This window comes from Somniosus microcephalus, chromosome 30 (genome assembly GCF_052327205.1).
Source record: "Somniosus microcephalus isolate GS21.2 chromosome 30, FLI_Smic_1.0, whole genome shotgun sequence".
Lineage (NCBI taxonomy): Eukaryota > Metazoa > Chordata > Chondrichthyes > Squaliformes > Somniosidae > Somniosus > Somniosus microcephalus.
The window spans coordinates 7,024,722-7,096,625 of NC_141016.1; the positions used below are offsets into that span (position 1 = coordinate 7,024,722).

General features: G+C 48.2%; 1 protein-coding gene across 3 annotated transcripts; it reads left to right on the forward strand.

Moving 5' to 3' along the window:
- The first annotated feature begins 25,065 nt into the window (after positions 1–25,065).
- On the forward strand, positions 25,066–45,785 carry LOC147097889 (stanniocalcin-1-like). 3 transcript variants are annotated; one of them, XM_085970941.1, is made up of 5 exons: positions 25,066–25,154; positions 25,296–25,524; positions 31,761–31,903; positions 37,032–37,243; positions 41,099–41,372. In XM_085970941.1, the coding sequence occupies exons 2-5, from the start codon at positions 25,380–25,382 to the stop codon at positions 41,370–41,372; spliced, it is 774 nt and encodes a 257-aa protein (XP_085827067.1). In that variant the 5' UTR covers positions 25,066–25,154; positions 25,296–25,379. The 3 variants fall into 3 exon arrangements, with proteins under 3 accessions (XP_085827067.1, XP_085827068.1, XP_085827066.1); XM_085970942.1 differs by lacking the exon at positions 25,066–25,154 and adding an exon at positions 43,555–45,785 and having other exon boundaries at positions 25,238–25,524; positions 41,099–41,358; XM_085970940.1 differs by lacking the exon at positions 25,066–25,154 and having other exon boundaries at positions 25,238–25,524.
- The last annotated feature ends 26,119 nt before the right edge of the window (positions 45,786–71,904 follow it).

Consider the following 71,904-nt stretch of genomic DNA (forward strand, 5'->3'; position numbering starts at 1 on the left):
GACCTCATCCGCACCAAACTACCTGTCGCAGATGCATCTGTCCATGACAGTATTGGTAGCAGTGACCACCGCACAGTCATTGTGGAGACGAAGCCCCGTCTTCACGCTGAGGACACCCTCCATCGTGTTGTGTGGCACTACCACCGTGCTAAATGGGATAGATTTAAAACCAATCTAGATGCTCAAAACTAGGTATCCATGAGGCGCTGTGGGCCATCAGCAGCAGCAGAACTGTATTCCACCATAATGTGTAACCTCATGGCCCGGCATATCCCTCACTCTACCATTACCATCAAACTAGGGGACCAACCCTGGTTCAATAAGGAGTGTAGAAGAGCATGCCAGGAGCAGCACCAGGTGTACCTAAAAATGAGGTGCCAACCTAGGGAAGCTGCAACACAGGACAACATGCATGCTAAAAAGTGGAAGCAGCATGCTATAAACAGAGCCAAACGATCCCACAATTAATAGATCAGATCAAAGCTCTGCAGTCCTGTCACATCCAGTCATGAACGGTGGTGGACCATTAAACAACTAACAGGAGGAGGAGGCTCCATGAATATCCCCATTCTCAATGATGGTGGAGCCCAGCACGTGAGTGCAAAAGACAAGGCTGAAGCGTTTGCAACCATTTTCAGCCAGAAGTGCCGAGTGTATGATCCATATCGGCCTACTCCTGAGGTCCCCACCATCACAGAAGCCAGTCTTCAGCCAATTCGATTCACTCCACGTGATATCAAAAATGGCTGAGCGCACCGGATACAGCAAAGGCTATGGGCCCCGACAACATCCCAGCTCGTGCTGAAGACTTGTGCTCCAGAACAAGCCTTGCCTCTAGCCAAGCTGTTCCAGTACAGCTACAACACTGGCATCTATCCGACAATGTGGAAATCTGCCCAGGTATGTACTGTCCACAAAGAACAGGACAAATCCAATCCGGCCAATTACCGCCCCATCAGTCTACTCTCAATCATCAGCAAAATGATGGAAGGTGTCATCGGCACTGCTATCAAGCGGCACTTACTCACCAATAACCTGCTCACTGATGCCGAGTTTGGGTTCCGCCAAGACCACTCGGCTCCCGACCTCATTACAGCCTTGGTCCAAACATGGACAAAGGAGCTGAATTCCGGAGGTGAGGTGAGAGTGACTGCCCTTGACATCAAGGCAGCATTTGACCGAGTGTGGCATCAAGGAGCCCTAGTAAAACTGAAGTCAATGGGGATCAGGTGGGAAAATTCTCCACTGGCTGGAGTCATACCTAACACAAAGGAAGATGGTTGTGGTGGTTGAAGGTCAATCATCACAGCCCCAGGACATCGCTGCAGGAGTTCCTCAGGGCAGTGTCCTCGGCCCAACCATCTTCAGCTGCATCATCAATGACCTTCCCTCCAACATAAGGTCAGAAATGGGGATGTTTGCTGATGACTGCACAGTGTCCAGCGCCATTCACAATTCCTCAGATAATAAAGCAGTCCATGTTCGCATGCAACAAGACCTGGATGACGTTCAGGCTTGGGCTGACAAGTGGTATGTAACATTTGTGCCACACAAGTGCCAGGCAATGACTATCTCCAACAAGCGAGAGTCTAACCACCGCCCCTTGACATTCAATGGCATTACCATCGCCGAATCCCCCACCATCAACGTCCTGGGGGTCACCATTGACCAGAAACTTAACTGGACCAGCCACATAAATACTGTGGCAACAAGAGCAGGTCAGAGGCTGGGTATTCTGCGGTGAGTGTCTCACCTCCTGACTCCCCAAAGCCTTTCCACTATCTACAAGCACAAGTCAGGAGTGTGATGGTATACTCTCCACTTGCCTGGATGAGTGCAGCTCCAACAACACTCAAGAAGCTCGACACAGTCCAGGACAAAGCAGACCGCTTGACTGGCACCCCATCCACCACCTTAACCATTCACTCCCTCCACCACCGGCGCACCGTGGCTGCAGTGTGTACCATCTACAAGATGCACTGCAGCAACTCGCCAAGGCTTCTTCAGCAGCACCTCCCAAACCCGTGACCTCTTCCACCTAGAAGGACAAGGGCAGCAGGTGCATGGGAACACCACCGCCTCCAAGTTCCCCTCCAAGTCACACACCATCCTGACTTGGAAATATATCGGCCGTTCCTTCATCGTCGCTGGGTCAAAATCCTGGAACTTCCTAACAGCGCTGTGGGAGTAACTTCACCACATGGACTGCAGCGGTTCAAGAAGGTGGCTCACCACCACCTTCTCAAGGGGCAATTAGGGATGGGCAATAAATGCTGGCCTTGCCAGCGACGCCTACATCCCATAAACAAATTTAAAAAAAATACATTTATGAAGGATATTACAGGAGAACGGCAGGAGAAATGTCAAAAACATAAAGGGAAGCAAAAAGGGAAATTAGCAAGGGCCAGAGACAGTATGAAAAAGACTGGAGCTCAACATACCTCTAAATAGCAGGGGCTTTCCTAAACAGCCTGAGAGCAGGCATCCCAGAATATTGAGGGAGGTTGGAGAGGATGAATGAGATATATAAACCATGATTTTCCAATGCCTGCAACTCACTCCTGGGTATCCATTATTCTAGATATAAAGCATCTGAACCCTTTGATTAGATTCCAGCCTGTAACTCACTCCTGGGTATCCGTTACTCTAGAAATAAAGCATCTGAACCCTTTGATTAGATTCCAGCCTGTAACTCACTCCTGGGTATCCGTTATTCTAGATATAAAGCATCTGAACCCTTTGATTAGATTCCAGCCTGTAACTCACTCCTGGGTATCCGTTATTCTAGATATAAAGCATCTGAACCCTTTGATTAGATTCCAGCCTGTAACTCACTCCTGGGTATCCATCATTCTATATATAAACCCTCTGAACACCCCTCAATTAGATTCCAGCCTGTAATTCTCTCTCGGGTATCCATTATCCGATATATAAATTCCCCGAGGCCCTTGTTTGCATGAATGCTTTATAGCCACTTGCAGGCATCTTACACCAGGTACATAATTTGCCTGGAATGTCTCAACCTCAATTACAGTTTGGCTTGTCAGTGTGAGCAGCCACGAACAGAATGGTCATAAAAATGTCAGTTTTCCAACCAAGTGCAACGTGAGGCACAGGACGCTGTGGGCCGTACAGGAAAATAACCCAGGTTGTGCAGAAACAGTGCCAGAAACGAGTGTGCGTGCCTTCCTCCAAAGGGCAGGACCTCGTACCCATGGCTCTGTGCGTTTCGGTCAGTCTTCATTCATAAAAACCAACTTCATTTCCACGTTAGCCCTTGCTGGCTGGCGAAGCAGGTGTCTCAGCTTGTACAGATCAGGCATGTCCGTGCAGTGCGCGCGCAGTTTACAATGGCTGGCTGGCAAATTCGCAGATAGCTTGGGAGACCGACCAGGTAGCTCCTTCCAGGGTGAAACGGCGATTTACCCGTACTTCTTTCAATTTAGTATACCGTATTCACTGCTCACGGTGCGGTCTTCTCTACATGAGGGAGAAGGGAATAGAAGGATATGTTGATGGAGTGAGATGAGGAAAGACGGGAGGAGGCTCGAGTGGAACATGAACACCAGCGTGGACTGGTTGGGCCGAATGGCTTGTTACTCTTCTCTATATCCTATGTGATTCTATGTAAAGCCTCGGAACTGGCTTCACTCATTGAAATCCAACTTAGCAGATGGGGCGTAAAATAGGTGTTGGGTCTAATGCCTGTTTTAGATGGCTGCCAGGGACACCTGACCCAATACTGAGCGGCTTTCAGGTGTCCCTTGGGGCCCAGGACGTTGGTCCCTGAAATTGGCCCTCGTTTGGCCCGTTTTACACATAAACTGAGCACCAGGGGGCTACAATTTCTACTCCTGTGAGTTTTTCCCTGCCCAAGGCTGAACATAAGAACATAAGAAATAGGAGCAGGAGTAGGCCATACGGCCCCTTGGGCCTGCTCCGCCATTCAATAGGATCATGGCTGATCTGAATCTGGACTCACGTCCACTTCCCTGCCCTCTCCCCGTAACCCCTAATTCCCTTATCTGCTAGGAAAATGTCTATCTCCATTTTAAATTTATTTAATGTTGCAGCTTCCACATTGCCCTCGTCACGGGGATAACCAGAGACGCAGACTGATGGACGATGGGCGACTCACAGCTTGATTATCCTGTGACCTGGAAGTAATGCCGATGACACCGAGCGACCTCCGCGGGTCACAAATTGACCTTCTCCAGCACCACGTTTTGTAAAACTCGCCGTCTCTTGCACCATGCAAGTGCGCGGTACGAATAAGCCGTAAACCTGAGAGCGACATAATAAGAAGGAAGCAATTGTGTGCTTGATGTTAGGAGTCCTATAAACGACCAGCCCTTCCGGCAAGTGGGATGCACCTTCCTCCGATCAATCAGTGAATTGCTTCCCATTTCTCTTCATCACCAGTCCTAGGTGATAATGAGGTGGTCCGGGTGGGGAACTTGCAATGTAAAACGCTACAGTATGTAAATAATTACCATCCACTTGTTAAATTCAACGATCTTTCTATCATCAAGAATTATCTCTCTTATGAATGACAGCGGCGGTGGTTAGACTGTTGCTTGTTAGAGATAGTCATTGCTTGGCACTTGTGTGGCGCGAATGTTACATGCCACTTGTCAGCCCAAGCCTGAACATCATCGGGAGATCTTGGAGCAAAGCCGAGTAAATGGACTGGAGGTGCAGATCAGCCATGATCTCATTGAATGGCGGAGCAGGCTCAAGGGGCTAAATGGCCTCCTCCTGTTCCTATGTGAAACTTAATAAGCGTGTGCCTGTATCTGTGCAAAAGCACACATCCCACCTCATCCTCTCTTACTGCCCCTTGCAGCGTTTTGCAAACTTTAATAAAGAAACTGCACAGAGATCCTTCACTCCATTTTTCTGCAACCCATGATGCAACTGTTTTTCTTTTATTCGTTCCTGGGATGTGGGCATCGCATTTATTGCCCATCCCTTGTTGCCCTCGAGAAGGTGGTGCTGGGCCACCTTCTTGAGCCGCTGCAGTCCGTGTGGTGAAGGTACTCCCACAGTGCTGTTAGGGAGAGAGTTTCAGGATTTTGATCCAGCGACGATGAAGGATCGGCCGGTATATTTCCAAGTCAGGATGGTGCGTGACTTGGAGGGGAACTTGGAGGTGGTGGTGTTCCCATGCACCTGCTGGTTTAACTTGTGACGTCTGGTTGCATGGCTAAGTAACGTGTCCTCACCAATATACCTGTTGCAGATACATCTGCCCATTACAGTATTGGTAGCAGTGACCACCGCACAGTCATTGTGGAGACGAAGTCCCGTCTTCACACTGAGAACACACTCCATCATGTTGTGTGGCACTACCACCGTGCTAAATGGGATAGATTCAGAACAGATCTAGCAGCTCAAAACTGGGCATCCATGAGGCACTGTGGGCCACCAGCACAGCAGAATTGTATTCCACCGCAATCTGTAACCTCATGGCCCGGCATATCCCTCACTCTACCATTACCACCAAGCCAGGGGACCAACCCTGGTTCAATAAGGAGTGTAGAAGAGCATGCCAGGAGCAGCTCCAGGCATAACTAAAAATGAGGTGCCAACCTGAGGAAGCTGCAACACAGGACTACATGCAAACTAAAAAGCAGAAGCAGCATGCTATAGATAGAGCCAAACAATCCCACAATCAACGGATCAGATCAAAGCTCTGCAGTCCTGCCACATCCAGTCATGAATGGTGGTGGACCATTAAACAACTAACGGGAGGAGGAGGCTCCAAGAATATCCCCATCCTCAATGATGGTGGAGCCCAGCACGTGAGTGCAAAGGACAAGGCTGAAGCGTTTGCAACCAACTTCAGCCAGAAGTGCCGAGTGGATGATCCATATCGGCCTACTCCCGAGGTCTCCACCATCACAGAAGCCAGTCTTCAGCCAATCCGATTCACTCCATGTGATATCAAGAAACGGCTGAGCGCACTGGATACAGCAAAGGCTATGGGCCCTGACAACATCCCGACTATCGTGCTGAAGACGTGCTCCAGAACTAGCCGCGCCTCTAGCCAAGCTGTTCCAGTACTGCTACAACACTGGCATCTATCCGACAATGTGGAAAACTGCCCAGGTATGTCCTGTCCACAAAAAGCAGGACAAATCCAACCCGGCCAATTACTGCCCCATCAGACTACTCTCAATCATCAGCAAAGTGATGAAAGGTGTCATCGACAGTGCTATCAAGCGGCACTTACTCACCAATAACCTGCTCACTAATGCCCAGTTTGGGTTCCGCCAAGACCACTCAGCTCCCGACCTCATTACAGCCTTGGTCCAAACATGGACAAAGGAGCTGAATTCCAGAGGTGAGGTGAGAGTGACAGCCCTTGACATCAAGGCAGCATTTAACCAAGTGTGGCATCAAGGAGCCCTAGTAAAACTGAACTCAATTGGATTTAGGGGGGAAACTCTTCACTGGCTGGAGTCATACCTAGCACAAAGGAAGTTGGTTGTGGTGGTTGAAGGTCAATCATCACAGCCTCAGGACATCGCTGCAGGAGTTCCTCAGGGCAGTGTCCTAGGCCCAACCATCTTCAGTTGCTTCATCAATGACCTTCCCTCCAACATAAGGTCAGGAATGGGGATGTTCACTGATGACTGCACAGTGTTCAGTGCCATTCACAACTTCTCAGATAATGAAGCCGTCCATGCCTGCATGCAACAAGACCTAGACGATGTTCAGGCTTGGGCTGATAAGTGGCAGGTAACATTCGCGCCACAGAAGTGTCAGGCAATGACTATCTCCAACAAGTGAGAGTCAAACCACCTCCCCTTGACATTCAATGGCATTACCATCGCCGAATCCCCCACTATCAACGTCCTGGGGGTCACCATTGACCAGAACCTTAACTGGACCAGCCACATAAATACTGTGGCAAAAAAGCAGGTCAGAGGCTAGGTATTCTGCGGCGAGTGTCTCACCTCCTGACTCCCCAAAGCCTTTCCACCATGTACAAAGCACAAGTAAGGAGTGTGATGGAATACTCTCCACTTCCCTGGATGAGTGCAGCTCCAACAACACTCAAGAAGCTCAACACCATCCAGGACAAAGCAGCCCGCTTGATTGGCACCCCATCCACCACCTTAAACATTCACTCCCTCCACCACCGGCGTACCGTGGCTGCAGTGTGTACCATCTACAAGATGCACTGCAGCAACTCACCAAGGCTTCTTCAGCAGCACCTCCCAAACCCGCGACCTCTTCCGCCTAGAAGGACAAGGGCAGCAGGCGCATGGGAACACCACCACCTCCAAGTTCCCCTCCAAGTCACACACCATCCTGACTTGGAAATATATCGCCGATCCTTCATCGTCGCTGGGTCAAAATCCTGGAACTCCCTCCCTAACAGCACTGTGGGAGCACATTCACCACACGGACTGCAGCGGTTCAAGAAGGCGGCTCACCACTACCTTCTCAAGGGCAATTAGGGATGGGCAATAAATCCTGGCCTTGCCAGCGACACCCAGGTCCCATAAACGAATAAGAAAAAGGTCGCCAATTCAACAGCTAGCCAGGGCGCAACGATTCCAGGGCCTTCTTAAAGCAACATTACCGACATGGTATCAGCGGCAGTGGCTCAGCACAGCTAATGACAATGAAAACCACTTTTCCTTTAAACAATGCAACTTCCATCAATGCCGTCTCATCTTTGTCCTTCGGCTCCATTTGTCCTTGGGGGCTGGTGCTATCCACTGCTGATAAATGCAGCAAAAAAAAATTAACGCAAGGGCCGCAATAAGGGAGGAAGGAAGGAATGTGGTGGGATGTTATACTTCTTTGCATGTAATCAGACGCACGCTTATTAAGTTTGACATTGCTCTCAGTACTCGGGCGCTCGCGGGTATAAGAGGATCTTTAGTCTGTGTGTGGGCGTTTGGAGGAACACAAAGGCAAGCTCGTCGGGAGAATTGAATGTGCGTGGGCTTTGCAACAATAACTAAACTTGCAAAGATTGGAGAACAAGAACTGATGGGAGCTGAGAAACACATGGCTGCAATTTTAAAGGGCAATGCCGTGTCGAAACACGCATCTCTCGTTGTACAGAGGTTCTGGGAGTGTCCTTGGATGAAACACCAATGGGGTGAGTGTGTCGGGCCGACAGCCTTTTCTATTCCATGGCACATCAATTAAAATGAATCACTACTAAAATAACCTTTTAAAAACTGTGAACGACTTGCATTGCTGCAGCATCTTTCACCACCTCAGGACGTCCCAAAGCGCTTTACAGCCAATGAAATACTTTTCGAAGTGTTAGTCACTGTTGTAATGTGGGAAATGGGGCAGCCAATCTGCGCACAGCAAGCTCCCACAGACAGCAAGGTGATCATGACCAGACAATCTGTTTTAGTGATGTTGGTTAAGGGATAAATTGGCCAGGACACCGGGGAAGAACTCTCCTGCTCTTCTTCAAAATAGTGCAGTGGGATCTTTTACGTCCATCCGAGAGGGCAGACGGGGCCTCGGTTTAATGTTTCATCCGGAAGACAGCACCTCCGACAGTGCAGCACTCCCTCAGCACTGCACTGGGAGTGTCAGCCTAGATTTTGTGCACGACTTTCTGACTCAGAGGCAAGAGTGCTGCCCACTGAGCCACGGCTGACACGTAGTTTTCATGGTGTGGAGATGCCGGTGTTGGACTGGGGTGGACAATTGTGAGAAGTCACACAACACCAGGTTATAGTCCAACAGCTTTATTTGAAATCACAAGCTTTCCGAGCGCTGCTCCTTCGTCAGGTGAAGGAGCAGCACTCCGAAAGCTTGTGATTTCAAATAAAGCTGTTGGACTATAACCTGGTGTTGTGTGACTTCTCACATAGTTTTCAAAAAGAGAACGAAAATCAGCTTTTTCCCCCAATCTAAAGAAACCACCGCTAACAACAATTAGCTTGTAACTGACCTCGGGGTCGATTCCGACCACTTCCCCACGGGACATACCTGAGCAGTGACCTTAAAGGGGCAGGCCAGGTTGGCAGCTAAACGTTACAAATATGCTGGGGCCCTCAGCCTAGCCGTGAACAGATCCAATATTCCAAGTCAAATAGTAGGCCTCCTTCTGCAAGCAGCTTTGAATTGCCCTTCGCTGCCCCGACTCTTCTGAAGCCCAGAGGGAAAGTGATGAAGACTCAGTGAATCATAGAGATTTGGAAGATTGGCAACAGCAATCCGAAGGCAAGGAGAAGGAAGAAACAAAATGAGTCGCCGACAACCATCAATGCACCAAGAAACCATTTCAACATGAATTTATCCACTTCGGTAGGAAAAACAGAAAGGCAGAGTATTATTTAAATGGTGATAGATTGGGAAATGCTGATGTACAAAGGGACCTGGGTGTTCTTGTACACCAGTCACTGAAAGCAAACATGCAGGTGCAGCAAGCAGTTAGGAAGGCAAATGGTATGTTGGCCTTCATTGCAAGAGGATTTGAGTACAGGAGCAAGGATGTCGTCTTACTACAGTTATACAGGGCCTTGGTGAGACCACACCTGGTGTACTGTGTGCAGTTTTGGTCTCCTTACCTAAGAAAGGATATACTTGCCATAGAGGGAGTGCAGCGAAGGTTCACCAGACTGATTCCTGGGATGGCAGGACTGTCGTATGAGGAGAGATTGGGTCGACTAGGCCTGTATTCACTAGAGTTTAGAAGAATGAGAGGGGATCTCATTGAAACGTATAAAAGTCTGACAGGGCTAGCCAGACTGGATGCAGGGAGGATGTTTCCCCTGGCTGGGGGGGTCTAGAACAAGGGGTCACAGTCTCAGGATACGGGGTAGAACATTTAGGACTGAGATGAGAAATTTCTTCACTCAGAGGGTGGTGAACCTGTGGAATTCTCCACCACAGAAGGCTGTGGAGGCCAAGTCACTGAATATATTTAAGAAGGAGATAGATAGATTTCTAGACACAAAAGGCATCAAGGGGTATGGGGAGAGAGCGGGAATATGGTATTGAGATAGTGGATCAGCCATGATTGCATTGAATGGTGGAGCAGGCTCGAAGGGACGAATGGCCGACTCCTGCTCCTATTGTTCTATTTTTCTATATCCTGTAACTTTAACAACCACATTTGTGCCATTTGTGCGGGAGTGAGTCGGTGGTGAAGGTCTGGATGGTGTGTGCTTGATGAACCAGATAGTCTTTTCCCATCCTTTGCATATGTATACTGACGTTGTATAATATCCACTTGTTGCATTCGCAATACACCTACCTTGCTGATACTGTTCTCCGACGGTTGTTTAATCAGCTACATACCACAGCCCCATCACAGCTTCATCACTTTGATAGATTTGTAATGTTTCTGGCCTTTAAAAATACCTCCCTGTCCCACTAAGTGCCTCCAAATTAAGTTGAAAAATATACATTTTTCGAACTTGGAGACTGTGAATGGGAAGAAGTGTGCAAACTCTGAATGGGTGGTAAAAATGGCCCATGAGCATCCAGAGGCTGACAAGCAATGTCCCCTTTCAGCTGCGCAGCTGACTGGAGCTCTCGCTTGCCGGCTCTATAATAGGAAAATCCGCGCATGCGCGGGAATTTGAATGGGCCGCGCACTCCCCACAAAAAAAATGCAAGGGAGCATTGCTGGCCAGTACTGTGTGTGTGGAGGAAACCGGGCAGATCCCATGTGGAATAATAACAGAAAATGCTGGAAAAACTCAGCAGGCCAGGCAACATCCGTGGAGAGAGAAATAGAGTCAACGTTTCAGGTCGAAACCCTTCGTCAGAACTGAGAAAAAAGGCAGGAAATGAAACAAAAGGCAGTTTGGGGGCTGGGAAATGGGGGAGGGGATGAAAGAAGAGACATTAAGAGATATTCAAGGTGAGACGAGATGGTAATAGGACAGGTAAAGAAACAGACGTACGATAGCAAAATACTGCAGATGCTGGAAATCCGAAATAACAACAGAAAATGCTGGAAAAACTCAGCAGATCAGGCAACATCCGGGGAGAGAAATTTGAGTTGACGTTTCGGGTCGAAACCCTTTTTCAAAACTGGAAAGGAAATAAAATAGATCAAAGGCAGGGCTGCGATCGAACAAAAGAAGTAAAAGAGACATTAAAAGGTATTCAAAACCAGACGAGATGGTAATAGGCCAGTGGAGACAAAAGACAGCTGAGATTAGGTGTGAAGTGTACTGGCAGGATATGAGACAGCTGCCAGGTGGGAGAGAGAAAAAAAAGGAAAGGGGGTGGGGGGGGAAAGGAGGACCCAAAACAAAGGGGTGGAAAAAATTATAAGTAAAAAAGTAATAGGGGCCGTGGTTATGATCTGAAATTGTTGAACTCGATATTGAGTCCGGAAGACTGCAAAGTGCCTAATCGGAAGATGAGGTGCTGTTCCTCGAGTTTACGTTGAGCTTCCGTAGAACAATGCAAGAGTCCAAGGACGGTGAGGTCTGAGTGGGAATGGAGCGGTGAATTAAAATGACAGGCGACCGGAAGCTCGGGGTCACCCTTACGGACTACATTGGGGAGACCAAACGCAGATTGGGTGACCGCTCTGCGGAACACCCCAGTTCAGTCCGTAAGGGGGACCCCGAGCTTCCGGTTGCATGTCATTTTAATTCACCGCTCCATTCCCACTCGGACCTCACCGTCTGCGGCCTCTTGTATTGTTCCACGGAAGCTCAACGTAAACTCGAGGAACAGCACCTCATCTTCCGATTAGGCACTTTGCAGCCTTCCGGACTCAATATCGAGTTCAACAATTTCAGATCATAACCTCGACCCCTATTACTTTTTTACTTATATTTTTTCCACCCTTTTGTTTTGGGTCTTCTTTCCCCCCCACCCCATTTCCTTTTGTTTCTCTCTCCCACATGGCAGCTGTCTCTCATCCTGCCAATACACTTCACACCTAATCTCAGCTGTCTTTTGTCTCCACTGTCCTATCACCATCTCGTCTGGTTTTGAATACCTCTTAATGTCTCTTTTACTTCTTTTGTTTGATCGCAGCCCTGCCTTCGATCTATTTTATTTCCTTTCCAGTTTTGAAAAAGGGTTTCGACCCGAAACGTCGACTCTAATTTCTCTCCACGGATGTTGCCTGGCCTGCTGAGTTTTTCCAGCATTTTCTGTTGTTATAAAGAAACAGACAATGGCTCTAGATGAAGTGTGAAATGCGCTGGCAGAGTGAGAGACAGCTGCCCCGTGGGAGAGAGAAAAAAGGAAAAGGCACAAACCAAAAGTGTGATCCGATGTGGACCTTTCTCCTTGGAGGAGCCCACAGCGCTGTTGGATTTTGGGTCACTTTCTCCACTTCTCCAGGGTGCAGGAACATTTTTTTTGTGCGACCTAATTTTATTTGATGGCCTTTAAGATGTACACGTTGTGTGTGAGCGTAACTAGACAAAGCACAATCTTTAAAAAAAAAAGGCAAGCCAATCATTGGCCTGGAGCTCTAATTGACGAGCAGTCGACTAGCGGCTGCGGTTGCCTGGATGTCCGCAGCGAGTGCTTTAAAGGGAAAGACCAGGTTACCAGCTGAACGTGGCTGCCATATTCCAGGCTCGAGACCACCAAGGAACAGCAGCACAGCGGACTGGTTAGAGTATTTGTTACCTTTAGACTTGGCGATTCCAAAGCACTCCGGGCTGCCCTCCCGCATTCCACCCTACGTAAACTTGAGGTCATCCAAAACTCTGCTGCCCGTGTCCTAACTTGCACCGCATCCCATTCGCCCATCACCCCTGTGCTCGCTGACCTACATTGGCTCCCAGTTAAGCAGCGCCTCGATTTTAAAATTCTCACCCTTGTTTTCAAATCCCTCCATGGCCTCGCCCCCTCCCTATCTCTGTAACCTCCTCCAGCCCAACAACTCTCCGAGGTATCTGCGCTCCTCTAATTCTGGCCTCTTGAGCATCCCTGATTATAATCGCTCCACCATTGGCGGCCGTGCCTTCAGCTGCCTGGGCCCTAAGCTCTGGAATTCCCTCCCTAAACCTCTCCGCCTTTCTACCTCTCTCTCCTCCTTTAAGACGCTGCTTAAAACCTACCTCTTTGACCAAGCTTTTGGTCACCTGTCCTAATTTCTCCTTATGTGGTTCGGTGTCAAATTTTGGGATATTTTACTACGTTAAAGGTGCTATATAAATACAAATTGTTGTTGTGTGCAATTTTAACTGACAGCACACACTGCTTCGTGGATAGTTCTGAAATATGAGCTCTGTATAATCAAGAGTTGGATAAAGTTAAGATGCAGGCAACTGTCTGATGGAGATTTATCATTTTTACCTTTCAAGGCAGAAGGAAGGTGTTACGCAGAGTGACGAAGGTTTGCTTAACTCTCAATTTCCTGCTCGTTGGGCTGCGGGGGCTCAACCTGCCAACACCAGGCTCCCGGAGGCACCACACCCGTCAAGGCTGTGCCCGGAAAGTGATTTAGAAGAGGAAGATCCTGCTTGACTGCAAGTGTCTCTTCTCCCTCTCTCCCACCCCCCGCTCCCAGCTATTAAGTCAAATCAAGAATAATGGACAACGCCGATATTCACAACGTAAAGAATCAGAACAATGCACCCATAACAACCCCAGGTTCAAGGCTGAGCGCTCCTCTGTGGGAGAAAGAGCTGTTCTTGGAGTGCAACAATGCTTGCAATTCTCAAATCCCTTTACGAGGCTGCCACTTATTAAACCCAACTGTTGTTTGCAGTAAAGATTTATGACGCAAAGGAGCTGTTAAATGGGAGAGCGTTTCCTCTTTGCTACCAGCGTATCTGTGGCTTTTATTTTCCACCTACGAGTTGGCGTGGGTTGAACATAAAGCATCCTGCACTGTACTGATCTTTTCTCAACCACTGAACCAAGGGCTGTACATAAATAAAGCTCAGTCCTTACGCATAGATAACGAAGCCTGCCCGGCCCTTGAAATCGGGACGTCAGGCTGGGAGGTATTGTCGGTGATATTAGTAGCTGACTGGTCAACCAGTGAGCCCACTTTGGAACTGCTGTTAAAGAAAGACTTGCATTTATAGAGCGCCTTTCACCACCTCAGGAGGTCTCACAAGTGCTTTACAGCCAATGAACAACAACAACTTGTATTTATATAGCACCTTTAACGTAGTAAAACGTCCCAAGGCGCTGCACAGGAGTATTTTAAGACTAAAAAGTTGACACCGATCCACATAAGGATAAATTAGAGCAGGTGACCAAAAGCTTGGTCAAAGAGGTGGGTTTTAAGGAGCATCTTAAAAGAGGAGAGAGAGGCAGCGAGGCGGAGAGGTTTAGGCAGGGAATTCCAGAGCTTAGGGCCCAGGCAACAGAAGGCACGGCCACCAAAGGTTGAGCGATTATAATCAGGGATGCTCAAGAGGGCAGAATTAGAGGAGCGCAGAGATCTCGGGGGGTTGTGGGGCTGAAGGAGATTACAGAGATAGGGAGGGGCGAGGCCATGCAGGGATTTGAAAACAAGGACGAGAATTTTGAAGTTGAGGTGCTGCTTAACCGGGAGCCAATGTAGGTCAGCGAGCACAGGGTGATGGGCGAACGGGACTTGGTGCGAGTTAGGACACGGGCAGCCGAGTTTTACGTAGGGTGGAATGTGGGAGGCCAGCCAGGAGTGCGTTGGAATCGTCAAGTCTAGAGGTAACAAAGGCATGGATGAGGGTTTCAGCAGCGGATGAGCTGAGGCAAGGGCGGAGACGGGCAATGTTACAGAGGTGGAAGTAGGCGGTCTTTGTTATGCTGCGGATATGTGGTCGGAAGCTCATTTCAGGGTCAAATATGACACCAAGGTTGTGAACAGTGTGGTTCAGCCTCAGGCAGATGTTAGGGAAAGGGATGGAGTCAGTGGCTAGGGGAATTTTGAAGTACTTTTGAAGTGTAGTCACTGTTGTAATGTAGGAAACACGGCAGCCAATTTGTGCACAGCAAGCTCCCACAGACAACAATGTGATAATGATCAGATAATCTGTTTTAGTGATGTTGATTGAGGGATAACTATTGGGCCAGGACACCGGGGAGAACTCCCCTGCTCTTCTTCAAACTAGTGCCATGAGATCTTTTACGTCCACCCGAGAGGGCAGACATTAGTTTAACATCTCATCTGAAAGACGGATGTAGTTACTGTTTTAATGTAGGAAACGCGGCGGCCAATTTGTGCACAGCAAGCTCCCACAGAGAACAAATGAATGACAACCAAAGAATCTGTTTTTGGCGGTATTGATCAAGGGAAGAAGGCTGGCAAGGATCCCAGGAGAACTCCCCTGTTCTGCTTTAAATAGTGACATGGCAACTTTTACATTCAGTTGAGCTGATAGTTTCAGTGTCATTGAAAGGACTGTCTTCTTCTTCTTCTTAGGCAGTCCCTCGGAACCGAGGATGACTTGCTTCCACATTAAAAATGAGTTCGCAGGTGACTGATGAGTCCAATGCGGGACCAACAGTCTCTGTCACAGGTGGGGCAGATGGTGGTTGAAGGGGCGGGTGGGTGGGGGGCTTGGGTTGACGTGCGCTCCTTGCGCTGTTTGCACTTGGCTTCCGCTTGCTCCCGGCGAAGAAACTCGAGGTGTTCGGCGCCTTCCTGGATGCTTCTCCTCCACTTTGTACAGTCTTGGGCCAGGGATTCCCAGGTGTCGGTGGGGATGTTACACTTTTTCAAGGAGGCTTTGAGGGTGTCCTTGAAGCATTTCCACTGCCCACCTGGGGAAAGGACAGTACCTCCAACAAGGCAGCACCGTCTCAGTACTGCACAATCTTGTGCTTGGGTCTTCAAGGGGATTGTGGCATTCTTCCATCTGCTGTGTTAAGCCGTGGCTCAGAGACCACACTCTCGCATCGGAGTCAGAAAGTTGTGGGTTCAAGTCCCACTCGAGAGACTTGAGCACCAAATCCAGGCCAACATTTATGCAGCAGTAAATTTTGATCTATAATACTTAGGCTTCCAAACCAGGATACCCCCAACCTTCCTGGGTCTCTGAGTATTTTTCTGTATTTGTTGAATTACTAGCAAGTTTTTTGGTTACAAACATAGAAACATAGAAGATAGGAGCAGGAGTAGGCCATTCGGCCCTTCGAGCCTGCTCCGCCATTCAATGAGATCATGGCTGATCATCCAAATTCAGTACCCTGTCCCTGCCTTCTCCCCATATCCCTTGATCCCTTTAGCCTTAAGAAATATATCTAACTCTTTCTTGAATATACTTAATGAACTGGCCTCCACCGCCCTCTGTGGCAGAGAATTCCACAGGTTCACCACTCTCTGGGTGAAGAAATTCCTCCTCATTTCAGTCCTAAATGGCTTACCCCTTATCCTTAGACTATGACCCCTGGTTCTGGACTCCCCCGCCATTGGGAACATCCTTCCTGCATCTAGTCTGTCCAGGCCTGACAGAATTTTATAGGTTTCGATGAGATCCCCTCTCAATCTTCTAAACTCCAGTGAGTATAAGCCCAATCGACACAATCTCTCCTCATACGTCATTCCTGCCATCCCAGGTATCAGCCTGGTGAATCTTCGCTGCACTCCTTCCATGGCAAGAACGTCCTTCCTCAGATTATTCTATTTGTCCTCAGGATGTGGGTGGCATTGCCAAGGCAGTATTTATTGCCCATCCCAAGTTGCCCAGAGGGCCTAAAGAGTCAACCGTGTAGTGAGCGACTGGAGTCCTGTGTGGACCAGACCAGGTAGGGATGGCAGGTTCCCTTCCCTGAAGGGCAATCCTAGCAGCTTCCCAGGTCATTTTTTTCCCCTGGGACCGGCCCTCAAATTACCGACTGCAATTTATCGAGTTCAGATTCACAACTTGCCACGCTGGGATTTGACCTCATGGCTTTGGTTGTCGGTCCAAAGCCACGACACCAGCATGTTGTGAAGGGGAGAGGGGAGTGGGGAGGGTGCAGGGTCCCTGGCAATGTTTCAGCATTTGCATGGGATCCCCCAAGAGAACGTGTCAATATTTACAGGTGGTCCCCAGGATCTTGTCAGTATCTTACATGGAACTATGTAGAGATTACAACATGGAATCTGGCCGTTCATTCCAACCAGTCCGTGTTGGTGTTTATATGAACATACGAAAATGACAGGGCAGGAAAAGACCAGCTGGTCCATCAAGACGAACTGCCCAACATCTAGCCTATTCCTACTTTTGCATAGTTTAAACGCCTGTCCTGGTCCTCCCCAATCTGTCATAACTGAAATAATCTATCAATAGGCACGTAATCCAACCCGCTCATATATCCTCTACACAAGCAGTAGCCTTAATCCCCTGTGCCTTAATCCCCTGCTTACTGGAGGGGGACCAAGCCCAGTATAGTTTGAAAGCCACAACTAGAAAGTTAATTATTGAATGTCATGACAGAACTATGAGCGTACAATACCACCCTGTGGCCTTTGAGAATTAGAGTGGATTTTTCAAGCATGAAACCCCGCAGCCAACATCGGCAGTCGCATCAAGGACAGACACAGCCCGAGAAAAGAGAGGCAGACTGCCAGAGGAAACAGAGCAGACAGAAGAGATACAGGCAGACAGGAAAAATGAGGGGAGGTGGGGGGGAAGGAGTCAGTAGACAGTTAGAGGTGGGGGAAAGGGAGCCACACAGGGAAAATGAGACCAAAAGGGGTGAAAAAAAGATAGCTTGAAACAAAAAACGCTTGGGTTGTTCAACTGCCGACCCGGGTTTCCTCTATATTCCTTTATTGACAGGATATATTGACTCACTGTCTACGGTCTCTTTTTTGCACCATTCAAACTTCTGTTTAAGGTGATTAAGGTATTTGAAAGGGCAGATGGAGAGAAACTATTTCCTCTGGTGGGGGGAGTCTGAAACAAGGGGGCAGAACCTCAAAATTAGAGCCAGGCCATTCAGGGGTGATGTCAGGAAGCACTTCTTCACACAAAGGGTGGTGGAAATCTGGAACTGTCTCTTATAAAAGCCGTTGAGCCTGGGGGGTCAATTGAAAATTTTAAAACTGTGATTGGTAGATTTTTGTTAGGTAAGGGTAATAAGGGCTGCAGAACCATAATGGGCAGATGGAGTTAAGATCCTGATCAGCCATGACCTCATTGAATGGTGGAACAGGCTCGAGGGGCTGAATGGCCTCCTCCTGTTACTAGGCCTCAGGATAAAAGAACTACTCAAACACAATTAAAAGACACTCAAGTCAAAGGATGAGAAATGAAGCAATGAAACCCCCGATGAGGCGGGAGGCCTTCCCCCCTGTGGATCTGTATAGGGTCTTCATAGCAGGAGGATTCCTTACCTTGGCCGCTTCTGGTGAAAGCATTTAGAAAAAGAGTGTGTTGGCAACTCGACCAGAAACACCAGGCGGAGGCAGCGTTCCTTCCATGTTCGTGACGTCACTGGATGTAGTGACCAGGAGAAGTCTTGGCCACCCCTAGAGAAAGCCAAGATTCAGCCCGCAGCAATCTTAGGTAATGGGCCAGAGCGACATTCCGAAGAGATCCTGGAAAATACATCTCCGACTCCCGGGTCAGCGACAAAAAAAAACCCAACAAAACCCGTAGATTTACCGCTTTCGCTGTTGAGGCGTGCTGATGTATCAGGGAGGGCGATGGTGAGCCAAACCTCGGTAAGCTTTATTACCAATCAACTCAGGCCTGATGGCATAGTGTGTGAGTCACAATGGCCTGCGGGAATCTCCACATGACACAGACCAGAGGAAACGCAGCTCATCCCAAGGGGCCGACATTCCTGACTTGGCTCATTTCCACGGAAGACCACATGTGGATAAGAAGTGCCGGAGCGTGGGCTGAAAGCACTAACCAAATATGACTGTGTGTTTAGCGTAGCGCCGGAGAGTCGGAACACTCCAAAAGAATAAAAACAAACAAAGAGGAAAATGCCTTCGCCCCCCCCCCCACCGCCCCCATCTCTGTAACCTCCCCCAGCCCCACAAACCTCCCGAGATCTCTGCGCTCCTCCGATTCTGGCCTCTTGCGCATCCCCGATTTTCATCGCACCACCATTGGCGGCCGTGCCTTCAGATGCCTGGACCCTAAGCTCTGGAATTATCTCTCTAAAACCTCTCCACTTCTCTACCTCTCTCCTCCTTTAAAAACACTCCTTAAAAACCTACCTCTTTGACCAAGCCCTGACCTATTATCTGTCCTATATGTGGCTCGGTGTCAAGTTTTGTCTGATAATCGCTCCTGTGAAGCACCTTGGGACGTTTTACTACGTTAAAGGTGCTGTATAAACAAAAGTTGTTGTTAAAGGTAGAAGTGGATTTAAAATGATTAATTGAGCCCCAGCATCTGCTGCTCTTTGTGGGAGAGGGTTCCACGCTTGTACCACCCTTTGTGTGAAGAAGTGTTTCCTAACTTCTCTCCTGACTGGCCTGGCTCTGATTTTAAGGTTTTGTCCCCTATGATAGGAGTGCCAACCAACTACCTCTGTGCTGCTCCACTGCTGGAGCTCATCTCTGCATGCTGCCGACTGACCTGTCTAAATATACAACGGTGGGTATCTATGGGATCGATTCTCCTCCGTGATTCTGCTTGAAATGAGGCAGCAACGGAGAATGAGGCAGATACAGATTATCTAGTAATTATCACATTGCTGTCTGTGGGAGCTTGCTGTGCGCAACTTGGCTGCCGCATTTCCTACATTACAACAGTGACTATACTTTTAAAGTACTTCATCGGCTGTGCTTTGGGACGTCCTAAAGGTACAGCAAGCAATTAGGAAAGCAAATGGTATGTTGGCCTTTATTACAAAGGAATTTGTGTATAAGAGTAAAGAAGTCTTACTGCAATTACATAGGGCCTTGGTGAGACCACAACTGGAGTACTGTGTACAGTTTTGGTCTTCATACCTAAGGAAGGATATACTTGCCATAGAGAGAGTGCAACAAAGGTTCACCAGACTGGTTCCTGGGATAAGGGGATTGTCCTGTGAGGAGAGATTGAGTAGACTAGGTGACATAAGAAAACTCACTACGCACTTGGTTTGAATATAAAGCAAGGCTTTAATCAACTTGTTTCAAAACATGGAGGTCTAGTTATCCTTCACTAGTTCCTGTTTACAAAATGTCCTGGGCAAGCTGGGCCCACGCCCGAGTATTTATTCTCCTTGGACGGTGCCACCAGCTGGCCGTCCAGTGTTATTTCATGAGTCATTCTTCATGAATAATGAGATTCATAACACTAGGCCTGTATTCCATAGAGTTTAGAAGTATTAGAGTTGATCATTGAATCATATAAACTTCTTAAGGGGCTTGACAGGGTAGATGCTGAGAGGCTGTTTCCCCTGGCTGGGGAGCCTAGAACAAGGGGGCACAGTCTCAGAATAAGGGGTAGGACTCAGATGAGGAGAAATGTCTTCACTCAAAGGGTTGTGAAACTTTGGAATTCTCTACCGCAGAGAGCTGTAGATGCTCAGTTCTTGAAGGCTGCAGGAAAAAGTCCAACTAATAGTGCGCCACGAGATGTCCCACTCCAGCAGGATTTGGCCCATTGTCTCCTGCTGCTGAATAAAGGCGGTACCCCCTTTAGCTCTTGCACATTTATTACCACTTCACCTACACAGCAATTCCTAACCCTCACCCCGCACCTAAAAAGAGCCTGCTTAGCTGAATTACTGCTTTAAAACTCGTCCTCACCATCTGTTGGTTGAATATATTGGTTCACTAAATTGATTCCTGGGATGGGAGATTGTCCTGGGATGGGGGGATTGTCCTATGAGGAGAGGTTGAGTAGACTTGGCCTATATTCCCTAGAGTTTAGAAGAATGAGAGGTGATCTCATTGAAACATAGAAGATAGGAGCAGGAGTAGACCATTCGGCCCCTCGAGACTGCTCCACCATTCAATGAGATCATGGCTGATCTCCTTGAATTCCACAGGTTCCCCATTCTCTGGGTGAAGAAATTCCTCCTCATCTCAGTCCTAAATGGCTTACCCCTTATCCATTCAGTGAGATCATGGCTGATCATCCAAATTCAGTACCCTGTCCCTGCCTTCTCCCCATATCCCTTGATCCCTTTAACATTAAGAAATATATCTAACTCCTTCTTGAATATATTTAATGAATTGGCCTCAACTGCCTTCTGTGGTAGAGAAATAGAAACATAGAGAGAAATAGAAACATAGAATACAAAATTCTTAGAAGGCTTGACCAGGTAGATGCAGGGAGGCTGTTTTCCCTGGCTGGAGGGTCTAGATAAGGGGTCGGCCATTTAGGACGAAGATGAGGATGCATTTCTTCACTAAAAGGGTTGTGAATCTTTGGAATTCTCTAACCCCAGAGGACTGTAGATGCTCAGTCGTTGAGTATATTCAAGACAGAGATCAGTAGATTTTTGGATACTAAGAGAACCAAGGGATGAGGGGATAAGGTAGGAAGGTGGAGTTAAGGTAGAAGATCAGCCATGATCGTATTGAATACTGGAGCAGGCTCGAGGGGCCGAATGGCCGGCTCCTGCTCCTATTTCTTAGGTTCTTATGTAAGGCGCTATATAAATGCATGTCTTTCTCTGCAGCTGGGTGAAGTGACGTGCACACCGGTTGGGGGAAGCTTGTTTGCTGTGTGAAAAGTGTTCCAGGATCATTTTTGCAGGTGCTCCATGGGTGGCTGCTCTTTGTTGTTCTCACATGACTGCTAATTAAGTCACATCCTCAGGAATTGCACGTTCCCGTGAAGTGTTAGCGGCTTTGGACTAAAAAAAAATGTAATGTCGCACTTTTCGAAAAAAAAACAAGACAGGAGTGTTAGCCCCCTGTGCCTTCAGCTCGCCGCACAAACACACCAACATTTATCAGCCAACTATACAGCCATCGGGAGCAAAATTTCGATGCTGCATTGAAGCATGATTTCTCATCTAACTGCGGTGAGAAGTCACCAAGTGAATGGTGTTCTCCATTTCAGCAAATAGTGTGACTCCAGCTTAAGGACGCAGCCTGGCACCATTTCACACCCGCTGCTGCCTAACTTCAGCCGGCGCTAAATGAAATTTAACACATAGGTTCTTAAACTGGGGTTCCTGGAACCTCGAGGGGGTCTGCAAAAGGCCCACGACATCAACAGATTTCGGAATCGCTTGACTTATTTCTGTTGCAGTGCGCCAACCCAAAATCTAGCTGGTTTTCTTCGGGTACCTGGCATTGGAGTGTGCCAACGTTTGTCGGGGTTCCCCGGGAGTGTGTCAGTATTTCCAGGGAGTCCCCAGGAGCATATGAATATTTGCGGGGGCCGGGGGGTGTGGTCCCCAGGAGTGTGTCATTATTTGTAGAGGGTAACCGAGATTATTGGCTGTCATGTTTCCTACATTACAACTGTGACTACACTTTAAAAGTACTTCATTGGCTGTGAAGCGTTTGGATGGTCCCGAGGTTGTGAAAGGCATTATAAAGATAGACGTTCTTTATTCATTCTAGGGATGTGGACATCGCTGGCAAGGGCAAAATTTATTGCCCATCCCAAGTTGCCCTGAGACCGACCTTCTTCTATTGGATGCAACTGAGTGACTTGTGAGGCCCCTTCAGAGGACAGTTAACGTGAGACTGGAGTCACATGTACACCAGACTGGGTAAAGAAAGACTTGCATTTCTATAGCGCCTTTTGCAACCTCAGGCTGTCCCAAAGCACTTTACAGCCAATGAAGTACTTTTTGAAGTGTAGTCACTGTTGTAATGTAGGAAACGCGGCGGCCAATTTGCGCACAGCAAGCTCCCACAAACAGCAATGTGATAATGACCAGATAATCTGTTTTTTTTAGTGATGTTGATTGAGGGATAAATACTGGACAGGGTAAGAACAGCAGATTTATACAGGGTTGGGTGGGTTATACTGGAGATTTATACAGGGTTGGGTGGGTTATACTGGAGATTTATACAGGTTTGGGTGGGTTATACTGGAGATTTATACAGGGTTGGGTGGGTTATACTGGAGATTTATACAGGGTTGGGTGGGTTATACTGGAGATTTATACAGGTTTGGGTGGGTTATACTGGAGATTTATATAGGGTTGGGTGGGTTATACTGGAGATTTATACAGGGTTGGGTGGGTTATACTGGAGATTTATACAGATTTGGGTGGGTTATACTGGAGATTTATACAGATTTGGGTGGGTTATACTGGAGATTTATACAGGGTTGGGTGGGTTATACTGGAGATTTATACAGGGTTGGGTGGGTTAACACTTTGTGAAAAACTCATTAGAAAAGAAAGACTTGCATTTCTATAGCGCCTTTCATGACCACCAGACGTCTCAAAGTGTTTTACAGTCAATGAAGTACTTTTGGAGTGTAGTCACTGTTGCAATATGTGCACAGCAAGCTCCCACAAACAGCAATGTGATAATGACCAGACAATCTGCTCTTCTTCGAAATAGTGCCGTGGGATCTTTTACGTCCACCGGAGAGAGCAGACGGGGGCCTCTGTCCAATGTCTCATCCAAAAGACGGCACCTCCGACAGTGCGGCACTCCCTCAGCACTGCGCTGGAGTGTCAGCCTAGATTTATGTGCTCAAGTCTCTGGAGTAGGACTATGAACCCACAACCTTCTGACTCGGAGGCGAGTGTGCTACCCACTGAGCCATGGCTGACACTCAAAAGGACATTAGTGAGAGAGCTGGGTTTTTAACAACAGCTTCAGGGTCACTTTGACTGATAACCAGCTTTTTAAACTGAATTCAAATGGTCAAAACTGCCATGGTGGGAATTGAACCTGCATTCCCTGGACGATTTGCCAAATAACATACCCACTACACTGCCTTGCCTCTGATGTTGGCAATAATATTCATGGGGGGAGCAATGTAGGGGCTTGACAGGGTAGTTACAGAGAAGATGTTTCCCCTCATGGGGGAATCTAGAACTTGGGGGCATAGTTTCAGAATAAAGGGTCGCCCATTTAAAACGGAGATGAGGAGGAATTTCTTCTCTCAGAGGGTGGTGGATCTTTGGAATTCTCTACCCCAGAGAGCTGTGGAGGCGGAGTCAGTGAATATATTTAAGGTGGAGATAGACAGATTTTTGAACGATAAAGGAGTCAAGGGTTATGGGGAGTGGGCAGGGAAATGGACTTGTGCCCAAGATCAGATCAGCCATGATCTCATTGAATGGCGGAGCAGGCTCGAGGGGCCAAATGGCCGACTCCTGCTCCTATTTCTTATGTTATCTTATGTAATGTGATACATGAATATTTGCAGGGGGGTCCCCAGGGGTGCGTCATGCTCTGCAGAGAATCGTTGAGATTGTATTAATATTAATAGTCTCAATGACCCTCTGCAAATATTAATATTTGCGGTGGGGTGGGGTTCAGTGGGAGATGTGAATATTAGCACTGGATCCCCAGAAGTGCACTCCACTGATCCAGCAGCACTAAAATATACCTGCACATCTAGAAACACAATACAGGCAATCAGAAACAAATAAGATACTTCAGCACAACGGTTTTTTCAAGCTTTCACACGAGGGGGCGTTCCGTGAGGATCATAAGATTTTATTTTATCAGTTGTCAGCAACAGAACTTGTGTTAGAATAAATAAAGATACTGAAATCCACGGGACCTCTAGGAACCCCCCTCCCCCCCGCCAAAAAAAAACCTTGTGTTCAAATCTTCGGCTTAAACTCCTCTCCCAAAGCAGAATAACAGAAATGATAAGAGCACAGAAGCAGGCCACTCGACCCATCGTGCGTGTGCTGTCCCACTACATAGGAGAAATTAATCTTTTTTAAAAAGTATATACATTTCGCCAAAGTGTATCATTTTCTCCAAAGTGCATCAATTTCTCTACTGCTCCCACTGCAATATTATATATCTATATACCCTCCAGAATCTCACTGGGAGATCCGGCATGACGATTCGAGTTATTTGCAAGCAGCAAAGTCGAATTGTCACGCTTGTGATGGTATTAAAAAACAGCGCCAAAAATTCTCTTTTAAAAGTCATGCAAATTAAAATGCATTATGATTTCTTGAGCTTGCACCCAGATTCTGAACTGATTTCCGAACACCTCGAGTCTGATTTTTCGTGGGCTGAACTGCACCTGCATTGCAAAAAAAAATCCCCATCCCAATGAAATGGAAACGCCTTTGAAAGTTGCAAGCCGAGTCCTGGGTGTGTGCGCATGCTCCACTAACTTTAGGACAATTATTCCGTGTGCTGAGCAGGGATATCGGACTCTGAATGGACAGTTGCAGCGAGCTGGCTTTCATTGGTAGGTATGTTTCTGCTTACGATTTGACTGAGATCTTCCCCCCGAGATAAGACTTGTATAAATGCGGCCGTGCAGCCAGTAAAGTGGCACATACACACACTCACACTCACACACTCGTCTCTCTGTAAATGCACATTTCAGCTGGTGCGAGAGACGCTGCAGATCAGGACAAGGGGCACAAGCCGAGCTGAGACCATCATCGACAACCGAAGAACCGCCGCAGCGATGTTGTACAAGTCAGCCCTCTTTGCCATCCTGGTGTCCCTGCGACTGGGCGGCTGGTCGGCTGCAGATGAAATAGCCCCACCTGTTGAGGATCAGAACGAGTCACTGGCATCCAGAAGGACGAGACTGTCAGCGCAGAATTCAGGTAAATGCAAGCAGCCTCTTGCTTCTTGGTCTGTTCCTTCAGGGGCTTAATCATCGACTCTTAGAGCGCAGCAGGAGGCCATTCGGCCCGTCCTGCCTGTGCCGGCTCTTTGAAAGAGCTCTCCAATTTAGTCCCACTCCCCAGCTTTTTCTCCATAACTGCTGCAAATTAGTCTCTTCAGGGACCTGTCCAATTGCCTTTTGGAGGTTCCCATGGAATCTGATTCCACCCTTTCAGGTAGTGCGTTCCAGGTCTTAGCAACCCTCTGGGTGAAAAATGTATGGTATCCCCTCCAGTGCCAACGATTTTAAATCTATGACTTCTAGTTACCGACTCACTTAAGATCAAAGCTTTTCCCCACCCCAGGGGGAGACCCTGCTTCCAGTGCCCCTGGCACTTGGCTTCATCCCCCACTCACTCAACCCCCTGTGCCTGCAGCCATTCACGTATTTAAATGCATTTTACAACTTTTTTTTTTAATCTGCTTATTTTTTTAATGTAAAATCTTTTCCCTCTGGGTTTTTACTGAGGAATATTGGTTGGTAGAACTGGGCAGAGATTCGCCGCCAAGCCTGAACTGGGCAATGATTTCCTGGTGAGCGTGTTGCAAGTGAGGTATTTGTTCATAGTTTATGTATTTTAAAAAACCTGCTCATTTTGTTTTCAACATGAAACTGGTATCCTTTCAATGTAAAAACTGTTTTGCCCTTATAATTCAATTGAGTGGATGCATAGAATAAGGTCCTTTTTTTTTTATTTCAAACTTTTGCATAGGATTGTGTTGGGGTGGGTGGTTGTTAAAGGTGAATGCTGACTGGAGAAATGACCACTTTGCTTGTGGAGTGTGTGTGGAGTGTGTGGGTCTGTACACACACGAAGGGCAAGGAGTCAGCTTGCACAGACTCGGCTGCAGCATTGTCGCCTTGTGCCTTGTGTTCTGCAGTACCGAGGGCGTGTGTGTGTGTGCATGCATGCTCACTCCTAAAAGTGCTTCATTGCCAAGGGAAGCCAGGGTGAATCACCAGAGTGGCACAAGACAATTGCTAAGTTTTTTTTTAAATACCAAGTACAGTAATCACCACTCAGTTTGTGATAGAATGGAAAGTGAACTTTGTGCAACTGAGGCAGTGACTTAAGATGACCTGATGAGCCCTTGTATGGATATGACACTGTGGACAATACTATTTGATCCGCATTTGTGCAGCTGTTACAATCCTGGGGATGGAGCTTTCCCTGCGTTAAGTTGGTTTTTTTTTTTGGTGAGTCCCGCTGGATTGTCAAAAAAAAAAGAACAAAATTGAAAAGTAGCTTCTGCGATTTCTGTTCTGCCAAAGAGGCATATTCTATTTTTCTTCCCTGCATTCTATATGGTACTGCGTGGCTGCTTCCAATACCGCGGTCGCTGATGAAACATGCATCGGTTATAGGAGTGTTTGAGAAATCATATCAAACACCCTTTCAAAGCACTGCCCCAGATTTGCAGCAGTGAGTGTGGACACCAGCTACTGGGCTAAATGCAGTCGAAGGTATCGAAAGTGCATTTCACTGTTGTATTTTTGGTCACCACAATAATTCATTTTGGAATACTGATTTAAGCTTTTCTTTGACAAGATCCTTAACACAAAAAGTGTGTCTTCCTTAGTGTCTCGTAGCTTCATATTAAACAGAGGAATTTGTTTTTAGTGTGGCCATTAGGTTTTCAGTAAATCATACTGGCGGTGATGAGAAAGAAAGAAAGAATCTCAATTTCCTAAGCGCTCTTATCATCTCCTCAGGGACATCCCCAAGAGCTTCACATCCGACGAGTTATTTTTGATGTGTAGTCACCGTTATGTCGGTGGCAGCCTTGGCTCAGTGGTAGCATTCTCCAAAGGCTTCCGCACGTAATCTCAGCTGGAAACTCCAGTCTATACCGAGGGAGCGCTGCACTGTCATAGCTGTCGGTTTTCAGATGAGACGTTAAACCAAGGTCCCGTCTGCTCTCTCAGGCGGAAATAAAAGATTCCATGGCACTATTCGAAGAAGAGCAGGGGAGTTCTCCCCAGTGACCAGGCCAATATTTATCCTTCAACTAACACCACCAAAAATAATTGATCTGGTCGTTTGTCTCTATCGCTGTTTGTGGGAGTATCGCTGTTTGTGGGAGCTTGCTGTGAGTAAATTGGCTGCCGCGTTTCCCTATGTTATAACAATGACTGCACTGTAAAAGTACTTAATTGGCTGTAAAGTGCGCTGGGACATCCTGAGCATGTGAAAGGCGCTATATAAATGCAAGTTCTTTCTTAAACTGTGCGGGCTTAAACTAATTTGTTTTCTGTGGCTCGTGGACGACAGTGATTTAAATACAGAGTGGTGGGAGACCACAAGAAATGTCAGGAAGAAGTAACAGAAGCCTGAATTATATGCCACATCCCATCCTGCCCAGTGTGCTCCTTGCGAATTACATATTATATACACCAGTCGCCTCCCGGGGGGGGGGGGGGGGGGGGAGTTAAGATCAAGCGTAATCTTCAGGTGGTGGGTTAGAAGCTGGGTGATTTTCAGACCAGGGCATGCAGGCATAATTCAGTCCCCATTTTAAAGTTGTACGTTCTGTTCTTTTACTCCTATATAAATTGCTCTGTGCACATTTATAATGGTGACTGCCTCTTGTGACACTGTAATTACACCCGAGTGGGCCAAGTGATGCTGCAGTGCCTCCACTGGCAGGAGGGTCTAATTACAGCTGCGCAAGTTTCCATCGACAGTTTCTATCGAACGTGGACATCGTGAAAGTAAAAGCTGACGGGAACTGCATGCAGATGTCAGCTTATTAATAAATAAAAATTCTAAAAATGGTGTGCCTCGTGTGCAATTCCTGTCTGTCACACCTTAACTGTCACACTTCAAAGTATTAAGGAAACAACTTTCCATTAACCCGAAATACCAGAGCCAGAATGTCTGCGGTCTCTGAACTAAGGTCTGCATGAACTCACCCCACGCTTACATGGCACTGTAGTTCAACTTTGCATCCTTAAATGGGACACATAACTACACTTTTCATTCTCCACTCGACTTTGTGAAACAGGGCTAAATGGTCGATTCCGGTTCCTATGTTCACGGTAGAATATTCCTGGTCTTATAAAACAGTGCATTCTCTGGCTTACTGTGAGCACTGCCCTGGGAGATTTAGAACAAAAATGATACATCTCATGCATACCAGTGTCTGTCACACTACAGGTGTCACATTTTCACACATGCAAATTTGTGTATCACACAAAAGATAAATTATAGCGAAAACCATGGCCTGTACTAGGAAGGTCCAACGACAATTGAAGCTACCTTATTAACACAAGAATCGGAATCTCTGTAACATCTTATGAGCAATGCTACTAGAGTTAACTATGTAAAAAGTCTTGTGTAAATCATATTCCAAATGTCACACAGTTCCAAAACATAGGAACGTAGGAACAGGAGGAGGCCATTCAGCCCCTCGAGCCTGTTCCGCCATTCAATGAGATCATGGCTGATCTGCGACCTAACTTCATATACCCGCCTTTGGCCCATATCCCTTAATACCTTAAGTTAACAAAAAGCTATCAATCTCAGATTTAAAATTGACAATTGATCTAGCATCCATTGTCGTTTGCGAAAGAAAGTTCCAAACTTTTACCACCCTTTGTGTGTAGAAGTGTTTCCTAATTTCACTCCTGAAAGGTCTGGCTCTAATTTTTAGACTCTGCCCCCTAGTCCTAGACTCCCCAACCAGCGGAAATAGTTTCTCTCTATCTACCCTATCTGTTCTCCATAATATCTTGAAAACTTTGATCAGATCAGCCCTTAACCTTCTAAATTCTAGAGAATACAACCCTAATTTGTGTAATCTCTCCTCGTAACTTAACCCTTGGAGTCCGGGTATCATTCTGGTAAACCTACGCTGCACTCCCTCCAAGGCCAATATATCCTTCCTAAGGTGTGGTGCCCGGAACTGCTCCCAGTGCTCCAGGTGTGGTCTAACCAGGGCTTTGTACAGCTGCAGCATAACTTCTACCCCTTGTATTCTAGTCCTCTCGATATAAAGGCCAGCATTCCATTAGCCTCTTTAATTATTTTCTGTATCTTTTCATGACATTTTAATGATCTATGTACCTGGACCCCCAAGTCTCTTTGGACCTCCAGTGTGTTTAGCTTTTTACCATTTAGAAAGTACCCTGTTCTAGCCTTTTAGGTCCAAAGTGGATGACCTCACATTTGCTTACATTGAAAAACAATCTTTTTTTTATAAAAAGGCACAACGTCTTTGGCCCGCAGCCTGAAATTTACAAACATTTACAACTGTTCTCTGATTGATTTCAGCATCATAACGAGCTACAGTTACCTGGATTTGTCCATTTAGAGCAGTGGCCTTAAAGGGACAGGCCAGGTTAGCATATCTTAACCAGGGTCTAGCCCCGACATTACCCATGATCAAGGCCACGGGAGCTCCGAGTAGTTTAAAATAAGCACATGTACACATACTTACTTCTCTATCCCATGTCTTTGGCTTGCCCCAGGTATCATGAGAAGACTTGAAACAGCCCTGCTCCGAGACTTCCCTCCACAACCGTTCCCACCAGCCCCCCTCCCTGCTTGGCTTCTGCTCCGTACATTCCTGCAGTGGCATGGCCCAAAGATGTGCCCCCCCACCCCCCCCCCCCCCCCCATGCGACGTGCTGCGAGTTAGGATACGGGCAGCAGAGTTTTGGATGCTACAATATTGTTAAACTTTCAGTGTGGGGGAGGGAGCAGTAGATTATCAAGAAACATAACCATCAGCACTCCTGGCTGGCTTCCCACATCCACCCTACGTAAACTTGAGGTCATCCAAAACGCTGCTGCGCCCTGTCCTAACTCGCACCAAGTCCCATTCACCCATCACCCCTGTGCTCGCTGACCTACATTGGCTCCCGGTTAAGCAACACCTCAATTTCAAAATTCACATCTTTGTTTTCAAATCGCTCCGTGGCCTCGCCCCTCCCAATCTACTGTAATCTCCTCCAGCCCCACAACACCCCCGAGATATCTGCGCTCCTCCAATTCTGCCCTCTTGAGCATCCCTGATTATAATCGCTCAACCATTGGTGGCCGTACCTTCAGCTGCCTGGGCCCCAAGCTCTGGAATTCCCTGCCTAAACCTCTCCGCCTCTCCTTTTTTAAGATGCTCCTTAAAACCTACCTCTTTGACCAAGCTTTTGGTCACCTGTCCTAATAACTCCTTATGTGGATCGGTGTCAAATTTTGTCTTAAAATACTCCGGTGAAGCGCCTTGGGACGTTTTACTACGTTAAAGGCGCTATAGAAATACAAGTTGTTGTTGTTGTCTTTATGACCTCGTAACACCTTACTCCCAATAGGACGTCAAGTCTATCATTAGTGACTAGGGTTGCAAATCTTCCAAGATTGCCCTGGAGTCTCCAGGAATTGAAGATGAATCTCCTGGACACTGCTGTGAGCAACCCAGGAGAAAACTCATTGGGGAATCGAAAAAAAGTGTTTTTAGTTCATATTCCTTTTTGCTTGGTAACAAAAATATTGGAGATGAGGAAGAAAAGACAGAGCCCAGAATCATCCAGTCAGGCAACAAAGAGTCTCTTCGCTTCCCAATTGGCCGTGAGCAGGCGGTGGGGATGGACATGTCAAGCAGCCAATGGCAGGACCTTGGCGGGGGGGGCGGGGCTGTTGGAGGCAGACGGTCATGTGATGAAAGCTCCAGGAATACATCAAACTAGAGTTGGGAACTGTACTGGTGACCAGTGTGTGCAGTCCTTACCTCACGTGAGCGCCGGAAGTCTCGGGTTGCCAACTTTGGTTGAATGTATTCCTGGAGGCTTCATGAGGTGACCTCCAGCGTTCAACTGTCCCGCCCCCACGCTCCCACCATTAGTTACCCAACACGCCCATCATCACAGCGCACCATCAGCCCATGCTAATTTGAAAGCCGATTGGATGATTCTTGATTGTCAGTCAAAACAACCTTTGTTCCTATCTTCAATATTTTTGTAACTAATGAACGAAAATGTTCCAAAAAAAATGAATAAAAAGTGCCTTTTTCTTTTAATAACCCTATTTTTTTTCCCCTAGTTGCTTGCAGCAGTATCCTGGAGCCTAATTTTCAATTCTTGGAGACTCCAGGATAATCCTAGAAGGTTGGCAACCCTACTGAGGTCTGTGGCACTCTTTCAGAGTTAACTTGCAGTTTGTTCTTTTCCCCCCTATAGCCGAAATCATCCGGTGCCTGAACAGCGCACTCCACGTGGGCTGCGGAGCGTTTGCATGTCTGGAGAATTCGACCTGCGACACCGACGGCATGTATGATATCTGCAGGTCCTTCCTGTACAGTGCTGCTAAATTTGACACTCAGGTACGGGGTTAATTGACGCGGCTGTGTGTCGGCCCTATGGGGTAGATAGGTCAGCCTTAGCTCAGTGGGTAGCACTCTTGCCTCTGAGTCAGAAGGTTGTGGGTTCAAGTCCCACTCCAGAGACTTGAGCACAAATAATCCAGGCTGACACTCCAGTGCAGTGCTGAGGGAGTGCTGCACTGTCTTTCGGATGAGAGGTTAAACCGAGGTCCCGTCTGTAAAAGATCCCACGGCCGCTATTTCGAAGAAGAGCAGGGGAGTTATCCCTGGTGTCCCGGCCAATATTAATCCCTCAATCAACATCGCTAAAAAAAAGATTATCTGGTCACTATCACATTGCTGTTTGTGGGAGCTTGCTGTGTGCAAATTGGCTGCCGTGTTTCCTACATTACAACAGTGACCACACTTCAAAAAGTACTTCATTGGCTATAAAGTGCTTTGGGATGTCGTGAAAGGCGCTATAGAAATGCACGTCTTTTTTTTCCTTTATTTTATGTCTTCATCATCTGTGCATTGACCATTATCTGGGCATAAAGGAGAATCCTGGGGGGTGGGTGGAATTTGCACGACCCTTGCAGCCCGTTAATGGAAGCAACATCTAGCGGGTTCCATTGCCAGGTCTGCAATCCTCCCTGCCAGATTTTTCCTTATCCCCTCCACTTAGGTGATGCTCAACTCAACAAGAGCAGTGTTAAATGCGCCAACATTCTGAATGTGAATCAGAGGTCTGTGACGTAAGAAAACTACCAGGCACTTGGTCTGAGTAGTAAACAAGGCTTTAATCAACTGTTTTTCAACATGGAGCTCTAGTTGTGTCCTTCACTAGTTCCTGTTAAAGAATGTCCTGAGTATTTATACTCTCCCTGGACAGCGCCACCAGCAGGCTGCCCAGTATCATTTCATATGTCATTTTTCACATGAATGACAAGATTCATGTCAGTCTGTTTGATGTATTCTATTAATCTGCAACCAATTCCTGTTCTACAAATGGAACCGAAAACCACTGTTGAAAAGTTGAGCCGCAGGATCGCGCCCGAGATTCATTGCACCTTGAACTCCCAACGTAAGCCAAGCCATTTCTAAAGGGAAGTAGATGTAGACGGCCACTGGGGCGGGGCGGGGCGGTGCTGGGGGAGGGGAGTAATCAGAGAAACAGTAGCCCTTTGACTGTTGTTGACAAGCCCAACCCAAGCAGGGAGTTACAGATGACACTGGCGAAGGGCTGGGAACAGGTTGTCCTCCTGGTTCAATCAGGACTGAAAGATTGGGAGAAGGAAAATAATTAAAAAGGAGAAGGAAGAAGGAAAAAAATTGTCCTTGTAATACCTTGCTACAATGGCAATCTTTTGGACCCTGGCTGACTTTAGGCAGGTTGTCCCAAACCAGGTAGCCTTTGAATTGGCTGCTGAGGACTTCAGTTAAGATGTGATCAGTGTTCTCCCCGTGCTTGAGTTCATGGTTTTGAAAAGTCAATGTACAATTTTCCGAAGCATCACTGCATCATCAGTGAATCAAGATGTGTGCACTGGGCTATGGCTACTGCTGAACTTGTTGAAGATTGCAATGCATAGACATGCAAATGCTTCTTGAGTTTAGTTAAGTCTTCTAACTGCAGCAGGAAGGGAAGGAGCGGAAGCACCAGAGAAGGTTAAGACAAGAATTACAGCTTGCCTAGGCAGCTTCTAAGTATAAAATACGATTGTTGTGTAAACCAGTGAAACACGTTGCCTGCAAGCCTACTACAACATAATGTAGGATGCAATGGGCTTGCAAAGAATTCTGTGGTCTACCCATGAAGAGGCTGTCATTTTTCGTTTTCATGTTAGCGTATGTCCTTTGTCCTTTGTTAAAGAAAGGCAAAGGAGACCCATCCTTCCCATTGGTTGCGATGAGTGAATGACCTGGTATGATAGAAACATAGAAGATAGGAGCAGGAGTAGGCCATTTGGCCCCTCGAGCCTGCTCCGCCATTCAATGAGATCATGGCTGATCATCCAAATTCAGTACCCTGTCACTGCCTTCTCTCCATATCCCTTGATCCCTTTAGCCTTAAGAAATATATCTAACTCCTTCTTGAATATATTTAATGAATTGGCCTCTACTGCCTTCTGTGGTAGAGAATTCCACAGGTTCACCACTCTCTGGGTGAAGAAATCCCTCCTCATCTCTGTCCTAAATGGCTTACCCCTTATCCTTAGACTGTGACCCCTGGTTCTGGACTCCCCCGCCATCGGGAACATCCTTCCTGCATCTAGCCTGTCTAGTCCTGTTAGAATTTTATAAGTTTCAATGAGATCCCCTCTCATTCTGCTAAACTCCAGCGAGTACAAGCCCAATCGACCCAATCTCTCCTCATACGTCATTCCTGCCATCCCAGGTATCAGCCTGGTGAATCTTCGCTGCACTCCTTCCATGGCAAGAACATCCTTTCTCAGATAAGACGACCAATGATTTCTTTTGGACACTGGTGCAGTTTCAACTGCGTCTTACATAGTATTATATCAAATTACATCGTAATTACGGCACAAAAACTATGATCTACACGTGGCTCCTCCCACTCTACTTCATCTCACTCCATCAACATATCCTTCTAGTCCTTTCTCCCTTTCTCCCTCATTTGCTTATCTAGCTTCCCCTTAAATCCGTCAATGCTATTCACTTCAACCACTCCCTGTGGTAGCGAGTTCCACATTCTCATCACTCTCTTGGTAAAGAAGTTTACATAGACATAGAGTCATAGAAGATAGGAGCAGGAGTAGGCCATTCGGCCCCTCGAGCCTGCTCCGCCATTCAATGAGATCATGGCTGATCATCCAAACTCAGTACCCTGTCCCTGCCTTCTCCCCATATCCCTTGATCCCTTTAGCCTTAATTAATTCCCCATTGGATTTATTAGTGACTATCTTATATTGATGGCCCCTTGTTTTGGACTCCTCCACAACTGGAAACATCTTCTCTACATCTACCCTATCAAACCCTTTTATAATCTTAAAGACCTCGATCAGGTCATCCCTTAGCTTTTACTTTTCTAGAGGAAAGAGCCTCAGCCTATTGAGTCTTTCCTGATGGTTGTAACTTCTCAGTACTTTGACCGTTCATAGATGTAGACACTGTTACTTGTGACAACCACGGAAGGATAAACTAGTTCAGGAACTGTGTCATGATTTGGGCCATGGAGACGCAAGACTTTTAAGCGCTGGAAGTGAAGTAGACTGGTACACAATGCCCAGCTAACCCCAGAGAACTGAGTTAGGAGGTAAGGTCAGAGGGTCTGCAGCATGAAGAGGGAAGTGAAAGTGAATCTCATAATGTTATATAAGGTAGTAAATGGCTGAGGAAAGGCAAAGCCAGAGCACCATTTCAAGACAAACCATGACCAGAGGAAAAGAGGGCACAGGTTCAAACTAGCAGAAGACAAAATTCAGACCTACTTAAGCAAGTTCTTCGTTATCCATTGATTAACCATTAGGTGGGATGTACGGAGCTCCCCGTCCTTATCGTTCCTTGTTAAATCTTGCCAGGCCAAGTCACTCATGTACTGCATTCAAAACTCAACTCTAACCCCCAAATTAAGTAGAATAGAAACCTGCAGCACAAAAGGAGGCCATTCAGCCCATCGTGCCTGTGCCGGCTCTTTGGTAGAGCTATCCAATTCATCCCACTCTCTTGCTCTTTCCCTGTAGCCTTGCAGATGTTTCTCCCTTCAAATATGTATCCAATTCCCTTTTGAAAGGTATTATTGAATCTGTTTCCACCAGCCTTTCAGGCAGTGCATTCCAGATCAAAACAACGCGCTGCGTAAAATAAATTCCCCTCATCGCCCCCCCGGTACTGTTGCCAATTATCTTAACGTTGAAGGCAGATGAAAGAAACAAACAGCATCTTCACCGCGGGCCAGCAACCAACTGTTACCAAACTGTGCCAGGAGAAAGCACGGTTCAGTTTGGGCCTCGGTTTAGACTATGTGCCTACAAGCCATGGTGATCTGCTGCTCCTCCCAGTCCCAGCGTAGTACAGTTATTTGGCAAGTGCTTTGTGTGACCATGAGGTGTACTTGTAGGTTTGTGCCCCTAAACAGATTAAAGTACAATCAAACGGTCCCCACAACACTTTTTACCGTTGCAAAATCTCACGCACTCTGAGTCACCTTGTGCGAGCACAATAGCACCATGGCGATAGTGCTCAAGTAAATCAGTTACAAAGGAGCGACGTCGAGAGAGCTGGAGGATCACAGACCTGAAGCTAAAGTTGGGTGAAAGCTAGTTCGCTTAGAATGGGAGCAATTGTAGAAAGCAGCAGCCAGTTGCGTGGCTTGTGTGCCTTTCAAGACAAGGCGTTATTGCAGAAGTTCTGAAGTAGTTGCCAAGGGAGGTAATCAATGTAATCCAGGGGCCTTATGTACCCACTCGTAAGAATGAGCCAAAAAGATTTTAAGGGTCTGGAGGACATTGGGGTAATGCATCTCAAGCAGTCTTGGATCTTGGGAGTATGCTTTGGAGAAAACCATCTAAGGACTAGAGAATCTTTCTACTGAAGCCTTTTGAGATTCATCGAATCTCATCTCGTGAAGCTTGTAGTGCCCGTGAGCTTCAACCACTGGTGAAGTGTGGAACAAGCACCATGTAAGGAAACCATCACCGAGCAAGACTGTACATGGGAAGCTCGAGGTAAAGGTGGGACCTATCGGGAGGGTCATATGGTGTTGGAGAGAAAGGACTTCCTTTTGCTGTTTTCTACAGTTAGATGTCTCATTATACTTTGCCAGGGTTAGCAATAACTATTGGTAGAACAAGGAAGGGAGAGGAAGTAAAAAATGTAGAGAAGGATTTCACTGTGCTCCAAACTGATTGAACCAAACCTTCAGATCCAAGTCATTAGTCCTGCATATCTCCGCCAACAGCACACATAGATCTGAATAGAGTGCTGTTGTTAGTGAAGAGTTTGGACCATCGCACTAGGTGAGCTAAAAGGAGGAAGGAATTTGGGACAAAAATACACTACTATTGCTGAAGCCTTTGATTTTACTGTTCTGCAACATGTTTCCAGTTTATTCCTTTTGCAGTTATTTCCAATACACACATCGGCTGTTGCGCAGTGTTCCGTGACTGACCAGTGTTTTATACCATAGGGAAAAGCTTTCGTCAAGGACAGTTTAAAGTGCATCGTTAACGGGATCACTTCCAAGGCCTTCTTCACCATTCGTAGATGTTCTGCTTTTCAAAAAATGATAGCCGACATTCAGGAGGAATGTTACAGGAAACTGGAGATCTGTGCAATGGCAAAACGCAACACCGCGGCAATAACAGAAGTCATTCAGCTCCCCGAACGCTTAAAAAACAGGTACGATATGGTGTCCTGGAAGTGTTTGGGTATCAGAACTCAATCTATGGAACAGGCTCCCGAGGGAGACATAGAAAAATAGGAGCAGGAGTCGGCCATTCAGCCCTTCGAGCCTGCTCCGCCATTCAATATGATCATGGTTGATCCTCTATCTCAATACCATATTCCCGCTCTGTCCCCATCCCCCTTGATGCCTTTTGTGTCGAGAAATCTATCTATCTTCTTAAATATATTCAGTGACTTGGCCTCCACAGCCTTCTGTGGTAGAGAATTCCACAGGTTCACCACCCTCTGAGTGAAGACATTTCTCCTCATCTCAGTCCTAAATGTCCTACCCCGTATCCTGAGACTGTGACCCCTCGTTCTAGACCCCCCAGCCAGGGGAAACATCCTCCCTGCATCCGGTCTGTCTAGCCCGGTCAGTGGAAGCAGTTAGTATTGATTCATGCCAATGCAAATTTGAAACATTTCTTTCACTTCATTGGCCCGTATTTTCCGATCGCAGGCCTGTGATCTGGAAAAATCTGCACCCTTACCTGAGGGCTCCCGGGACGCACACGCTTCCGATCCTGGGCCTCACCAAACGGCAAGTGCGCAGGGCCCACGTATCCCAGGGGCGCATGTAGTTCGCAGCATCCCTGGGATCACGTGGGCCATGGGGAGCCAATTACAGAAGGGAATCTCCCTTCATACATTTGACGGGAAGACCTGTCAAATATATGAATGGAGATCAATGAAAAAATAGTAAAACTTTAAATACATTTTTAAAAAACCATCACATTTTTTAAATGACTTGAAACTACAATAAATTAAGTATATTAAACAAAAATTAAACTTTTTGAAAAAAATAATAAGTATTTTACGGGACTAAAAATAAACTTACCTTTTTAAAAATATTTTTAAATGATAAATCCGTGAAAAAAAAAATTTTAAATCTTTTTTCAACTCTTATCCTGGTAAAAGCAGGCCTTACAATTCTTACGCCTGGTAAAAGGTGCGAGGGTTTTCTGCGGGCGGAGGGTCTCCAGAAAGCGGAACTCTCCGCCTGCAGAGGCCCTTCTCTGGGGCAGCTGTGCGTGCCTGAAACCGGCATTTCCGATGTCCCTACGGGTGGGTGCACAGCGCGCACCCACCCGTAGGCATCGGAATATCCGGCCCATTATGACTAATTTGAGACATGACATGTGGAGAGTGTAGCGTGCTTGGGAGGAAAAGGTGACCTTGGGCCTGTGGCTCTCCACCACTGGGGGTTTCCCCGCATCTTGTCGGAGTCTGTTGTAGACTAATTGATAGAGAATGATTGCTATTAAAAATTAACAACTCCATTATTGTTGTATAATGAGACTACTAGGATGATAGAAGGTGAGCTATATGGGCCTTGGTCTTTTTTTGTCCAGCGCTTCCTATGACTGAAAGAAAAATATAGTTTGACTCATCAGATAGCGACCTGAATATTTTCTGTGCCAGATCCTAGCTGTGGGGCATCATAACTCTAAATATCCATCCCACTTTTCTTGAAATGGCCTTGTATGTCATCGCTGCATTATAAAACCAAATAAAGCTCCCGTTCTTTGAACTCTTCTCATTTTTAATTAAATAATCATCATCGTTATTGGTCAACTATTGTCAGAGTTCCAGTGAATGTCCTCCAGACCTCTTTAATAAGGCAGGGGCTTGAACCCTGGTTATAGTGTTTTGGACAGTCCCTGGTCACTCTTTCATTGACAGTACAAAATCCAGGCCGACGCTTCCCCATGCAGCGCTGAGGGAGTGCTGCATTGTCTGGAGGTGCCGTCTTTCAGATGAGATGTTAAACCAGGGCCCCGGCTGCTCTCTCAGGTGGACGTAAAAGATCCCACGGCTACTATTTTGAAGAAGAGCAGGGGGGAGTTCTCCACAATGTTCTGGCCTATAATTATCCCTCAACCAGTGTCACTAAAAAAACAGATTACCATTGCTGTTTGTGGGTGCTTGCTGTGCGCAAATTGGCTGCTGCATTTCCTACATTACAACAGCGAGGACACTTCAAAAGTACTTCATTGGCTGTAAAGCACTTTGGGATGTCCTGAGGTCATGAAAGGCGCTATATAAATGCAAGTCTTTTTTCTTTTTGTTCTGTGCCGCAGCTGTGTCATGGCTTTCAGGTTGTGGCGCCTTTGGCTAATTGCAGGATTAGCTCATCCAACTCTTGATAGCATTTCCCCCATCGAGGGTCCTGCTCCCCTGCCATCCACCCAAAGCCATTGGCAATTTCTGGAGGAGATCAGGTTACTTAACCAGCACTCGGCGTTGGCCAGTCACTGGTAGCACCGTCTACTGTCATTACGGTAACCAGATTTAACACCTGACCTGACTGAAGTGGGAGACATGTGATGGCATTCTGGTAAGAATAGGCTGTCCGTAACTGTACATGAACTGCTGCAGCTCCAGTTTGCTGTGTCCGTCCCTACGATTCTCCTGTACGAGACTTCGTTGGCAATCCTGCCTCAAGATAAGATGACCAAAGTGCTGACAGTAATGTCTTTCTATGAGCCCTGGTAGTCAGTTACAGCTCTAGGGAGAGAATTGCAGCAAAGCACATTTAAGTCAACTTATCACAACAGGAAATATGGCTGCATGTTGCCTTAGACTTTTGGCCGAAGAAAGTCATTTCCAAATACACTTTGGCTCAGTGGTCGCACTCTCGCCTCTCCAGCCAGAAGGTCGTGGGTTCAAGTCCCACTCCTGGACTTGAGCACTTCATCTCGGTGACACTTCAATGCAGTACCCAGGGAGTGCTGCGCTGTTAGCGGGGCCATCTTTTGGGTTAAACCGATCCCCTGTCTACCTGTTCAGGTGGACGTAACGCACTATTTGAACACGATCAGGAAGTTCTCCCCGGTGTCCTGGCCAACATCTGTCCCTCAACCAATATCAACAAAACAAATTAACTGATCATTTATATCATGGCTGTTGGTGGGACCTTGGCTGCTGTGTTTCCTAGTGACTGCACTTCAACAAGTAACTCATTGGCTGTGCAGCACTTTGGGACATCGCGAGGACAGGTAGGGCTCTACGTGGTTGCAAGTTCTTCTAAACATTTAGGGGGGAAAATTCAGTATCGCCCCTTTTGGGGCGCCATTATCGGCCGTGCGCAAAGTTTAGCGCCTGGCGCTAATTATCGCCTCCGACGGCAAACTTGGCTTTTATCGCCCCTGGAGGTGATTGGAGCGCTAAATCAGGCACTTCACACCTGTCTTAAGGTGCCAAGGCCGAGGGGCGAGGCGCTACCTCAGCGCTGGCGAAGCAAGGAAGGGCAAATCAAAATGAACCTGCAAAGTGCTGCTCAGTACTCAAAACTCCTTCACACAGCGTTGAATCTCTCCAGAAGTCTCTCTCTCTCTCTCTCTCTCAGAATGTGTGGTGCAAAAATGTCACCAACAAAAAAAGGCAGGAAGCGGTCGCCTTTAAATAGCGCTCCCCCAGTCCCTTTCTGACAGCATAACGCTCCCCTCAACCTGTCGTTGCTAGCGGCAAACGGTAAGGCAGGAGGCGCCACTCAATATCTGGTCCGGGGCGCTACCGGCTGACGTCACGATCTGCGGGCGCAGGAGATCGTGGCGGTCGTGTTTAGCGCTGCCGCAAAATAATCTAGTTAATTTCGTGAGCGGCGCAAACATCGCCGCGCCCGGGCGCTAGTTGCTTTGCTCCCCATTAGTGCCCTCTTAAAGACTTGTATTTGACCTTAACTTCTATTGAAAATTGAGATGCCTAGGTGAAGGATCAAGGCCTATTTTCTAGTACTGAAGTTGAAAGATGAGCAGGTGAAAGTTCTCTGTGATAAATTTCTCTCTTCATTTGTGCCGTTGCCGCCAGGTATTACAACAAGCTATTGAGGAGCCTTCTTGAATGTGACGAGGAAACGGTGAACAGCATCAGGGAGAATATGATGGCGAGTTTGGGATCGCACTTCTCCGGCTTCGTTCACCTGCTCCAAAGTGACCGCTGCCTGCCATCACCGCAGAGGGGGAGCTTCAACAGCCGCTCATCCGGCGAACACCAAAAACTGCGCGTTTTCATCCGAAACCTCAATGGCAACGAGGCGCCCTCCCGCCTGGCCCCAAAGCCGACATCGGGTGAGAATGAGTGATAATGGGGGTGGGTGGAGGGCGGAGGAGGGAGGGCTGGGGTAGAAGAGGAGGCCTGTAACCTGTCTGCAGAACCGAGGTGTTCCCAGTGTAATCCTTGAAACTGGTACTGTGTTCATATCATGACAGCTAACAGGGAGAGCTCTTTAAACCGGCAACGTGTATCCAAATGTCAGAGCATCTTTTTTTTTCTTTAGAAACACAATCCAAATCAGACTTGGCTTGGGTCTAGTCCAGGTCAGGTGCCATTAACATCTCAAAACTCCACATAATCCCCTTCATGTTTGACCTTGGAATTATTAGCCTTCCGTCTGTAGCGGAAGGTTTACACAAATCCAACAACCCAACGGAGCCAAGGATAGAGGGTCACTTTCGTTTTATGAATGAACAAGCATTCTTGACGAGCAGTCACTTGGACCGAGCTCTTTATTGGCAGTATGTGTGAATGAAGACTTACTCTGATCATATGACATTCCTCAGTCTGGTATCTGAGCATGGATGCTAGCAGGTTTATTCCGAATAGGTCTGAGTATCTCTGCTTGAAACAGCAGACAGAGGAATGTCATATGGAACACATTAAGCGCTCAGTCAGCAATGGTGCCAACAGCCAGTCCTTGGCTCGCCTGCTTCGAGGCTTCTGCTGGAGGCGGCAGATCACCGCACTCGGACAGTTAGGTTCAGGGTTTGTTCTGTTTGGGGAAAGCTCTTTGGGGGCTGATCTCACCAGGTGGACAGGTGATTTAACTCCGTGCTACAGGTGGAGGCAGCCATGTACATCAGCATTCGCTGTCTTACACCTCCAAGAAGAGAAAAACCCTGTTCCAAACCAATTTTTTTTATCAGAGATTGGGTGGCACAATCTAGTAGAACATTGTCCTTTTCTCTTTGGGAGTTTCGGTTCAGGCGATTAGATTAAAAAAATTCCCTCTCTGAAGACTGCAAGGGTGTAGTCTTAATCCAGTTCTCACTACTCGTAAATCCAGACCCCTAACCGGCAAGAAGGCTGGTGCGGGAAGTACATAGATACATAGAAGATAGGAGCAGGAGTAGGCCATTCGGCCCCTCGAGCCTGCTCCGCCATTCAATGAGATCATGGCTGATCATCCAAATTCAGTACCCTGTCCCTGCCTTCTCCCCATATCCCTTGATCCCTTTAGCCTTAAGAAATATATCTAACTCCGTCTTGAATATATTTAATGAATTGGCCTCCACTGCCTTCTGTGGTAGAGAATTCCACAGGTTCACCACTCTCTGGGTGAAGAAATTCCTCCTCATCTCTGTCCTAAATGGCCTACCCCTTATCCTTAGACTGTGACCCCTGGTTCTGGACTCCCCGGCCATCGGGAACATCCTTCCTGCATCTAGTCTGTCTAGTCCTGTTAGAATTTTATAAGTTTCAATGAGATCCCCTCTCATTCTTCTAAACTGCAGCGAGTATAAGCCCAATCGACCCAATCTCTCCTCATATGTCATTCCTGCCATCAGGTATCAGCCTGAATCTTCGCTGCACTCCCTCCATGGCAAGAACATCCTTCCTCAGATAAGGCAACTAAAACTGCACACAATACTCAAGGTGTGGTCTCACCAAGGCCCTGTACAACTGCAGCAAGGGATCCTTGTTCCTGTACTCGAACCCTCTTGCTACGAAGGCCAACATACCATTTGCCTTCTTAACCGCCTGCTGCACCTGCATGCTTACCTTCAGCGACTGGTGCACAAGGACACCCAGGTCTCGTTGCACTTCCCCTTCTCCCAATCTATTGCCATTCAGATAATAATCTGCCTTCCTGTTTTTGCCACCAAAGTGGATAACCTTGCATTTATCCACGTTATATTGCATCTGCTATGCACCTGCCCAATCACCCAACCTGTCCAAATCATCCTGGAGTTTCTCAGCATCCTCCGCACAGCACACACGCCCACCCAGCCTTGTGAAAGCATTACACTGGGGGCTGTCCTCTTACTCATGGTTAAGGCACATTGCAAGCCAAGGGTAAAAGGAGATTTAATTTGCATCTAATACACAGTATAATATCCTGCAACAAACCTTAGCATGTAGCATTGCTGACCAACCCATTACTGCAGCTTGGCAAAGAGGACCCAGAAACAGTGAAATACTGGTTTTAGAGTGGATTTAAATGCTAATTAATCACTTGCCCCAACTATATCTCTCTGTGGTTGCAGGTTCTGGATAATGTCCAATCCCATCGCCAACACCTTGACGTTAAGAAGCAACAAAGATCACCCTTCTAAATAAAACAATTTTTTTTAAATGACACACCAAACATTTTAAGCTGATTTTCTTTCCACTGACGTCTTTTAAAACGCAGAAAGCACGAGAAGGCGGCGGAGTGATCTAATCCAGGTGTTTAAGATGATAAAAGGGATTTGATAGGGTAGATAAAGAGATGATGTTTCTTCTGGTGGGTGTAATCTTAATATTAATATCGGCAGGCCCACGTCTTAACAGCTGATTCCACAGAGATAGTCACTACAGCACCAAAATACATCAATAGGAAATGTATCACACCAACAGCTTCATACAGATAGGATCACAGTGCTGCTTGCAACCACCTAGCCGGCCAAGATTTCACAGACATTGAAGAAAAGGGTGAAAAACGAGTTGATTACAGGCACAAAAATAAAGTCTTGCAAGTAGTTGTGTGCAGTGAACTCATTTTAGCCCGAGCAAAAAATAAAAACGTTTTTTTTTTTCAACTCCACAACATCTCTGTTGTATCTACAGGAAACTTTTTTTTTATCCGGCACGGACGGTACCGACGTGGTGCCGGTTCATCAAAAATTCCGGATAACCGAACGCTATAGTGAAAGATACGGAGCTGAGAGCTCCGTATAAAGCAACAAACCCTGTTGCTTAGCAACAGCTTCAGAACAATGGGCACAAGTTGCAAGCGTCTCTGTAGCTTAGCAACAGCTGCAGCCACACCCTTGCACAGCAACAAATGGAGTAAAAAAAGTAATAAAAGTTACCTGAACCTACTCCTGAATTTTGCCGGTTAACCGGTTATTTAGGTGCCAGTAAATCGAAAGTTTCCTGTATATGTTGCACTCATCCTCCCTCAAATCTTCCTGATCCATCCATTATCTCCCAGTCCCGGAGATGGATAGTTAAGCTGCTGCCAAGGCTATGCTAATGCTGCTCAGTAACCGGCTCCTTGGGAGATGTCTACGAGGCAATGTGGGACCTTCCCATAACTCCTTGGCAGAGACTGGGAACTCACAAAGTGTTGGGACATCTGGGAGCGTGAGTGCTTGTTCCTGCTCATCCGTTGGAACTCCAACGCCCTCTATCTACCCTGTCACCAGGAGGAGCAATTGCTCCTGACACATTGCCCCTGGCCACAAAGGGACTGGATGAAGCAAGAAGATAGTGAAAGATACAATAATGAATCTGCAAATAAAAATGCTGGGAAGCTTCCTTTAGTCGTTCAGTTGACCAAAAGTAACCCATTATAGGATGAGGGGTACAACGAACCACTTAAACAATTCTTTTACATCAAGCTGAAGCAAGCTAACTAACACATATATGAGGGACCTGTGGCAATGAGGTGGTCACCATCAGTCTGATAGTGTTCTAGTTTTGCAAAGAAAGTATTAAAGGAAAATAATCAGTCACACTAATCTTGTTGGGGAGAGGGGGTGAGGTCCTTTACAGTCCAGGCTGGGGTAAATCTTTTTTTAAAAAGCAGACATTATTTTAAAGTTTGTAGTGGTTGTTCCTGTAAGCTGGCCAATAATATGACAAATGCCAGGGACCATGTGAGGGGCCATCCATAATTGCCTTGTTGTTTCGTCAAGAGTATGAAATACTCTGATAGCCCACTCCCCCAACCAATCCCTCCACCCCCACCAAGAAAACTGGTTGTGATGGTTGAGCAGGGTGTTAACCACCTCCAAAACCCGCATCAGTGCCCCATGCAGCTCACTGCTGTTTGCGGGATCTTGCTGTGTGAAAGATGGCCGAACCAACAACAGCCACTGTGCTTCAAAGCGACTCATTACACAGGGAGCGCCTTGGGTTTCTTGAAGAGACGTAATAAGGTGCTTGTTTTTTTTAAATGATCATTTAGGAAGAGAAAATCACTCCCCACCCCACCCTCCACCCCTCCCAAGTACCAATGTGTAAATTATGGATGGTCCCTAACTCACTGAGACACCAACTTGTCAGGTGGACTCCAAACCCATTTCTATAATTATATGTTATTTATTTTTAATTCCAAACATTGTACTCAGTGGTCTGTTTTTCTTGTGCCCTGATTCCTGATGCATCAGCTGCACGATTTCTTACTGTGGGTCAGTGTTTTGCACTCAATGCTTCCTGAATGTTGTTCTGTTTTGTAACTATATGTTTATAACTTAAGCATTAAAGTTATAATTACACTCATTAATATGGCAAATAAATGTGTGGTGTTTGATTACATCCTTTCATGTTGGGCTCTGGTGCAATGACTTTCTTACATAGATTATAGGACTGTAGGATTTCCTAGATTGAAAAAGCGGTCTGTCCTGATAGTAGCCTCCTCAGCTCCTTCCCTCTCCCCCCTCCTCCAATTCACACCGTCATACGAAGATGGGAAGCGCTGGACGAAAATAGACCACGGTCAATTCGCCTTCTACCATCCTGGGAGTCGCATGATCCAACGATAATATAGTCATTGACTGATCACAGTGATCAATCTCTATCAATGAGTCTACAACAGACCCAGACATGAGGCGAGGAAAACCCCCAGTGGTGGAGAGCTTTGGGAACCATAGGTCCAAAGTCTCCTGTCCCTCCCGAGACTTACCACATGTCATGTCTCGAATTGCTAATTACCAGCCAGCCACTTCCTAACGGATTCCATGGTTTTGACTCTGTGTTACGCTGCTGGGGAGGTGATTCCACTTATCGACCACTTGGTGTAAGACTGACTCACTGGTCAGTAGGCGAGACTCTGCTAGTCCCATTGTAAGGGTGACGCACTGGCCGCGCAGCAAGGAATCTCAGATTGTCAGAGTAGGAATTCAAACCACTGAGGGTCCGGTGGGATATCTGGTGTTTTTCAGGAAGTAACGGCTGTAGTTTATCCTTGACCCCCTGTCATGGGATGCAGGTGATTCCTCTGCGTCACCTCTGGAATCAATGACCTTGGCAAGAACAACGGGACAAGTTGACCTAAACCTTAAAGTGATCTTAAGGCTGTTACCATCCCCCTAATGACCCACACTAATGTTGGACCTGACATCCATTGTATACAGATGGCAGATTGCTGAGTGCAAGGCACGGTGAGTTAATATGCCAACATGCATCTCCATTGCTGCATGGGTTAATTTCCCTCAGGGTGACTTGCCATCCATCCACTGAGCAATGAGAGAGACAGACAGAGAAAGAGAGAGAGACCTTCATTATCAAAGTCTTGGGTGAAGCAATGTGCTTCACAGTTCCTCAGCTGTGGCTCACTGGGCAGCACTCTCGTCTCTGAGTCAGAAGGTTGTGGGTTCAAGTCCCACTCCAGAGACTTGAGCACAAAAATCTAGGCTGACGCTCCAGAGCAGTAATGAGGGAGGGCTGAGGAAGGGTTTCGACCTGAAACGTTAACTCTATTTCTCTCTCCACGGATGTTGCCTGGCCTGCTGAGTTTTTCCAGCGTTTTCTGTTGTTATTTCGGATTTCCAGCATCCGCAGTATTTTGCTATCATAGTACCGAGGGAGTGCCGCACTGTCGGAGGTGCCATCTTTTGGATGAGACGTTAAACCGAGGCCCCGTCTGCCCTCTCGGGTGGAGGTAAAAGATCCCAGGACACTATTTCTTAGAAGAACAGGGAGTTCTCCCCGGTGTCCTGGGCCAATATTTATCCCTCAATCAACATCACTAAAACAGATGATCTGGTCATTATCACATTACTGTTTGTGGGAGCTTGCTGTGCGCAAATTGGCTGCCGCGTTTCCCACATTACAACAGTGACTACATTTCAAAAATACTTAATTGGCTGTAAAGTGTTTTGAGACGTCTGGTGGTCGTGAAAGGCGCTATATAAATGCAAGTCTTTCTTTCGTTCTGAACTCTTCTCTTTCCCATTCCCTCCCTCCTCCCCTCAGCTCATTTCTACAATGGCTCCAGAACAGCCACACACCCAGAGAGAGAATGAAAGAGGAGAGAGAGAAAGAGAGAGAGGGAGGAGACACAGACAGAAAGAGGAGAGAGAGAAAGAGGAGAGAGAGGAGACAGACAGAGAGAGATAGAAGGAAAATCAACTCATGGACCTGCCAACTATAATGTAGCGAGCAGCATCAGCCAAGGGCTCGGAGCATGGCTCACTAGCTTAAAATCAAATGACACAACAGCCTCGAGCGAGAGAGAGGAAGCGAAAGGAAAACTAACTGCAGCCTTTGAAAAGTATGATTGCCCGATGTTTTGCTCGATTTCCAGTTTTGAAACGGTTACTGGCTGAGCCTCCCACCCACCCAAGGGTGCGTTCAATCCTCAGTATCTGACTGGCACCCAGGCCTGCTGTAGTTGGCCCGTGTGTGACAGTAGCTGTGATAATCGGTGTAATAGATGTACATAGACAAGCGATTACACCCACATTCAGTCACTGGAGTTAGTCCAGAGTTGGCCATAAGCCAAGGCAAATACTGATCTGCTTTGTAGGCTTGTGGAAGTGCCAAACGAGCAGCCTGTTGTGACACTGGAACCCGGGGCAGAGAGAGAGAAACAAGGCACATTAACGCAACAGTTTCCATGCCCGCCCCCCCTCTCCCCGCTCAGCGAGGGGTCTGCGCGACCTTTTCCTCTCGGACATCCTACGTGAGACGGTGCAGCGCTTGGCCAGACGCCAGGCTACGTTTTGCTGGTGGTTCCTCGCGCTCAGCCTGGGGGGATCTGTCCGGAATGCGCCACCAATTGTTGCATGGCTCCCAGCCAAACTCAGAGGGCCTGGGATTGTTGTTCTTTCTCTTTCTGTGCTCGATGTCGCTTGCAGCACGGAGGCAGAGATTTCCGGCCTGCCTTAGTGTTCCAATTGTGTTGGAAATCCATCCTCAGCCTTCTCCGGTGGCTCGATGGGTTAGTAAGTTGCTGAGCCTCGTACAGGTCAAGAGAGTTCAGGTCTGGTCTGTGCTGGGTCAGCAGGGGAAGGGGAGATCTAGGGCGTACCCACATAATAACAGGGCTGGGGAACTCATTCTAAGCTAAGCGCTTTCGGACAATGATATGATGCCATTTATAGGCAAATTCTTTACTTCCTACCCCTTGATGAGAAGTTAAACCGAGGCCCCGTCTGCTCTCTCCAAAGGTTCACCAGACTGATTCCTGGGATGGCAGGACTGTCGTATGAGGAGAGATTGGGTCGACTAGGCCTGTATTCACTAGAGTTTAGAAGAATGAGAGGGGATCTCATTGAAACGTATAAAATTCTGACAGGGCTAGACAGACTGGATGCAGGGAGGATGTTTCCCCTGGCTTGGGGGGGGATGTCTAGATCGAGGGGTCACAGTCTCAGGATACGGGGTAGGACATTTAGGACTGAGATGGGGAGAAATTTCTTCACTCAGAGGGTGGTGAACCTGTGGAATTCTCTACCACAGAAGGCTGTGGAGGCCAAGTCACTGAATATATGTAAGAAGGAGACAGATAGATTTCTAGACACAAAAGGTACCAAGGGGTATGGGGAGAGAGCGGGAATATGGTATTGAGATAGAGGATCAGCCATGATCATATTGAATGGCGGAGCAGGCTCGAAGGGCCGAATGGCCGACTCCTGCTCCTATTTTTCTATGTTTCTATGTTTCTCTCAGGTGGATGTAAAAGATCCCACGGCCACTATTTTGCAGAAGAGGAGGGGAGTTCTCCCCAGCATCCTGGCCAATATTTATCCCTCAATCAACATCACTAAAAACAGATGATCCGGTCATTATCACACTGCTGTTTGTGGGAGCTTGCTGTGCGTAATTTGGCTGCCACGTGACAACACTCCACCTCATTGGCTGTAAAGCGCTTTGGGATGTCCCGAGGTGGTAAAGGGTGCTGTAGAAATAAAAGTTCTTTTATATCCCTGACGGGGGCGGGGGGGGGGGGGGTGGTTCGGGGGGGGGGGGGGGGGGGGGGGGGGGGGAGGGATTGAGTCAGTCTTGAACTCGGATCACCGACCAGTGGTCCCCTGAACTTGCGAGTGCGCGTCTGGACATGTTTGGTGAGGAGAGTGCGAGGTTCGCGTCTCAAACAGCCCCGTGAATTAACTGTGGTTGATCATGAACGTCGGGTGAGTCTGTTATAGAGTCATAGAGTGATAGAGTTATACAGCACAGAAAGCGGCCCTTCGGCCCATCGTGTCTGTGCCGGCCATCAAGCCCTGTCTATTGTAATCCCATTTTCCAGCACTTGGTCCGTAGCCTTGTACGCTATGGCATTTCAAGTGCTCATCTAAATGCTTCTTGAATGTTGTGAGGGTTCCTGCCTCTACCACCCTTTCAGGCAGTGAGTTCCAGATTCCAACCACCCTCTGGGTGAAAAAGTTTTTCCTCAAATCCCCTCTAAACCTCCTGCCCCTTACCTTGAAACTATGCCCCCTGGTTATTGACCCCTCTACTAAGGGGAAAGGTTCCTTTCTATCTACCCTATCTATGCCCCTCATAATTTTGTACACCTCAATCAGGTCCCCCCTCAGCCTTCTCTGCTCTAAGGAAAACAGCAAGTTATCAGGAGACAACTGAAAACCCAGGATAAGACAGTGTCCTTCCTTCAGGGCAAGAGGTATCAATATTTTGAATGGTGATGGTGGGGTCGCCAATCCTCTAGGACTGTCCTGGAGTCTCCAGGAATTGAAGATTAATCTCCGGGATGCTACTACAAGCGACCCAGGAGACAAAGCCTCGGGTCCTTGAGCAGAATTGTGTCTTTTCCTTTTTTTCAACACTTTCATGTTTTATAGATGTGGGAAACAAGGCTGTTTCACCAACAGTCGTGACTCATCCAATCTGGTAACAATATTTGCGGGGAGGGAGCGGAGGCGACTGTCAGCGGCCGGGAGACCTGGGAATGCCGGGAAAGGGGGAGGTTCTGTCGAATTTAGAATGTATTCGGTTTACCGCAGAGAAAGCCTGTTGTACTAGGCCACAGATGGGGAGGGAGGGAGGGAGGGAGAGGGGGAGAGGGAGGGAGAGTGGGAGGGATGGAGGGAGAGGAGAGAGTGGGAGGAGAGTGGGAGAGAGGGAGATGGAGGGAGGGAGAGAGATAGAGAGATTGCGGCGGGGGTGGGAGATCGCAGGCGGGGGTTTGGAGATTGGATCGCTCGGGGTGATGGAGTTGTGGCGAGGGAGGCTGATCACAGCAGGTTATGTTGAGGGGCCGGCTGGAAGCTCTCCTGCTCCTCCTGGACCACCAGCCCTCACCTGGTGGATCCGGCGGCTCCCGCCTCCCTTCAGCTGCCGGCATTCTCAAGCCTTGGGAATAATGACCGACCCGCCTCTCGAGAGCGGGTTATTCGCCCGAGCCCCAAACCCGCTCCGGTTAAACCGGAAGTTGGCACATTAATTCAATTCAATTCAATTCAATTTTATTTGCCATATGTAACTAGTACAATGGAATGCTTACTCCCCGTCGGGACACGTCAGCTATTCTTACAGCGCCATGTTCAGAAAGTCAATTCAATGGAATCCAGTGGCAGTGGGAGCACGATGTCCCTCAGCCGCTCCGTCCTCCTCGTCACCGCGGCCTCCTCCTCACGGTTGCCGGCTCGGCTCCACGTGTGGTGGCCTGCTTCTCCCGCTCACCCTCTGGCCACCATTCCCGGCTCCCCTCCTCCCAGTCAGACTGCGAGTCGTCGTGGCTGCTGCTGCTGCTCGATGCGCTGCGCTGCCTCCGCCCGACTCGCCGAACACATCCTCCAGTCGCCGTGGCCTCCACCTCACCGTCGCCTGCTCCGCAGTCCGACGGCCCGGGGCCTGCTTCTCCCGCTTCTGGTCCGGCCTCTGGCCACCATGCTCGGCTCCCCTCCTCCCAGTCGGAATGTCTGCCCACTGAGGAGCTGCCGGCCGACGGCTCTAGCGGGTCGACGTGGCTGCTGCTCGATGCACTGCGCTGCCTCCGCCCGACTCGCCGAACACCTCGCTCCGGTTGTGGGAGCGAGCGGCGAGAGCGGGCCGCCCGAAGCAGGGAGAGCGCGCTAGCACCGGACCGTCTCGGTCGCCATCTTGACTCTGTCACATTCGCGGTGGGTTGGTGTCGGGTTTCCCGTTCACCCACCAGTGTCCTGCCAATCCCGGGGGTGGAGGGGGGAGCGGGGGGGTGGTTAAAATCCCCCCCCCAAAAAAAGTCAGTTCCCTTTCCAATTGGCCGTGGGATGGCAGGGCGCTGGAGGATGGACCAATGGCGGGAGTGTGTGGGGGTTGGGGGCGGGGCGGTTCACAGTCATGTAATGAAACCGCCAGGAATAATCCTGGCCAGAGTTGGCAACCCTGCATGAGGGGTGTCGCACTTTGATCTCTGGAATCAGTTTCCCTCACAATTCGGCGTGGGACAGCCCGCATGTGTCGGGAAGGCCATCAGATTATTAGAGGCAAAACTTAAAATAGAAGCAAAAAAAACATGTATTTATACAGCGCCTTTAACGTAGTGAAACGTCCCATGGCGCTGCACGGGAGCGTCATCAAACAAAATTTGACACCGAGCCACATAAGGAGATATTACGACAGGTGAGCAAAAGCTTGGTCAAAGAGGTCGTATCCTAAGGAGCGTCTTAAAGGAGGAGAGAGAGGTGGAGAGGTTTAGGGAGGGAATTCCAGAGCTTAGGGCCCAGGCAACAGAAGGCGCGGCCGCCAATGGTGGAGCAATTAAAAGTGGGGATGCTCAAGAGATCACAATTGGAGGAGCGCAGAGATCTCAAAGGGTTGTAGCTCCAGAGGAAGTTACAGAGATAGGGAGGAGTGAGACCATTGAAGGATTTGAAAACAAGCATGAGAATTTTTTTTAAGTAGTTTGATTTGATGTCACCTCCTGACGACCCAAAAAGCCCTACATTTCACAGAATTATTAAAGCTTTTTTAATGATACTACATACAGCAACGGTGTCTCTAACACAGAACTTAAGTGTTTAGTCCACCCTCTAACCTCATGTCTCGTCTTTGCCTGTTAACCACAACAAGAGCAGTACAAAAGAACTTCAGATTTCCCATTAGCTCATTTCCTTTGAAGTGCAAACAGGGACAAAATATATCAAAAAAGGTACACTTTCGTAATTAAATCAAGCTGAAACCGCAGAGAATGTCTTCTGCTCTGGATTTACACCCCCTTGTGAGTCAATGACCGCAAATGTATCTCTGCCTCCTTCCTGCGATCAGATTTAACTGTTTCTAACACCAAGATAGACTGAGAGGATATAGAGGGGGTGCAACAAAGGTTCACTAGACTGATCCTGGGATGGGGCGATTGCCCTATGAGGAGAGATTGAGTAGACTGGGCCTATATTCCCTAGAGTTTAGAAGAATGAGAGGTGATCTCATTGAAACAGCTTAAATTCTTAAAGGGCTTGACCAGGTAGATGCAGGGAGGATGTTTCCCCTGGCTGGAGAGCCTAGAACCAGGGGTCACAGTCTCAGAATAAGGGGTCGGCCATTTAGGACTGAGATGAGGAGAAATTTCTTCACTCAGAGGGTGGTGAATCTTTGGAATTCTCTACCCCAGAGGGCTGTGGAGGCTCAGTCACTGAGTATATTCAAGACAGAGATCGATTGATTTTTGGATACTAAGGGATCAAGGGATAGCCAAGGCGATGGGTCCAGACAACATCCCGGCTATCGTACTGAAGACTTGTGCTCCAGAACTAGCCGCGCCTCTAGCCAAGCTGTTCCAGTACAGCTACAACACTGGCATCTACCTGACAGTGTGGAAAACTGCCCAGGCATGTCCTGTCCACAAAAAGCAGGGCAAATCAAATCTGGCCAATTACCGCCCCATCAGTCTACTCTCAATCATCAGCAAAGTGATGGAAAATGTTGTCGACAGTGCTATTCAGCGGCACTTACTCACCAAAAACCTGCTCACTGATGCTCAGTTTGTGTTCTGCCAGGACCACTCAGCTCCAGACCTCATTACAGCCTTGGTCCAAACATGGACAAAGGAGCCGAATTCCAGAGGTGAGGTGAGGTGAGAGTGACTGCCCTCAACATCAAGGCAGCATTTGACCGAGTGTGGCATCAAGGAGCCCTAGTAAAACTGAAGTCAATGAGAATCGGGTGGTAAATTCTCCACTGGCTGGTGTCATGCATAGCACAAAGGAAGATGGTTGTGATTGTTTCATCAATGACCTTCCCTCTATCATAAGGTCAGAAGTGGGGATGTTCGCTGATGATTGCAGTGTTCAGGTCCATTCACAACTCCACAGATAATGAAGCAGTCCATGCCCGCATGCAACAAGACCTGGACGACGTTCAGGCTTGGGCTGATAAGTGGCAGGTAACATTCGCGCCACAGAAGTGCCAGGCAATGACTATCTCCAACAAGCGAGAGTCTAACCACTGCCACATGACATTCAACGGCATTACCATCGCCGAATCCCCCACCATCAACATCCTGGGGGTCACCATTGACCAGAAACTTAACTGGACCAGCCACATAAATACTGTGGCAACAAGAGCAGGTCAGAGGCTAGGTATTCTGCGGCGAGTGTCTCAACTCCTGACTCCCCAAAGCCTTTCCACTATCTACAAGGCACAAGTAAGGAGTGTGATGGAATACTCTCCACTTGCCTGGATGAGTGCAGCTCCAACAACACTCAAGAAGCTCGACACCATCCAGGACAAAGCAGCCCGCTTGATTGGCACCCCATCCACCACCTTAAACATTCAGTCCCTCCACCACCGGCGTACCGTGGCTGCAGTGTGTACCATCTACAAGATGCACTGCAGCAACTCGCCAAGGTTTCTTCGGCAGCACCTCCCAAACCCGCGACCTCTTCCACCTAGAAGGACAAGGGCAGCAGGCGCATGGGAACACCACCACCTCCAAGCCACACACCATGCTGACTTGGAAATATATCGCCATTCCTTCATCGTCGCTGGGTCAAAATCCTGGAACTCCCTCCCTAACAGCACTGTGGGAGTACCTTCACCACACGGACTGCAGCGGTTCAAGAAGGAGGCTCACCACCACCTTCTCGAGGGCAATTAGGGATGGGCAATAAATGCCGGCCTTGCCAGCGACGCTCACATCCTAGGAACGAATAAAAAAAAGAGAAGGCTGAAAGGAGATCTGATAGAGGTGTTTAAAATCATAAAGGGTTTAGACAGAGTAAATAAAGAGAAACTGTTTCCAATGGCTGAAGGGTCGGTAACCAGAGGGCACAGATTTAAGGTGATTGGCCAAAGAACCAGAGGCGACAGGAGGAAAAACGTTTTTACGCAACGGTGAGGATTTGGTCTGCACTGCCTGATAAGGTGGTGGAAACAGATTCAATAGTAGCCTTCAAAAGTGAGTTGGATAAATACTTGAAGGAGAAATAATTGCAGGGATCTGGGGAAAGAGCGGGGGAGTGGGACTAAATGGATTGCTCTTCGAAAGAGCCGGCGCAGACTCGATGGGCCGAATGGCCTCCTGCGCTGTGCTGTTCTATGATTCTATGATGGGATTCTCTGCGGTTTGTGGCTCCCCTGTGAAAGGGTCTGAGTGGGCCACCACAAAGAGTGGAGGTGGAGCGGGTGGCGGGGGAGGGAGAGACAGCGAGGGCCACATACTGAGTCACGAGTTGGTGTGAGTCAGCCCTCCGGGAATGGAATTAGCGAGAATCGTATCTGAACAGTCAGCACTGTGGTTCCCCACTCAAGCCTGGCAGATGTCAGAGCACGAGAGTTTGGAAATTTGGGTCGTTTGTGACCTGTGGGGGGGGCGGTCAAACCACGGGGCCTGAAAAGGGAGGCCTCGTGGCACGATAAGATCTGAGGTGACATTGCAGTGATGTGGACCTCCTCCATTATGACCAGAGAATGTCATTGCATTGCTCCATATGTTTCTGTGGAGTGGGGGAGAAGCACAGAGAGTATTGCGACACTCAACATGCGAGTCACATTGCAGTGGAATCTATCTTAGACGACTGAAGTGCTTGTCTTCCTTAAATGACGGGCACTGTAAATACTGTCCTACACGGTGCGGGGTATGTTCTGTCTAACCCAGTGCGCGTGTAATCTGCCGGCACTGTATATAGTTCCTGCGGTTTGTACCGACGATTGACAGAGTGATTATCCTGATTTGCATCGAAGGGGCAAAGTGTAGGTTCAAGGATCACAAGTGCAGGACTGCCCCCACCGGTCACTTCTGTCAAGTGAGACTTGGAAAATGTATCCTTTTTTTAAAATTCATTTACAGACGTTGGGTAGTCAATATAAAATTAATTACTGTCAACAAAGTTGTAACACTGCCTGGGATGAAGATTCTGTGGAGACAGGACTCTTGTTTTCAATTCCCTCCATGTCATCGCCCCCTCCCTATCTCTGTAACCTCCTCCAGCCCTACAACGCTCCGAGATCTCTGCGCTCTTCCAATTCTGGCCTCTTGCGCATCCCTGATTTTAATCGCTCCACCACTGGTGGCCGTGCCTTCAGCTACCTGGGCCCAGAGCTCTGGAATTCCCTCCCTAAACCTCTCCGCCTCTCTCCTTTAACACGCTTCTTAAAACCGACCTCATTGACCAAATATTTGGTCATCTGACCTAATTTCTCATGTGGCTCGGTGTCAAATTTTGTTTGATAATCGCTCCTGTGAAGCACCTTGGGACATTTTACTACATTAAAGGCACTATATAAATGCAAGTTTGTTGTTGTTGTTGATTGGGTGAATCTTGGTTTCAGACCAGTGAGAAGTCTCTACATAGGAACTAGGAACAGGAGTCGGCCATACGGCCCCTCGAGCCTGCTCCGCCATTCAATGAGATCATGGCTGATCTTCGACCTCATCTCCATTTCCCTGCACCATCTCCATATCCCTCGATTTCCCTAGAGTCCAAAAATCTATCGATCTCAGCCTTGAATAGACTCAATGACTGAGCCTCCACAGCCCTTTGGGGCAGAGAATTCCAAAGATTCACCGCCCTCTGAGTGAAGAAATTCCTCCTCATCTCAGTCCTAAATGGCCGACCCCTTATCCTGAGACTGTGCCCCCTAGTTCTAGACACTCCAGCCAGGGGAAACAATCTCTCAACATCTACCCTGTCAATCCCCTTCAGAATCTTATGTTTCAATGAGACCAGCTCTCATTCTTCTGAACGCCAGTGAGTATAGGCCCAGTCTACTCAATCTCTCAAACTCGCTACCACAAGGAATGATTGAGGCGAATTGTATCGATGTATTTAAGGGGAAGGTAGATAAGCATAAGAGGGAGAAGGGAATAGAAGGGTACACTGATGGAGTGAGATGAAGAGGGGTGTGAGGAGGCTGGTGTGGAGCATAAAGAGCGGGATAGACCCGTTGGGCCGAATGGCCTGTTTCTGTGCTGTAAAATTCGATGTAATTCTATTTACAGGAGAGCAGCTTCCAAATGCGGAGTTATTACCCGAGGGAGAGTCAGCACCGTCAGGCCCCGGGCTAGCGGGGAACGACAAAACAGAGGAAAATTGAAGTGAGAAATCCACAGCAGTGGTGGAACGAGGGCTTTGCATTCAGTTAATGCCTGATCTCACTATTTGTTGGCAACCAGCTCTGGCCAGCTGCCCCGCACAGGGAGAAAGGGAATCAGGACAGAGTCACCCTGTATCACTCTCAGGTGCCCTCTTGTGACACCCTTCAGAAGAGCACCAACAAAGACCTGGCAGGGAGTCAATTTAAGAAAAGAAAGAGTGGATAGGGAGGAACTGTTTCCCTTAGCAGAAGGGTCAATAACCAGGGGGCATAGATTTAAAGTAATTGATCGGAGGTTTAGAGGGGATTCGAGGAGAATTTTTTTCACCCAGAGGGTGGTGGGGGTCTGGAACTCACTGCCTAAAAGGGTGGTAGAGGCAGAAACCCTCATCACATTTAAAAAGTACTTGGATATGCACTTGAAGTGCCGTAACCTACAGGGCTACGGACCGAGAGCTGGAAAGTGGGATTAGGGTGGATAGCTCTTTGTCGGCCGGCACGGACAAGATGGGCCGAATGGCCTCCTTCTGTGCTGTAAATTTCTATGATTTCCCCCGCAGGCAGCGTCCAATCCAACAATGAATCTTTTTTCTGAGCCAGCAGATTGCCCAGCACTACTGACCGTCGCCACAGGGTGGCAGCGTTACACAGCGGATGATCGGCCCCCGAGTTCCTGGTGCTGTTTCTGGCTCCTCACAGCGAGTGCTGCACTGGCTTGTTCACCAGCTCACACAGCGCCACGTTAAAGGGGCCTCCCCAGCTCAGGGACCGAGGGTGCGATGCAGGAGGAGAGAGGGCCAAGGAGCCAAACTTTGCAGCGGGTGTGAGAGGGAGTGGAGCAGTTGATATTTCATTAACATTGATGATAAAATCAATAATCCAAGTTAACGGTGGCATCTTGTCTATTGAACAGGGGCCTGTGCTGCCCAGAAATAAGCTAACACGAAGATGTATGAGGGTGTTGTGAAAGTGCCTGTCCCTGTCCCTGTCGGGGTTTGTGGTCACTTCTAGCAACAGAATGAAGATTAAGTCATTCACAGTGCATCATAAACCCCACACCTGTCCTCCACCTCTCCATGCATCTTCAGAGTGTTCCCAAACCCATTCATTACCTGTCTCTCTGTGGGACAGGAATCCACATTCTGGGCCTGATGCGATCAGTTCTCTCTCCCTCTTGTTCTGTTCACACCTATTCTGGAACTGACCGAATCGTCAGGTCCAATTCTGGTGAAGTGTTCCCACATCAAGCTTCGAACCTGTCTTGTTGCTGCTTTGCCCCCTGCACTTGACTATATCCCCCTGATCACCCCTGGCCGCCCTTGTGTCCTTTCATGGGGTTTAATTCGCTGAGCCCCAGGAGTTGAGCATTCTCCATTTCTCCGGGCTGATTCCCAGGGATTTTACACAAAAACACTGACCCTTATAATCCCTCTGTCTGTATCCCTGACCATTCCCTGTCTGCATCTCTGACCATTCCCTGTCGGTATTCCTGACCATTCCCTGTCTGTATCCCTGACCATTCCCTGTCTGTATCTGTGACCATTCCCTCTGTCTGTATCCCTGACCATTCCCTGTCTGTATCCCTGACCATTCCCTGTCTGTATCTCTGACCATTCCCTGTCTGTATCTCTGACCATTCCCTGTCTGTATCCCTGACCATTCCCTGTCTGTATCTCTGACCATTCCCTGTCTGTATTTCTGACCATTCCCTGTCTGTATCTCTGACCATTCCCTGTCTGTATCCCTGACCATTCCCTGTCGGTATCTGTGACCATTCCCTGTCTGTATCCCTGACCATTCCCTGTCTGTATCCCTGACCATTCCCTGTCGGTATCCCTGACCATTCCCTGTCTGTATCTCTGACCATTCCCTGTCTGTATCCCTGACCATTCCCTGTCTGTATCTGTGGCCATTCCCTGTCTGTATCCCTGACCATTCCCTGTCTGTATCTCTGACCATTCCCTGTCTGTATCTCTGACCATTCCCTGTCTGTATCCCTGACCATTCCCTGTCTGTATCCCTGACCATTCCCTGTCGGTATCTGTGACCATTCCCTGTCTGTATCCCTGACCATTCCCTGTCTGTATCTGTGACCATTCCCTGTCTGTATCCCTGACCATTCCCTGTCTGTATCTCTGACCATTCCCTGTCTGTATCTCTGACCATTCCCTGTATGTATCTCTGACCATTCCCTGTCTGTATCCCTGACCATTCCCTGTCGGTATCTGTGACCATTCCCTGTCTGTATCCCTGACCATTCCCTGTCTGTATCCCTGACCATTCCCTGTCTGTATCCCTGACCATTCCCTGTCGGTATCCCTGACCATTCCCTGTCTGTATCTCTGACCATTCCCTGTCTGTATCCCTGACCATTCCCTGTCTGTATCTGTGGCCATTCGCTGTCTGTATCCCTGACCATTCCCTGTCTGTATCTCTGACCATTCCCTGTCTGTATCTCTGACCATTCCCTGTCTGTATCCCTGACCATTCCCTGTCTGTATCTGTGACCATTCCCTCTGTCTGTATCCCTGACCATTCCCTGTCTGTATCCCTGACCATTCCCTGTCTGTATCTCTGACCATTCCCTGTCTGTATCCCTGACCATTCCCTGTCTGTATCTGTGACCATTCCCTGTCTGTATCCCTGACCATTCCCTGTCTGTATCCCTGAACATTCCCTGTCTGTATCTGTGACCATTCCCTCTGTCTGTATCCCTGACCATTCCCTGTCTGTATCCCTGACCATTTCCTGTCTGTATCCCTGACCATTCCCTGTCTGTATCTGTGACCATTCCCTGTCTGTATCTCTGACCATTCCCTGTCTGTATCTGTGACCATTCCCTCTGTCTGTATCCCTGACCATTCCCTGTCTGTATCCCTGACCATTCCCTGTCTGTATCTGTGACCATTCCCTGTCTGTATCCCTGACCATTCCCTGTCTGTATCCCTGACCATTCCCTGTCTGTATCCCTGACCATTCCCTGTCTGTATCCCTGACCATTCCCTGTCTGTATCCCTGACCATTCCCTGTCTGTATCCCTGACCATTCCCTGTCTGTATCCCTGACCATTCCCTGTCTGTATCCCTGACCATTCCCTGTCTGTATCCCTGACCATTCCCTGTCTGTATCCCTGACCATTCCCTGTCTGTATCCCTGACCATTCCCTGTCTGTATCTCTGACCATTCCCTGTCTGTATCCCTGACCATTCCCTGTCTGTATCTCTGACCATTCCCTGTCTGTATCTCTGACCATTCCCTGTCTGTATCCCTGACCATTCACTGTCTGTATCTCTGACCATTCCCTGTCGCTATCCCTGACCATTCCCTGTCTGTATCCCTGACCATTCCCTGTCTGTATCCCTGACCATTCCCTGTCTGTATCCCTGACCATTCCCTGTCTGTATCCCTGACCATTCCCTGTCTGTATCCCTGACCATTCCCTGTCTGTATCCCTGACCATTCCCTATCTGTATCTCTGACCATTCCCTGTCTGTATGTCTGACCATTCCCTGTCGCTATCCCTGACCATTCCCTGTCTGTATCCCTGACCATGCCCTGTCTGTATCCCTGACCATTCCCTGTCTGTATCCCTGACCATTCCCTGTCTGTATCCCTGACCATTCCCTGTCTGTATCCCTGACCATTCCCTGTCTGTATCCCTGACCATTCCCTGTCTGTATCTCTGACCATTCCCTGTCTGTATCCCTGACCATTCCCTGTCTGTATCCCTGACCATTCCCTGTCTGTATCCCTGACCATTCCCTGTCTGTATCCGTGGCCATTCCCTGTCTGTATCCCTGACCATTCCCTGTCTGTATCCCTGACCATTCCCTGTCTGTATCCCTGACCATTCCCTGTCTGTATCTCTGACCATTCCCTGTCTGTATCCCTGACCATTCCCTGTCTGTATCCCTGACCATTCCCTGTCTGTATCTGTGGCCATTCCCTGTCTGTATCCCTGACCATTCCCTGTCTGTATCCCTGACCATTCCCTGTCTGTATCCCTGACCATTCCCTGTCTGTATCTGTGGCCATTCCCTGTCTGTATCCGTGGCCATTCCCTGTCTGTATCCCTGACCATTCCCTGTCTGTATCTGTGACCATTCCCTGTCTGTATCCCTGACCATTCCCTGTCTGTATCTGTGACCATTCCCTGTCTGTATCCCTGACCATTCCCTGTCTGTATCTCTGACCATTCCCTGTCTGTATCCCTGACCATTCCCTGTCTGTATCTGTGACCATTCCCTGTCTGTATCCCTGACCATTCCCTGTCTGTATCCCTGACCATTCCCTGTCGGTATCCCTGTCCATTCCCTGTCGGAATCTGTGGCCATTCCCTGTCTGTATCCCTGACCATTCCCTGTCGGTATCCCTGACCATTCCCTGTCTGTATCTGTGGCCATTCCCTGTCTGTTTCCCTGACCATTCCCTGTCGATATCCCTGACCATTCCCTGTCTGTATCTGTGACCATTCCCTGTCTGTATCCCTGACCATTCCCTGTCGGTATCCCTGACCATTCCCTGTCTGTATCCGTGACCATTCCCTGTCTGTATCCCTGACCATTCCCTGTCGGTATCCCTGACCATTCCCTGTCGGTATCCCTGACCATTCCCTGTCGGTATCCCTGACCATTCCCTGTCGGTATCTGTGACCATTCCCTGTCTGTATCCCTGACCATTCCCTGTCTGTATCCCTGACCATTCCCTGTCTGTATCCTTGGCCATTCCCTGTCTGTATCCCTGGCCATTCCCTGTCTGTATCCCTGGCCATTCCCTGTCTGATCCCTGGCCATTCCCTGTCTGTATCCCTGGCCATTCCCTGTCTGTATCCCTGGCCATTCCCTGTCTGTACCCTAGCCATTCCCTGTCTGTATCCCTGGCCATTCCCTGTCGGTATCCCTGTCCATTCCCTGTCGGAATCTGTGGCCATTCCCTGTCTGTATCCCTGACCATTCCCTGTCGGTATCCCTGACCATTCCCTGTCTGTATCTGTGGCCATTCCCTGTCTGTATCCCTGACCATTCCCTGTCGGTATCCCTGACCATTCCCTGTCTGTATCTGTGACCATTCCCTGTCTGTATCCCTGTCCATTCCCTGTCTGTATCTCTGACCATTCCCTGTCTGTACCTCTGACCATTCCCTGTCGGTATCCCTGACCATTCCCTGTCTGTATCCCTGACCATTCCCTGTCTGTATCCCTGACCATTCCCTGTCTGTATCCCTGACCATTCCCTGTCTGTATCCCTGGCCATTCCCTGTCTGTATCTCTGACCATTCCCTGTCTGTATCACTGACCATTCCCTGTCTGTATCTCTGACCATTCCCTGTCTGTATCCCTGACCATTCCCTGTCTGTATCCCTGACCATTCCCTGTCTGTATCCCTGACCATTCCCTGTCTGTATCCCTGACCATTCCCTGTCTGTATCTCTGACCATTCCCTGTCTGTATCCCTGACCATTCCCTGTCTGTATCCCTGACCATTCCCTGTCTGTATCCCTGACCATTCCCTGTCTGTATCCGTGGCCATTCCCTGTCTGTATCCCTGACCATTCCCTGTCTGTATCCCTGACCATTCCCTGTCTGTATCCCTGACCATTCCCTGTCTGTATCCCTGACCATTCCCTGTCGGTATCCCTGTCCATTCCCTGTCGGAATCTGTGGCCATTCCCTGTCTGTATCCCTGACCATTCCCTGTCGGTATCCCTGACCATTCCCTGTCTGTATCTGTGGCCATTCCCTGTCTGTTTCCCTGACCATTCCCTGTCGATATCCCTGACCATTCCCTGTCTGTATCTGTGACCATTCCCTGTCTGTATCCCTGACCATTCCCTGTCGGTATCCCTGACCATTCCCTGTCTGTATCCGTGACCATTCCCTGTCTGTATCCCTGACCATTCCCTGTCGGTATCCCTGACCATTCCCTGTCGGTATCCCTGACCATTCCCTGTCGGTATCCCTGACCATTCCCTGTCGGTATCTGTGACCATTCCCTGTCTGTATCCCTGACCATTCCCTGTCTGTATCCCTGACCATTCCCTGTCTGTATCCTTGGCCATTCCCTGTCTGTATCCCTGGCCATTCCCTGTCTGTATCCCTGGCCATTCCCTGTCTGATCCCTGGCCATTCCCTGTCTGTATCCCTGGCCATTCCCTGTCTGTATCCCTGGCCATTCCCTGTCTGTACCCTAGCCATTCCCTGTCTGTATCCCTGGCCATTCCCTGTCGGTATCCCTGTCCATTCCCTGTCGGAATCTGTGGCCATTCCCTGTCTGTATCCCTGACCATTCCCTGTCGGTATCCCTGACCATTCCCTGTCTGTATCTGTGGCCATTCCCTGTCTGTATCCCTGACCATTCCCTGTCGGTATCCCTGACCATTCCCTGTCTGTATCTGTGACCATTCCCTGTCTGTATCCCTGTCCATTCCCTGTCTGTATCTCTGACCATTCCCTGTCTGTACCTCTGACCATTCCCTGTCGGTATCCCTGACCATTCCCTGTCTGTATCCCTGACCATTCCCTGTCTGTATCCCTGACCATTCCCTGTCTGTATCCCTGACCATTCCCTGTCTGTATCCCTGGCCATTCCCTGTCTGTATCTCTGACCATTCCCTGTCTGTATCACTGACCATTCCCTGTCTGTATCTCTGACCATTCCCTGTCTGTATCCCTGACCATTCCCTGTCTGTATCCCTGACCATTCCCTGTCTGTATCCCTGACCATTCCCTGTCTGTATCCCTGACCATTCCCTGTCTGTATCTCTGACCATTCCCTGTCTGTATCCCTGACCATTCCCTGTCTGTATCCCTGACCATTCCCTGTCTGTATCCCTGACCATTCCCTGTCTGTATCCGTGGCCATTCCCTGTCTGTATCCCTGACCATTCCCTGTCTGTATCCCTGACCATTCCCTGTCTGTATCCCTGACCATTCCCTGTCTGTATCCCTGACCATTCCCTGTCTGTATCCCTGACCATTCCCTGTCTGTATCTGTGGCCATTCCCTGTCTGTATCCCTGACCATTCCCTGTCTGTATCCCTGACCATTCCCTGTCTGTATCCCTGACCATTCCCTGTCTGTATCTGTGGCCATTCCCTGTCTGTATCCGTGGCCATTCCCTGTCTGTATCCCTGACCATTCCCTGTCTGTATCTGTGACCATTCCCTGTCTGTATCCCTGACCATTCCCTGTCTGTATCTGTGACCATTCCCTGTCTGTATCCCTGACCATTCCCTGTCTGTATCTCTGACCATTCCCTGTCTGTATCCCTGACCATTCCCTGTCTGTATCTGTGACCATTCCCTGTCTGTATCCCTGACCATTCCCTGTCTGTATCCCTGACCATTCCCTGTCGGTATCCCTGTCCATTCCCTGTCGGAATCTGTGGCCATTCCCTGTCTGTATCCCTGACCATTCCCTGTCGGTATCCCTGACCATTCCCTGTCTGTATCTGTGGCCATTCCCTGTCTGTATCCCTGACCATTCCCTGTCGGTATCCCTGACCATTCCCTGTCTGTATCTGTGACCATTCCCTGTCTGTATCCCTGACCATTCCCTGTCGGTATCCCTGACCATTCCCTGTCTGTATCCGTGACCATTCCCTGTCTGTATCCCTGACCATTCCCTGTCGGTATCCCTGACCATTCCCTGTCGGTATCCCTGACCATTCCCTGTCGGTATCCCTGACCATTCCCTGTCGGTATCTGTGACCATTCCCTGTCGGTATCTGTGACCATTCCCTGTCTGTATCCCTGACCATTCCCTGTCTGTATCCCTGACCATTCCCTGTCTGTATCCTTGGCCATTCCCTGTCTGTATCCCTGGCCATTCCCTGTCTGTATCCCTGGCCATTCCCTGTCTGATCCCTGGCCATTCCCTGTCTGTATCCCTGGCCATTCCCTGTCTGTATCCCTGGCCATTCCCTGTCTGTACCCTGGCCATTCCCTGTCTGTATCCCTGGCCATTCCCTGTCGGTATCCCTGTCCATTCCCTGTCGGAATCTGTGGCCATTCCCTGTCTGTATCCCTGACCATTCCCTGTCGGTATCCCTGACCATTCCCTGTCTGTATCTGTGGCCATTCCCTGTCTGTATCCCTGACCATTCCCTGTCGGTATCCCTGACCATTCCCTGTCTGTATCTGTGACCATTCCCTGTCTGTATACCTGACCATTCCCTGTCGGTATCCCTGACCATTCCCTGTCTGTATCTGTGACCATTCCCTGTCTGTATCCCTGACCATTCCCTGTCGGTATCCCTGACCATTCCCTGTCGGTATCCCTGACCATTCCCTGTTGGTATCCCTGACCATTCCCTGTCGGTATCTGTGACCATTCCCTGTCTGTATCCCTGACCATTCCCTGTCTGTATCCCTGACCATTCCCTGTCTGTATCCTTGGCCATTCCCTGTCTGTATCCCTGGCCATTCCCTGTCTGTATCCCTGGCCATTCCCTGTCTGATCCCTGGCCATTCCCTGTCTGTATCCCTGGCCATTCCCTGTCTGTATCCCTGGCCATTCCCTGTCTGTATCCCTGGCCATTCCCTGTCTTATTGCGGAGGAACCGCAGGTTCGCCCCTCCTGCTCCCGCTGCCGAGAGCCGCCAGTGACTCATTGCTGAAGAGCTGCCTCGGTCTCTCTCTCTCTCTCTGACTATAGATTCTTTCATTCTCTCTTACTCTCTCGCTCTGTGACTTTCTCTTTCTGCCTCTCTGACTGTAGACTCTTGTGACTTTCTCTCTGACACTCTCCCTGATATTTTCTCCCCCTCGCTGACTCTCTGTTCCTGCCTCTTTCTCTTTCAGTGTTTCCCTGTGTGTGTTTCTGTCTCTCAATGTGCCTGTTTCTCTCAACCTTGACACCTCTGCATGTGTCAATGTCCTTCATTCGCTTTGTCTCGTGTTTCTGACTGCCTGTTTCTCCAACACTCAATGTCTCTGTCTCCCTGTTTATTTTACCATGTGTGTATATCTCTGCCTGTCTGTCTCGTTTGCTCTCTGTCCCCCCTCTCTTTATATTTCTGTCTCTGTCTCTCTCTCTGTCTCTGTCTCTCTAAGTCTCTCTCTCACAGCATCTCTATCTCTCTCTGTCTCGCTAACAGTCTCTCTATCTGTCTCTCTCTCTCATTCTCTCTGAACAGTCTCCCTATCTCTCTCTTTCTTTCTCTCTCTGTCTAACAGTCTCTCTAACTCTCTCTCTTTAGCTATCTCTCTCTCTCTGTCTCTCTCACAGTCTCTCTATCTCTAACAGTCTCTCTATCTGTCTCTCTCTCTCATTCTCTCTCTGTCTCTCTAACAGTCTCCCTATCTCTCTCTTTCTCTCTCTCTCTGTCTAACAGTCTCTCTATCTCTCTAACAGTCTCTCTATCTGTCTCTCTCTCTCTCGCTCTCTGTCTCTCTCACAGTCTCTCTGTCTCTTTCTCTCGTGCCCTGACACCCACTACACTCTCGAGGGGAACTCGCCGCTTTGTTGAGGAGACGCCTTCGCTGTTAACGTGACACCGTTGTTTAGAATTCTACAAAACAAGCTAATGCGGAGCCGTTCACCTGTTTAAGAAAAGGTTCTTGCAGGCATTGGCCTGATTGGTGTGGAATGAAGCTCGGTGCATCCTGTGTGTAACACTTTCTGACAATAATCGGCTCACCAGGGCCAGTCCTGGGCTTCTGAAGGGTGGGGGTGAGATTCACGAACCAGAGCTGGCGGGTCTGACCCGGCGCTTCTCTCCCAGATATTCCCATGGCCGGGGAATGGGATGAGGTGTTAATGGGAGATCGCCCGAGAAATCTTTCAGCGACTCTCGGTTTCCCGGGCGCTTGTATTTTGAAAATTGCAGAATCCTGGAGCCCACAATCACTGAGCAATAGGAACAAGTGGAGGCCATTCAGCCCATCGAACCTGTCCCACCATTCAATCAGATCAGGACTGATCTGCACCTCAATCCCATTTACCCGCCTGTCATGGAATCATAGAATGACACCGCACAGAAAGAGGCCATTCGGCCCATTCTCGCCACTATCTCGTCCTTGTCCAATTGTAGGAGACCTGACAGGACCCGAGAAACATATAAAACCACTTGTGAATTCTGAGATACCTGAATGAAACGAGATGGAAGGCGGCGTCTGTGTGTTTCTCAGAGATTTCATCCTTTATTGCCAAAATATTATAAATTGCTGCATATCCCTCGATACCCTTAACCAACAAAAATCTGTCAATCTCGGTTTTGAAAGCTCCGATTTCCACCCCCCCCCCCCCCCCCCCAGCATCCAGAGCCTTTCGGGGGGGGGAAGAGTTCCACATTCCCACGGCCCCTTGTGACGGGACACAGACACAGCCCCGAGAGCTTGTGCTAACTCGGCATTGCCCACATCGTTTCCTAATCGAAATCAAATAAATCGATACTTTCATTAAGTCTTGAATTTGAGTTCACATATCGATTTCTTTCCATTTATAGAACGAATTCTATCGAAAGATATCGTCAATTGAAATTACAATGGGATTAAAAAGTTAAATATGAAACAAGATTGGGGTTAGTTTAGTGTGCCCTTATTTTAAGATTATCTCGATTGGCTGGTTGGTAACAAGAGCTCCGATACCACAAATAAATCGATTTTTATTCTTCCTCAGAGTATCTCAGAATGTTTACTGATTAGTGAAAGCGGCTAGTTGTTCCTTCTCGACTGTTTGGCCCTATAATCGGAAGCGGGGGCTGGGGGCATAAGAGAAGGTCGGACGATGCAATGCAATCTCCCGTTCGACCATCTTTCACTGGGAGGTTATTTTTAAACTTAATAAACTGTGAAACAACAACAACTTGCATTTATATAGCGACTTTAACGTAGTAAAAGGTCCCAACTCGCTTCACCGGAGCGATTATCAAACAAAATTTGACACCGAGCCACAAAAGGAGATATTAGGGCAGGTGACCAAAAGCTTGGTCAAAGAGGGAGGTTTTAAGGAGCATCTTAAAGGAGGAGAGAGAGGTAGAGAGGCGGAGAGGTTTAGGGAGGGAATTCCAGAGCTTAGGGCCCAGGCAGCTGAAGGCACGGCCACCAATGGTGGAGAGTTTAAAATCGGGGATGCTCAAGAGGCCAGAATTGGAGGAGCGCAGATATCTCGGGGGGTTGTGGGGCTGGAGGAGGTTACAGAGATAGGGAGGGGCGAGGCCATGGAGGGATTTGAAAACAAGGATGGGAATTTTAAAATCAAGGCGCTGCTTATCCTGGAGCCAAAGTAGGTCAGCGAGCACAGGGGGTGATGGGCGAACGGGACTCGGTGTGAGTTAGGACACGGGCAGACGAGTTTTGGATGACCTCAGGTTTACGTAGGGTGGAACGTGGGAGGTCGGCCAGGAGTGCGCTGATAGCTTGTTGAAACTGAACATGAAAACCCAACACAAAGCATATTTATCATGTGTCACACTGAAAAGGCTGGTGTCTCCTTGTCTGAGACACTGGTTATACCGGAGGTCTTTATTGGTGTTTAATCGCCTGGCTCTACTAAAATATTAACTGAGAATAAATCATATCTCAGACACCCTTTGGAACTGGCTGGTCTTTATTTAAAGCTGTTTGACTCCAATACTCTTTCAAAGCATTCTGGGACCTATAAATAATCTTAGTTCAACCTCTTGGTGTTAGCGACTGATAAATATTAGGGATTTTAATCTCCGGGCATGGGGAAAGAGTCAATTATAAATATGGTGATCAGCTGTGACTCAGTGGGTAGTTCTCTCGCCTCAGAGTCAGAAGGTTGTGGGTTCAAATCCCACTCCTTCTTCTTCTTCTTAGGCAGTCCCTCGGAACCGAGGATGACTTGCTTCCACATTAAAAATGAGTTCTCAGGTGACTGATGAGTCCAATGTGGGACCTACAGTCTCTGTCACAGGTGGGGCAGATGGTGGTTGAAGGCGCAGGTGGGTGGGGTGCTTGGGTTGACATGCGCTCCTTGCGCTGCCTACACTTGGCTTCCGCTTGCTCCCGGCGAAGAGACTCAAGGTGTTCGGCGCCTTCCCGGATGCTTCTCCTCCACTTAGTGCGGTCTTGGGCCAGGGATTCCCAGGTGTCGGTGGGGATGTTACACTTTTTCAAGGAGGCTTTGAAGGTGTCCTTGAAGCGTTTCCTCTGCCCACCTGGGGCTCTCTTGCCATGCCGGAGCTCCAAGCAGAGCGCTTGTGGGTTCAAATGCCACTCCAGAGACTTGAGCACAAATCTAGGCTGACACTCCAGGGCAGTGCTGAGGGAGTGCTGCACTGTCAGAGGTGCCACCTTTCGAGTGAGATGTTAAACCGGGGCCCCGTCTGCTCTCTCAGGTGGACGTAAAAGATCGCGTGGCACTATTTCGAAGAAGAGCAGGGGGAGTTCTCCCCTGTGTCCTGGGGCCAATATTTATCCCTCAACCAACATCACTAAAACAGATTATCTGGTCATTATTACATTGCTGTTTGTGGGAGCTTGCTGTGCGCAAATTGGCTGCCGCGTTTCCCACATTACAACAGTGACCACACTTCAAAAAGTATTTCAGTGGCTGTAAAGTGCTTTGGGACGTCCTGAGGTTGTGAAAGGTGCTATATAAATGCAAGTCTTTCGATGTTCAGCCAAGAGTTAACTTGCTCTTGACAAAGGGTTTGACCTGAAACGTTGACTCTATTTCTCTCTCCACGGATGTTGCCCGGCCTGCTGAGTTTTTCCAGCATTTTCTGTTGTTATTTTGCATTCTCCATGAGCTGAAATGGGAACTGAAATGCATTTTGTATCTACATCAATATTCCATTGGTTTGTTATTACATAACAAGTGCAAGTTTGCAAACGTTCCCCTTTTAAGAATCTCTTGTGGGATTGAAACCCGACTCAATATGTTTGTGCTCAAATCAGTGAGGTTGCCTACAACTCATCAATCTGCTGGAAGTGATGACAGTGTTTGTTTTACATGAAGAGAGCTCAAGTATTACAAAGTCGCTTGCCAACAAAAGGAGGATAACTTGTTATGGCTGAAACGTTAGAATGTATATTGTTACTCTCGATGTAAATATTTAACCGCGTTTCTTAAATGCTTGGTTGTGAATTTTGCCGAGTCCGAGGGGTTATTTACAGCTCCATTTTACACTGCGAGAGAGAGAACTTGCATTTATATAGCGCCTTTCACATCCCCAGGATGTCCCAAAGTGCCTTACAGCTAATGAAGCCAATAAAGCAGAGAAGGACAGAGGTTGTATTGTGACTTTAAGATATTCGTGCACAAAGATCATAGAAATTTATGGCACAGAAGGAGGCCATTCGGCCCATCGTGTCTGTGCTGACCAAAGAACAGCTCCGCCACCTCATCCCACCTTCCAGCTCTCGGTCCATAGCCCTGTAGGTTACGGCACTTCAAGTGCATATCCGAGTACTTTTTAAATGTGATGAGGGTCTCTGCCTCGACCACCCTTTCAGGCAGTGAGTTCCAGACCCCCACCACCCTCTGGGTGAAAACATTTCTCAACTCCCCTCTAATCCTTCCACCAATTACTTTAAATCTCTGCCCCCTGGTTATTGACCTCTCTGCTAAGGGGAATATGTCCTTCCGATCCACTCTATCTCTCGGCCCCTCATAATTTTATACACCTCAATTGAATCTCCCCTCAGCCTCCTCTATTCCAAATAAAACAACCCCAGTCTATCAGTCTCAAGCTTCACAGCCTGAAGACCAGAGTAAGGTTTCTTGAATTTACAATTTACTCGATTGAGAGATCACCCAAACCTCTCGACCCCTCCAATCTGATTTTTAAAATGGGCGCGGTTATAAAAAAAAGTCAGAGAAAGTCACTAAACACCCAGCTCATCCCTGCTTCATCCCTGCCCAATCTCAGGGGACAGCCAGGGCCTGGGAAAGGTGTAATCCCACTTCTGCACTCTAAGGCACCTTCAATGAAAAGAGATAAAAGCTAATGTCTCTGTTTCCCAGAGATCTCATGCTTTATTCAAACATCAATCTTAAACCACACGCCATGGGTACGAGCTTGGCCACACCGTGACCTTCTCTCTATGTAGAAAAAACAGGTACACATTATCAATTGCTCTCACTTTATTCCCATCCGCGACATGCAGCCAATGTTAGGCTTCAGTGTGAGAACTGTACCAATCCTTTTCAAATTCTTCTGGGGGGGGAGGGGGAGCTGCCAATATTGACCCACTTCCCACAGACAGACAGACAGACAGACAGACACACACACACACACACACACGGCACACAGAGGAATAGCACTCTGTCATTCAACACATGCTTCTGAGTCAGAAGGTTGTGAGTTCGAGCCCCACTCCAGAGACTTGAGCACAAAAAGCTAGGCTGACACTCCAGTGCGGTGCTGAGGGAGCGCGGCACTGTCGGAGGTGCCGTCTTTTGGATGAGTCGTTAAGCCGAGGCCCCATCTGCTCTCTCAGGTGGACATAAAAGACCCCATGGCCACTATTTCGAAGAAGAGCAGGGGGAGTTATCCTGGGCCAATATTTATCCCTCAATCAGCATCACCCAAAAAAACTGCAACAAATGATCTGGTTATTGTCACATTTCTGTTTGTGGGAGCTTTCTGTGCGCAAATTGGCTGCTGTGTTTCCCACATTACAACAGTGACTACACTTCAAAAAGTACTTCATTGGCTGTAAAGTGCTTTGGGCCGTCTGGTGGTCGTGAAAGGCGCTATATAAATGCAGGTCCTTTTTTTTCCCCCGCATGCTCCTTTAACACACAGTTGAAATAAGGTCAGTGTTGGTCAGACGGCACAGGCGAGAGGCGGATACTAATCCGGTGGAGGCCCAGGTTAGAAACAGGTGGAGATTGAGAGCAACACGCGGATATGCGGCTGGTCCAGTCCAGCGTTTTGGGTTTTTTCAGCGAGAGACCCTTGGGCTGTGTGATGCTCCCCCTTTGACTTGGGCTGCAGGGCTCCTCCGGGTCACTTTGT

Coding starts and splice junctions, on each gene's coding strand:
- LOC147097889 (XM_085970941.1), top strand. CDS start 25,380: ATGTTGTACAAGTCAGCCCTCTTTGCCATCCTGGTGTCCCTGCGACTG. Junction 25,525..31,760: donor ACTGTCAGCGCAGAATTCAG/GTAAATGCAAGC, acceptor TCCCCCCTATAG/CCGAAATCATCCGGTGCCTG. Junction 37,244..41,098: donor CCCGAACGCTTAAAAAACAG/GTACGATATGGT, acceptor CGTTGCCGCCAG/GTATTACAACAAGCTATTGA.